Source organism: Podarcis bocagei, assembly GCF_964188305.1.
Source record: "Podarcis bocagei genome assembly, chromosome: 3".
NCBI classification, from domain to species: domain Eukaryota; kingdom Metazoa; phylum Chordata; class Lepidosauria; order Squamata; family Lacertidae; genus Podarcis; species Podarcis bocagei.
In genome coordinates this window covers 94,506,054-94,576,847 of record NC_138127.1, presented here as the reverse complement: position 1 = coordinate 94,576,847, position 70,794 = coordinate 94,506,054, and the positions used below count along the sequence as shown (strand labels likewise).

Genomic DNA, 70,794 nt, shown 5'->3' with positions numbered 1-70,794 from the left:
ACTCATGTCAAACAGCTGGAACCAAAGTACTTAAAACACTCTGACGTGCCCTGGAGAGGCGTCTATAACTTCCCTGCACCTTTAGCCCTCAGGCCAGAGGTTCTCTACCCTTCCTTTATGTTGGCTAAAGACTGATGCAGGATCTCAGAATGGTGGTGGCAAAAAAGATCTTCATGTATCTCAAACTGGAAAATGGGAAGTGATGAGCAAAACATGAATACTAGTGTGTGTGTGTATCTCTACCAAAGTCTTCATTTTTTAAGTGCTAAAATTGAAGCACATTTATTTATTTATTTATTTATTTATTATCTATCTTATCTATCTATCTATCTCTTCAGAGTGCTCAAGGAATAAATGAACTACTGACAGTTGCTAAAGAAGATGTTCCTCTGGAACTGTGGAAGTCCACTCCTTTGGTCCTTAAAGCAACAGCTGGCTTAAGACTGCTGCCAAAAGAAAAGGCACAGAAATTGCTGGATAAGGTACTTTGCTTCTGCTGTTTTTTGCAACTAAGTTAGCTGCACATATTATATACACTATGCTATCGGTCTTGCCAAAATAATCCAACATCCATGCTTCTGTCCACTAGCTAATAAACTTTGAGGCATAAAAGTGAACGGCACAGTCTCAAAGAATGGCTGCATCATAAATGAGTTGTTATCTGACAGGGTACAGTTAACATTCTGGAGACAGAAATATAAAATACATAGATGAACTGTGCTTCCTCATTATGCACTTTGGAAAGGGTATATCTATAAATGCCAAACATGCAGGATGGATTACAACAGCAGACTTGCAAAGTTGGCAACAACCTTCTTTAAACCTTGGAGGGGGGAGTCTGTGACATATAGCTGAATGAAGAAAATCCAGAGTATCAAGATAAAATCCAGGATAACATAGCTCACCAAAAATAAAAGTGAACAGAAGCTAGTCTAGGTTTTCTGGTGACGAACTCATGAAAGAAATGAAGGGAGTCATCATAATAAAAATTCTGAGGTAACACCCTCCTAACTACTCTGCAAATGCTGTGTTACTTTGTCTACAAATGCAAGCTTCCAAACCCTATCATAGCAGTTTTGCATGTGGAGAACTCCACTTCTCCATAAGAATGTGATCTTTATCTGGGCTGCTACCAGAAAATGGTTTATAAATGCTTTACGTGCTTTTTTGCGGGTGTGGAAGGGTGCATTTTTAAAACACTAAAAAACTTAGTCTTATTTCAAATTTAGGTTAAGGACATCTTTCAAGAATCTCCGTTCCTTGTAAGGAGTGACTGTGTCTCTGTAATGGATGGAACAGATGAAGGTAGGGATCTTACCTGTCAGCAATTAAGCAAATTTTCTTTTCAGTGGTTTCATAAAAATACTTTTAATTCAGCAATAAAATCTGAACCTCTGGGAAACTCAGGGAAGTTGTTGCTGCTGCTAAATAGTTACACAGCACTGTATTTCCATATGGCAAGTACAGAGCAAAGCAAACAAATTAGCAAGTCCATGTCTCAGTGAACTTGCAGTCGAAGACCAGCAAAGGCAAGGCAATTTCCATTCCTCCTCCAGCTTTGTTGTCAGTTTTTTTCCATTCAGCCAGACAGCACTCCCTGCCACTGAGTTCTTGCAGGTCTGTTTTGAGAGGTCCCCCTTAGGTTTTTTTCTTAAGATTTGTACTTTTTTAAACCTCAGGGTCCACCCAAATCTGCCGATTCCTCCCACATGTGGGAAAGTGCTACAATTTTGGCTGCATAATAGGATGCATTCTCCCCTGAAGATAAGCTATTTGTTGCAGCATGCATCACTTCCATTTGCTTACACTAATGAATCTTCTCTGCCATTCTCTTGCTCATTTGTTCAGTTTGGAGAGACCCTAACTGAGCAAACATGTCCTGTTTATGCATTCATGTATTATGTATATTGATTACTAGAAGTGGAAAACCACTTTGTGTCTATTCACATAATCTCATTTTTTTTAAACCAGGTATTTCAGCATGGATCACTGTCAACTTCTTAACAGGTATCTATAGAAGTAAATTGTGATCTGTTAATGATGAGCCTTATGTTTTATAATTATTTATGTATCAAATATATATTCTGCCCTTCCTCCCAAAGGAGCCCAGGGCAGCAATTTTGTGGCAATATATGCCATGCTGTGATCCTTAGTAAGTGTATAAATTGGCTTTGTTCTGTAAAACTACAAGATTCTCAGTATAATTTCATGCATTTTTACTTGGAAGTACTGCTGTGTTCAATGGGGCTTACTCCCAGATAAGTTTAAATATGATTGTAACTTCCTGAAGATGGTCTGCTCTCAAATCATATCTGCATTTATAAAGTAATATGTTGGCAATAGAGGTAAATAAAACAGCTGTATGCTATGACCTTGTAATACAAAAAAATACACTTCTTGCATTTGCACCGTAAGTACAAATATTTAGCAGTGTTTCAGAGCAGGGTGGCACATAACACATTGCTCACTCAGCAGCTAGTTATTATGAGTTGTTGAAAAAAGTATTATTTGCAAATGTATTTTTAAAAGATACCTATTTAAAATTCTTAGACAGTAACCCTTATTTACTTCTGAGTAGGTATGGTTAGGATTGCTCTTTTAAAAGAAATTATTTAATAGGATCTCACATTTTGTTCATAGAGCATAATTCCATGCAGATGCTGTGTCTGAGGTATAATGACTAAACATGCTATTAACTTTGTTTTTTCAAATAATACATTTCAGATAGCTTGAATACTCCAAGAAAGAGGTGTGTAGGAATGCTGGATTTAGGAGGTGGCTCAATTCAGATCACATTTCGCCCAAGCACTAAGGTAACAAGAACACGGGTCCCCTTAGTCATGTCAGTTGTAATGAACGACCAATCGATGTGTTGCTTTTTTCCCTTTGCTCTGCTTCCAGTTTGATTTTTGAGTGTCAAACATATTGCTTGGAGTGTATATTCAGAACTTTGTGCTTGAGAAGAAGCAGGGTGACCTTCCATTCCGGCATTTTCCCCCTCAAGGCAACACTTTGCCCTGGGCTTTAAGGCTGTAGAGCTGAACACATGAGCTGTTACCCTAGTCCGATTCAATAACATTGCGATATGGAGTGTTCGGTGCTATTTATCCATACAAGTTTTTCCACAGAGTTCACGCAATGCCGTCATCAAAACGCCACCCCTTATCCCTGCCAACCACCACTTCATCTGGATTTACTGTTTCTGTGTTATTGTTGTTGTTTGGGGGGGAAACTGTGGAACATCATTTTGTTGAGGATGGTGTCATGTGGCTGCTGTGTAAAACATATGGGCGTGAGCACCACCAGCTCCACAAGAAACAATCATACTTTATCATAAGTGATATTCCTAAACTGACCTACCTCATAGAGTGGTTGTGAGGGTAAAATGGGGGAGGGGGTGGAACTTCCTCTGAGTCCCTGTCATGGGAAAATGGCAAGATATAAATAAATTAATTAAAAACAACAATAATATCTGAGCTCCTTGAAGGAAAGGTGAGAGAGAAATGTAATAAACTTTCAGATATTTCAGATTGGCTACCAGTTCTAAATATGTATGAGCCACACTTTGTCATTTATTTGAAATGGAAAGTGCCATTAAAAGGGGTTGGTATTTCATCAGGTTTCCAAACACACCCAATAACCTGCACATTCTTTTTTCTACATTCAACCTGATAGGATGCTCAAAGCCAAGTTTTCCCACTTATTTTTTTATGGTACTTACGATGCCTGGCTACATAAAGACCATAAAGTTCTAAACCCTTCAGAACACTCTTGTTCAACACTCCTGAAATCATTGAGTTTATTATTCTGCTTTGCTTTGTATGGAGCATTCATGGAGTGTTCAATTTATTTCTCTTTATAGACAGCTCTGGAGAGCTCCCCTGCTGGTCGCATCACTTCATTTCAGATGTTTAACACCACATACCAGCTGTATTCACACAGGTTAGTTGTGAGTAGGAATGGGCAAGTTTATCCATTTTAGTTTCTCATTTTTCCAATCTAAAATTCCGTTCAACACATTTCCCCATTTTTAAAGGTCCTTGTGAAAATTCACCTGCATTTCAGTTGTGAATTTCTCCTATTATCTTCTTTGGCGATCACGCGTAGCTGAGTAAGATTGTCTTCCATGAACACGGTCTTAACAGTGAGTCCGTAAGTGACTGTGGAGGCCAATTCTGGATCTACACATCCTTCCACAGTTGGGGACATAGGTTTCTAGCTGGGAGTTGATCATGGCAAGGGTTTGCCAAACATGCCTTCCTCTTAGCACATTTCTTCCTTACATCCTGAGTTTGAGCATCTTCAAAGTCCATGACACCTTTGGTAAAGGCTGTTTTCCAATTGGAGCACTTGCAGGCCAGTGTTTCCCAGTTGTCAGTGTTTATACTACTTTTTAAAAATTTGCCTAATACACACATTTATACAAAGTGATAGTCCCTAATATTTCTGGTTTTGTGCAATACTTTCACTAATACATGCATTTTTATGCACAATTTACTCTGGTATATCCTAAGAGATTGTTTTTTTTCATATAAAACATAGTTTCTATCTCTGGCGCAAAAATCAATTGTTCATACTTTCTGACAGTTTAAAACCTTAATAGCTGCCAACCTAATTGCCAACTTAATAGCTGCTAATAGCATATTCTGTTTCTGTGTGTGTATTATTTAGTGGTACCTCTGGTTACGTACTTAATTCGTTCCAGAGGTCCGTTCTTAAGCTGAAACTGTTTTTAACCTGAGGCACCACTTTAGCTAATGGGGCCTCCCGCTGCTGCCGCGCCACCGCCGCTGCACAATTTCTGTTCTCATCCTGAAGCAATGTTCTTAACCAGAGGTACTATTTCTGAGTTAGCGGAGTCTGTAACCTGAAGCGTACAGTGGTGCCTCGCAAGACGAAATTAATTCGTTCCGCAAGTCTCTTCGTCTTGCGGTTTTTTCGTCTTGCGATGCACGGTTTCCCATAGGAATGCATTGAAAATCAATTAATGCGTTCCTAGGGAAACCGCCTTCAGACCAGGTCCGGGGACAGTCTGTCCCCGGACCTCTTCTGAAGGCTGGGGGGGGGGGGACAAGGGCTTTTCTTCCCACCCCCAGCATTTTAAAAAACCCTGGGACAGCGGAGGACTTCTCCGCTGTCCGGGGCGATCTTAAAATGCTGGCGGGAGGCATTTTAAAATCGCCCCGGACAGCGGAGGACTTCTCCGCTGTCCGGGGCGATTTAAAAGCCCCTGGGAAGGCAGGCAGGAAGGACAAATACTTTCGCCCCCTGCCCGCCTTCAGAAGGTCTTCCCGCCCCCCTCCCCGCTTCGGAAAGCGGGCTAAGCGGGACCTCCCGCCGGGCATGCGAGGCTTGCTGACATCTGCCTGAAGCAGGGGGCGGGCTCCGCAGCTCACCCCCTGCTTCGGGATGCAGACTGCCGCCCCAAGCCTTGCGCGCGAGGCTTGCCGACATCTGCCTGAAGCAGGGGGCGGGCTCCGCAGCTCACCCCCTGCATGGCGGAGATGCCGTCAAGCCTTGCGCGCAAGGCTTGGGGCGGCAGCCTGCATCCCGAAGCAGGGGGTGAGCTGCGGAGCCCGCCCCCTGCTTCAGGCAGATGTCGGCAAGCCTCGCGCGCAAGGCTTGGGGCGGCAGCCTGCATCCCGAAGCAGGGGGTGAGCTGCGGAGCCCGCCCCCTGCTTCAGGCAGATGTCGGCAAGCCTCGCGCGCAAGGCTTGGGGCGGCAGCCTGCATCCCGAAGCAGGGGGTGAGCTGCGGAGCCCGCCCCCTGCTTCAGGCAGATGTCAGCAAGCCTTGCGCGCAAGGCTTGGGGCGGCAGCCTGCATCCCGAAGCAGGGGGTGAGCTGCGGAGCCCGCCCCCTGCTTCAGGCAGATGTCGGCAAGCCTTGCGCGCAAGGCTTGGGGCGGCAGCCTGCATCCCGAAGCAGGGGGTGAGCTGCGGAGCCCGCCCCCTGCTTCAGGCAGATGTCGGCAAGCCTCGCATGCCCGGCGGGAGGTCCCGCTTAGCCCGCTGTTCCGAAGCGGGGAGGGGGGCGGGAAGACCCCCCCTGCCTTCCCCCCGCCTGCCCCGGCGATCTTAAAATGCTGGCGGGCGGGAGCGAAGCGTTCGCTGCCGACCCCCAGCATTTTAAAACCTTCCCGGGACACGGGGAGATTTCAAAATGCTGGGGGTCGGCAGCGAACGCTTCGCTCCCGCCCGCCAGCATTTTAAGATCGCCGGGGCAGGCGGGGGGAAGGCAGGGGGGGAGCAAAGACTTTTGCCCCCCGCCGGCCTTCAGAAGAGGTCCTCTTCTGAAGGCCGGCTGTGGGCAAAAGTCTTTGCTCCCGACCGCCAGCATTTCCCTATGGGCTTTCGTCTTGCGATGCAAGCCCATAGGGAAATTCGTCTTGCGAAGCGCCTCCAAAACAGAAAACCCTTTCGTCTTGCGGGTTTTCCGTCTTGCGAGGCATTCGTCTTGCGGGGTACCACTGTATATAACCTGAAGCGTATGTAACCCGAGGTACCACTGTATTTAGAGATGACCCTTAACGGATACCATGTAACAATAAAAATGAACTCTGCCTCAGTGCCAAGAGTGTTGTGTTTGATTATGTTTTACCTCCTCCCCAGTTACTTGGGACTTGGATTGATGTCGGCAAGGCTGGCGATTTTAGGAGGAGTTGAAGGTCAAGCCTGTAAGTATTGCACATTAAGCTTGAGTGACGGGGATTTTAGATTTTTAGATGCTTCTGTTTAACCTGAGCTTTGTGCTATATACCGTATTTTTCGCTCTACAAGACGCACCAGACCACAAGATGCACCTAGTTTTTGGAGGAGGAAAACAAGAAAAAAAATATTCTGAATCTCAGAAGCCAGAACAGCAAGAGGGATCGCTGCACAGTGAAAGCAGCAATCCCTCTTGCTGTTCTGGCTTCTGGGATAGCGGCGCAGCCTGCATTCGCTCCATAAGACGCACACACATTTCCCCTTACTTTTTGGGAGGGAAAAAGTGAGTCTTATAGAGCAAAAAATACGGTAGATAACTTAACCAAATAGCAACCCATCTTTGTAGATAAGGGATCTTGCCAGCTTTTCTTTATACTGTGTCTGCTTGATAGCTAGAAAATTGATGCTAAAATTATATCTATTTAGATCATTTTGTCTGAAAAAGATAATATTCCTGCTGCCTCTCAAGTAAAGGATGAAGGTTGTGCAGTTGTAGGAACAGGATTTTAATGTTCTGAGATTTGTGTGGCTGAATAGAGGGACAGGGAAATGCTTTGTGGAGGGGGAAGATCAAGATCTCCATATGAACTCTTTCCCCTTGTGTCATGCATTTCTTTCCCTTTTACAGTAAAGGAAGGTGAAGATCTTTCAAGTTCCTGCTTATCGCCTGGTTTCCAGGGTGAATGGGAGCATGCCAAGATAATATACAAAATTAAAGGGCAGAAGGCAGGTATAGTAACTGGTCATCTCTTAATTTGGTAATGCACATTTCCCTTCAGTATCTCCATTACCTTCGATCGGGAATCGCCAGAGTGGCATGGGAAAGGAGAGAATTTTGAAAGTGGAAGGGGAGAATTTACTGAATTCTGTGCCCCTGCCAGTGATTACACTTTAGAGATATTGGGTCCTTATTTAATCAGAATGCTCTATACTGGGATTTCGTACTTCTGTTAAGTAATATTCGATATGTACTGTTGCCTGCTTGGCGTCCTTATAACTTCACTTGTTTACAATTGAACAATGTTCTAAAACTGTTTGCTCGGCAAATCTCACATACTTGAATGTCATCACTAATGTTGAATTATTAAGGATGTTTCCCCCCTGCTTTTAGGAAAACCTCTCTTCGAATCATGTTCCGATGAAATAGCAAAACTGATCAGCACAAAGGTTCATAGGACAGATGAAGTAAAGGATTTGGATTTTTATGCTTTTTCCTACTATTACGATTTGGCAGTGGATGCTGGCTTAATAGGTAAAATTGCTTTTGATTTCGCTAGTAATATAAAGGTGATTGGCAGTAGTGTTCTTGTTTGAGATTTAGGGACATGTGAAACTGCCTTATACAGAGACCATTTGGTCCATCTAGCTCAGCACTGTCTACACTGGCTAGCAGCTGCCCTCCAGGATTTTAGGCAGGAGTCTTTTCCAGCCTTACCTGGAGATGCCAGTGGGAATTGAACCTGGAACTATCTGCTTACAAGGCAGACACTGAGCCACTGAGCTATGGCCCTTCCCAAAGTGAGACAAACTCCCATATGAAATTGCTGAGCTAAAATTCATGTGTAGATATGACACAGTGGTCTGAAGAGAGATTGGGAGTGACTAGCTCGCTACAGAAAGTAGCTGTTCTTTGTTAGGTGTTAATGTACCCTCTATCAATTTAAATGCAGTTGGAACTGAGTCACTCCCAGATTTAACTGGATCTTTTACTCTTTCCCACTGGGTTTTTGCTTTCATTCAACACTGCATAGTAATGGTGATCACATTTAGACTTTGTATTACTGACTCCACTTTGTAATAATACTCCTCTCCTATACTCTTCTATACTGGGCTATTATACTGTTTGAGAGCCAGTCTGGTATAGTAGTTAGTGTGTTTGACAAGGACCCCGGAGACCAGGTTTCAAATCCCCACTTGGCCATGAAGCTCAAGGGTGACATTGGGCCAGTTACTGCCTCTCAGCCTAACCTTCCTCACAGGGTTGTTGTGGAGATTAAATGAGGATGATTAACCTTGAGCTCCTTGGAGAAAAAAGTAGAATATAAATGCAGAAATAAATACTCCATCTACCCCAGGCCGTCAACTGCAGATAACACACTTTTGCATCTCTGAGGTAGGTTTTGGCCCATGATGAAAGTTTAAGCCCCAACCATTTTTTTGGTGTATGGCACTACAGGACACGTTATGGGCTGCAACAGAGTCGAGGCCAGTTCTGAAATTTGTCACCATTAACCCTACTAGCCAATTTTCTAAAAGCAAGTATAGTGGAAGAGGATTGAATTCAATAGACTTCTGATTCTTTCTGTTCCCACAAGTCAACTTTATAAACTGACTTCCTTCTGCTTCTGACTCCCAAAAAGCATTAAACTTCCTGAATTTCCCAGGGACCTCCTTCGATCTCTCTCTGGAGTCCCATTGTCAGAGACAAAAAGCATTTTATTTTATTTTATTTTAATTAATTAATTATACCACCCTTCATCCAAAGATCCCAGGTCTGTTCACAACAGAAAAATACAAAATGAGAATGTAAAAATGATCCCAGGAAGGCTTGGTTTATGCTTCATATTTGTGCTCTTCACAGTCCTTATTGTATCACATTACAATGAAAGAGCATAACTGGGATGGCTGTAAACATAGCCTCTTTGTTGCCAGCATACTGTTACAACTGAACACAAAACTGTTAAGAGGTGTATTTTGCGGCATCACTTCCAGTGGCCAAAGTCTGCTGTTTTTCCCGTCATTCTTAGGAGCATTAGCAGTGATGCATCCAGACAGCTCTGCTCTGTCTCAGTACTTCCCATCCCCACAGTCAAGGTATGTAGGGTGCTTTGACTCATGTTGTTCCACGCCCCAAAACTGGTCCACATGGCTAGCAGAGATTGAGACAGGATTAGTGTGACCAGTACGGTTGACATAGCTGGCTTCTTGTGGTGGGATGTAAAGAGAAGTACCTTCCTTCTTCAGGACTGCGTCTTTCCTGGATGTGCACTCTAGCAATTTAATTAGGAGAACAGAAAACCTCTTAACCTGTGCTTGCATGCATTCTTTCTTTCCTTTTTATGTGGGGTCATTCTGGCTAGATAGTTGTGCCATGGTGGGAGAAGAAAAAAGCTATCCCTGCACCAAACACAACCTGCAGACCATAACTTATTCAGTCTCAATACAAGACAAACTATGTAGATTCTGCTTCTAGCAAGGGCCTGGATCTCACTGATGATAAACTTGAGTCTCGTCTGTTCCACAATGGACTACAACTGAGGACTCAAAGAAAGGAATGTTCATCCATGTAGAAGGCTAGATCTTGGAAGGAAGACCTCACTATATACCAGTGTACATCTTTGCCCTCCCCCCCCCCCCAGCATGCTAGTTTTCTATGTGCATTTTTCTGAGTGGAGGAGCATTTAATTATGTTCAGTCTGAAAGCCAGGTGGGTTTGCCTCCCTCACTGAGCCCTAAGCTAAAAAGTTCAGTTTGAAATGCACAGAGCAGTTACTGCTTGAATTATGAATTTAGAATACCTGTAGGCTGAGTGTTATTCCAGCCAACTCTTCCTTCTCTTCCTCTACAACTGAAGAGCCCCTCTTTTTCTCTTTAGATAATGAAAAAGGAGGGACCCTAGCAGTTGGTGAATTTGAAGCTGTTGCAAAGAATGGTAAGCCACTTCATCTTTCTATTTGCTTGCCTATGTGTGAACAAGGAAAGCATCATTAAGAGGTTGACAGTTAAAACTGTAGCCCACCAGAGGACCAGCACTGAAAATGTCATTGTTGCTATTATTAATTACCCACCCTTCAGCCTAAGATTCCAGGGTGGGTTGCAACATTAAAACACAATATTGAAAACAGTATAAAAAAACTTACCATCAGAAAAATAAGGTGGGTCCTAAAACTATACACCTCAAGTGGCAAAAGTATTGTGGAAATACAATCTGCTTTTTACAGCTCATTTTTCTGTTTCTATCCCCAAAGTGTGTAAAACCATGGAAGATCAAGAAGGAGAGCATCCTTTTCTCTGCATGGATCTCACATATGTCAGTTTGCTTTTGGAAGAACTAGGCTTTCCAAAGAGCCATGTTCTTAAGGTAATAATTCTTAACCACTGTATTTAGAGCTAAATGTGAGAAGAGGCTATCTCACAAAACAAGCATTAATTCTGCAGGTTTTGAAAAGGGAGGCACATACAGCAGTATTCAACTAACATGTCTTGCATAATAGAATCTCCCCTCCTCTTTTCCTCCTGCTCATGCCTCATGCCCTCCCCAAATCTGCTGCAGAGGGTTGGGAAACCCCTAGAACAGATTAAGGTGATAGGAGAATTCCATGTGCAAACAGAAATCCTTGTGTTGATGGAACATTCACGTAGTGCTACTTTGAATACAGCCCTACTTGCAAATTTCCTCATTTAGAGTTGCCTGTGCAGTATCTTGAAATCTTGGTTTTGTTTTTTAAAAATATTTTTCATCTTGTGACAACAAGGGCTTCAGTTAGTAGACCGCAAAGAGCTGGGGGTGGGAGTGGTGGAAGAGAAGAGACTGAGGACTCTGCAGGAAGGAGGGAGTTTTGCCCAGAACATTACAGCTCCAGCACCAATTGCACACCAAGTTCTTAAACTACGAATCACACTGCTATTTGCAGACTAATTTTTAACACATGCAGAACTTATTTAGAACACTCCATTGACTTTCCCCTTTTCCCATTATGTAATCTAGGTCTCTATTGGATCACATGACCTTGTTTATTTAGAGAGCTAGTGCACACATGCATATTCATCATTTAACTGAAATGTCAAGTGTTAGCTTGTACTTCTGAATGGGCCATCATGGCTCCTACAAACTCGGAGAACTTACCTATCACCTGAGGCAAAACACATTTTAATAGAGTTGGCTTGCATATACAACTGCAAATCATGAAGTACAGAGGGGCCAAGTGACAACTGTGTGACACAGGCAAGAGAAACATAATCATTTCCAATATCTTTGTCCACTTTTCATTTTAGCTTGCTCGAAAAATCAACAACACTGAAACCAGCTGGGCTTTGGGAGCTATACTTCACTATATGGATTCACTTCACAAACTGCAATATTAGGGCTTTGGGAGCCTTGGGGATGCAGTGAGTCTGGGAGGATGTGATGTGGCAGCATTGTGGAAGCTAAGCAGGTGTGGACCTGGTCAGTTCCTTGGACCGGAGACTACTGGAAGCTGCACTACTGGAAAACTACTACTGTAAAAGCTATACATGTGTGTGTGTGTGTGTATTTCATAAATACATTTCAAAAGGCCTTGTCCTCTTTCAGCAGGGAACTCAGGTGCTCATTTTTGGTAGCTTAACATACCACTACTCTGTGAAATTGTGTACCTTTCTAAAAGTGTCACTTAAAGTCGGGGATGGTGGTTCTGAAAAGGACTAGGCCATGGCAGCTGAGATCCAAGTCTTGGGCAACATACCTGAGCTGAAATGGAATGAATGCAAAAATCACCCTGTGATTCATGATGAGAATATAGTCATGTTCTTCGGACTGCCAGGGGTACCTCCTTTCTCCTCCTCTGTCCACATTTGCCTAGTTTTCTATATTTTGGGGACAGTTTATTCCCTCCATTGCAGAATTTCTACAGTGTTTGTCATCAGGGATTTGGTCAGCCTTTCTGTCACAGCTTTTCAATGACGGGCAGCTTGAGGAAGGTTTCCTCCCCTTCCAGCTGTCCAGCATCACCTGATCCTTCAATCAAGTGCTGACTCTACCTCCAGGAGGAGTTAACTCTTGCATGCTTCGCTCCTCTGCTGACCGGGAGGAAACTTCACAGCAAGCCAAACCTCCCATTCTCTTATCATGTTCTACAGTCTCTATGAGAAAAGCACATCATCCTCAGGCAGGCTTTTTGCCTTTCCAGCAAGCATTCTGAACCTAGTCTCAGAAACAAGTGTGACTTTTATATTGCAGTGTGCGCGCGCACATTTGGGGGAATTGCTTTATTTTTCTTAAATGTATAGAAACTAACAAATGGTGTCTTTTTAAAAAAATATTTTGCTTTGTCCAACTTTACCAGTAGGCATTGAGATTAATCTTCTGAAACTCAGTATTTCTGTTCTTCATAGTCTGTACCATACTGGGTTATTTTGGCGGTGTTCTGGTGGTTTTAAGGCCTTTCTCACAATCTGAAGCCAGTTGGTGTCTCACTTGCTAGCAGCACACTGAATTCTTATTGCTGAAATTGAGTTGATTTTTAAATGAAAGGTTAATAGCAAACTTCTGCCCTCTCCTTAATGTTGATGGCAGAAAGAAAGGTGGTTAAAATGGCATGTTGGTGTCTCTCTGCTGGAAGGTGGGTTTTGTCATGATGGAGACCCCAGTTGTGACCCAACCATTGGTTGTCCTACCAATGATAGCAAGCGGCCCCCAAACCTGTCTTTCTTAAAAATCTCGTTTATTTGAAAATATTAAAACCAGCCTGTGACCGTTCTTGCTATTTCTTCCTTTTTTCCAATCTTATAGAACCCTCTTTAAATTCAAGAAGATCTCTGTATATTCCCCAGTTCTTTTTCCATATTTAGTTTTTTTACAGCAACTGCCTCCATTGGGGATATCTAGCATGGAGTCTTACTTCTAGGAGATCCTTATGCCTTACTCAGACACGATACATACGCTTTCTGATCATGTTAGAGAATCCCTTGTGAACTTCAGCTTTATCATAATACAGATAACATTGCCACCCATACACTAGATCAAATCCTTTTAAGTCCAAGATACCCGCATCTTTCAAATCCATCTACTCCTTCATCCGGCCCAGACAGGCTGCCTCATAATACATTTTTAGGTCCAGCAGGGCAAACCCCCCTCTATTCTTTGTGCCAATTAAAATTTTGTATTTAACCCTAGGTTTTTTTCTCTTGCCATACAAAATGTGTTATATCTTTTTTCCATTGTTTAAAGCAGTTGGTATTTCTGATCACAGGCAGGGGTTGAAATAGGAAGATCATTTTTGATGACACATTCATTTTAATTGCAAAGATTCTTCCTAACTTTGCGAGGTTAACTCAGTTCCATTTCTCCATGTCTTTCTTAACTTCAATCCAAGTTTTATTATACTTGTCTTGGACGAGGTTAATTATTTTAGAGGCGAGCCATACCTCCAGATACTTAACTTTCGTTTGAACATGGATTACAGAAAACAGGGCTACAACTTAAGGGTGAAACTGCACATTATGAAGCGCGTTTGATTTAAATAAGAAGAAGAAGCATGAGGAGAGGGGGACTTATTTTCATTTGGATTGTGGTGTGTAGGGAAAAGGAGTTTAACCTTTTCTTTCCCCACCACAATTCCAGTTAAAAACTGCCTTTCCTCCCTGCCACAAGCTGCTGTTAGCCTGAGAGGGAAACACTTGCACTGTTGTCAATGGGGAACTTTCCCCTCTGGGCTAAAAGGGGTGGGTGGAGGTGCAGTTTTAGTCTGCAGAGGAAGAAACAGTTAAACTTCTGCTCCCCTGCATACTGCAGTCTTGACAAAAATTGCACTTGCTGCTGTGGAGTTACTTTTTAAAAAAACTGACTTGGTTCCTAATGATGTACAGTCTTGCGGGGCACCACTGTACCTAATGTACATCTGGTATCCTGTTCATGTATACTTAATGGAGTATTTCATTTTAAGGCTGTGAAGGGTCTGGTCTAGGAGCCACTGTAGCTAACGGAATGTTAATATTTTAAGCACCAACTCTTAGGTTAGAAAACAAATTGAATGCAAAAAAACTCTTCCAGTTGTTCGATTGTCCTTGGCTTGTCTGTTGAAGTAGCATGTGTGCAAATGAATTTTGGATATTCAAAAATTATTTTTACTGTCAATTAAAAAAAAAAGCAAATGAACGCCTGTACTGTTCCAATTCATGGAGGTGAATAATGAGTTACACAGCATGTTAAACTGCCATTTTTTATTATCTTCTATCTGGTGGCAGCACTGGGAGAAGAGATGGTGAGAGACCTCTGTTGGCTGAACAGGACCATCTTACCACCTTCTCAGAACACTCTCATGCAATGGTCCTGGAACATGGGTTTACTTATTTTTTTCCTTTTTCCTTACCGCTCTTCCCCTACCCCTTTGTATTGTGTCTATTGAATTGTACACCTTTATTTTCAAGTGTGAACCACCTTGAGTACATTGGCAATAAGGTATCTTTCCTTTCCACAGGGGAGCATTTGTGCAGTTATCCCAAGTACAGGCCTACGACATAGGCAAAGCTGAGAGAGAATAAGGAGAGACTTGTCAATGGTTACCCATTCCTCACCAAGACTAACACTTAGTAATCTGCCCTCTACTGGCTCTTGGGTTTGACTTCCACAGAACGGAACTTACAATTCACCATACATTTAAAGTGTGTAACTTCCCCCAAAGAATCCTGTCAACCATGGTTTGTTGCGGGTGCTGGGAATTGTAGCCCTGTGAATGATAAACTACAATTCCCAGGATTCTTGAGGGGAGTGAGCCATGCACTTTAAGTGCATGGTTTATATGCAGCCAGTTTGTATGCATGCATAGTATGCAAATACAGTACAGCTTTGTGTATGTACCAGATATCAGTATATACTTTGGGAAAAGCATTCCAGTAATTGCCCAACCATTCGGGGATTGTGCTGCTTCAACGCCTGATATACACATACTGAGGAATGAGCTTGCACTATAAATCACTCTGCAAATAGGCAACCAGGAAGATTCTGTCCCACGTCTTTTTGGCTGTTGTGGTTTTACAGTAGTGCCTCGCAAGAAGAAATTAATTCGTTCCGCGAGTTTTTTCATCTAGCGAATTTTTCGTCTTGCGAAGCACGGTGTCGGAAAAGTTTTGGAAAAGCTTCAAAAATCACCAAAAACCTCAAAAAGGCTACCACACTGCATTCTATGAGTTGCTCCTCGAAGTCAAGTCGCAACTGTATTAACGGTGTTAAGAAAAAGGAAACAAACTTGCAAAAAACGCAAGACGTTTTCGTCTTGCGAAGCAAGCCCATAGGGAAATTCGTCTTGCGAAGCAGCTCAAAAACCGCAAAACCCTTTCGTCTAGCAAGTTTTTCGTCTTGCGGGGCACCACTGTATTCACAGAACAGATTTTATTCAAAAATTGTCATTTCTCACCTGCAAGCTGAAATGGGGCAGTTGGTTCTGTTGCCATGCTCTACTTCCGAGGTAGAAAAAGCCTTGGCTTCTTCAGAACTCTGCCTCTATCAAAAGAGGCAGAACCCACAGCCAAAGATCACTTTCTGGAAGCTCTAGCACTAGTCACAAATCAAGAATACTTGAGCACTTTCCTCCACACCAGCAAGTTTTAATTATACCACTGAAGAAGCATGCAGCCATTCACCCCCCAGTGCTAGCTAAACTTAAAATGGTAAATAATTCCCACAGAGTCCACTAGGACTCATTTCAAGTAAACATGGTTAGGATTAGCTTGCAAAGTGAACAGACAGAAACCAGTCATAAAGCTGCCTGGATATAGTTCTTAAGAACCTTAAGAGTACAGGGGAAGTTCCCCAGGGCAATAAATGTTCTGCTTATTGTTTAAAAAGGGAAAATGGGACAACCCAATTGGCATAGGATGACTGGAAGAAAGGACAAGGGTTAAGCTAGATCAAATAGCAGAGAATGAGCGAAGATAGGGATTGCCTTGAAAAGTAGGTTATTGGACTGATTACAGAAGGTGCCTTCAATGTGTTTTAGGTCAGTATTTTCAAAAAGCTATTACCTTGAGGCTGAAGGTTCTAAGCAAGGTGGTGAAGCCAATTTAATGCCTTCATTAAGAGTTACGATGTTAGTGTCAGTAGCAAACTATTTGTTTATGTAGTTCCATCATTGTGCATAGTGCTTCGCAAAGTACAACAGGAAGGATCCTGGTCCTAGAGGACTTACGTTGTTGTCGTTTAGTCGTGCCCGACTCTTCGTGACCCCATGGACCAGAGTACACCAGGCACTTCTGTCTTCCACTGCCTCCCCACAGTTTGGTCAAACCAAAAAGAATAGCCTGCAGGATCAGGCCATTGGCCCATCTAATCCAGCATCCTGTTCTCACAGTGGCCAGCCAGATGCCCAAAGGGAAACCAGGGAGCAGAGTAGACGCACAAGAGCCCTCTCCCCTCCTCTGGTTTCCAGCAACTGGAATTTATGAAATGCAGACGATAAGGTCTCCTTATCCCTGCCAATTATCAAAAGGAGGCAAAGCCTAAATGGAAGCCATCTCACACCAGACAGTGAGACTCATGGCGCTGAGCCTCTGGATCATTGCCCAAGGGCCTTGAATGTGCCAAGTGGCAAAGTGCCATCCCAGCCATTTTCATTAATGGAAAAAAGACATATGTAAGACACAGACAATCCCTGTACCTTTGAGATGGCCAGAAGCTGGGAGTCGATGGCAGAGAATGGAAAATCCCACCACTCTGTCTCTTGCAGCTTCTGTGACTGACTTGGCCGTTGTCTGAGAAGAGTGTGTGGAGAGGTAAGCTATGATTGATCCGACTTGGCACAGCCCTTTTAACAACCCATTCTGACGGGGGCTGATGGGAGTTAAACATATGGAGGGCACCACGTTGGTAAAGGCTGGTCTAATTGATTTATTCTAGCAAAAACCTTCGCAGACCAGAACCCACTTTGACAAGTACACAAAAAAGCAGTGAGGCAGCATTCTCAAGTGGCATTTGCCGGGCAGAGAATGTATTGCATCAAATGCACATGAAACTCAACTGACAGCCGTCTTCAAATACATCAAGGGCTGCCACATGGAAGACTGAGCATTATTGCTTTCTGCCGCTCCAGAGAGTAGGACCCAAACCCATGGGTTCAAATGAAGGAGATTCGAACCAAACATTTGGAAGGACTTTCTGGTGCTAAAAGCCATTTGACAGTAAAACTGATTCTCTCGGAAGGTGGTGGCTTTTCCTTCCTTGGAGGTCTGTAAACAGAAGTTGGATAGCCATCTGTCAGGGATTATTTGGTGTGATCTCTAGGGTCATTGGGTCTAGTCCAAGGGTCATTGGACTAGATGACCCTTGTGGTTCCTTCCAGCTCTATAATTCTGTGCTTCTACTTACATGGGACAGTGGAACAATTGCAGTGAGGGGATTGTTTTGCAAATGGAGATAAACAATTAGGAATAAACCAGCTATTATGATTATTTTATTACTTATTAAATTTATATACCGCCCTACACCTGGCGGTCTCAGGGCGGTTCACAGGATAAAATCACGATATAAGAACACAGAATGCGCAATCAAAATAAAAACAGAAGCAACTGAAAAAACCCCTTAACCTTGGGTTCTACTTCCTTTCCTATGTTTTTTTTTGCGGTGGGACAGCTTGTTTTTAACAGCTCTGAGCCATCAGAAATTTCTTCCAAGAACATTAAGCAAGCAATCTCCACTTTTCTTACAGGTGCAGGCAGCAAAAAGGTGCAAGTCCCAGGTATACCTATTAAGTGTTAATTTAGCTCCCTTTCCTCTGCCGTCTTCCCACGCTCAATTATGTAGACTATAAGTCCTCTGTTGTCTTTGTCCATGGAGTTTTCTTGGCAGGGATACTGGAGTGGCTTGCCTGTTCCTGCTCCAGGTGGATCACGTTTGCTCAAAACTCTCCACGATGACCTGTCCATCCTGGGTGGCCCTGCACGGCATAGCTCATAGCTTCTCTGAGTTATTCAAGCCCCTTCCCCACGGCAAGGCAGTGATCCATGAAAGCTGATCGCCGAAGAATTGATGCTTTTGAATTATGGTGTTGGAGGAGACTCTTGAGAGTCCCATGGACTGCAAGAAGATCAAACCTCTCCATTCTGAAGGAAATCTGCCCTGAGTGCTCACTGGAAGAACAGACCCTGAAGCTGAGGCTCCAATACTTTGGCCACCTCATGAGAAGAGAAGACTCCCTGGAAAAGACGCTGGTGTTGGGAAAGATGGAGGGCACAAGGAGAAGGGGACGACAGGACGAGATGGTTGGACAATGTTCTCGAAGCTACGAACATGAGTTTGACCAAACTGCGGGAGGCAGTGGAAGACAGGAGTGCCTGGCGTGCTCTGGTCCATGGGGTCATGAAGAGTCGGACACGACTAAACGACTAAACAACAAGACTGCATAAAAATTGCCCTACTTCTTTCGGCGTCTTTTGGGGGTCAGTTTCCAGGAACGCTGTTTGCCAAATTTCATTATACCATTGGTCCATCGTTAATCACTGTAACGATTTCCATCATGTCCTGGCAATAGTGGTTCTTGCAGCGGTTAACAGACGCGCTACGAGTTCTTAGACTCGTCTTATCCTATCGCGCAAAGGAAGCTGGATGCCTCCGTCTTGTTTTTGAAAGCCGCTCAGCCTCCCTCCGCACCGCGCAGGCGCTGCCGCAGCGAGTCCCGGTCCCAGTGGGCGGAGGATAGGCGCTTGCTCGCTGCTTCCCTTGCATCCCACCCCTTCTGATGCTCTCAGCCAGGGCGCCTCCCCACGCAGCAGCCGCGGCAGGAGGAAAGCCGAGGAGAGAGGAGGGAGGGGAAAAAGAAGGAAAACACTTCTGCCTCCAGGCCCGCCTTTGCCCGGGAAACTGAAGCCGGCGCTGCGCCATCATCGGCCAACGAGCAAAGCTTCCCCAAGCGAGCGACTCTCCCTTTGCAGCAGCGGGCGCCTATACGAGCCAGGATGGCCGTTCCCTTGACCGACAGCGAGAAAAGAAAGCAGATCAGCGTGCGGGGCATCGCCGGCCTGGGCGACGTGGCCGAGATCAGGAAGAGCTTCAACCGGCACCTGCATTTCACCCTGGTCAAGGACAGGAACGTGGCCACCCCGCGGGACTACTACTTCGCCTTGGCGCACACGGTCCGCGACCACTTGGTGGGGCGCTGGATCCGGACCCAGCAGTATTACTACGAGAAGGATCCCAAGGTAAGGAGCTGCGGGGTTGCCTCCCCTCCGGCGCCGCCGCAGCTTCCACTGCAGGCAGAAATGGACTGGATTCCTCGCCCTCTCCAAAAACCAGGCGCAGCCTCTCTTTCGCTCCCACCCGCGCGCTAACCGCGCAAATCTTTCCCCGTTTCGCAGAGCCGAAGGCAGGCCTTGCCGGCTCTGGAAATGCCCCCCTCTGCTGGCCGACGCTTGCCTGCGCGTGTGTTTTGCCTTTTTGCCCGCGCTGCTGCGCTTTCCTTGCAGGGAGATGGTGCGCCAAGAAGCCGCTGGAGCGTGGCGCGGAGAAGGAATCCCATTTCCCATAGGCAGCAAAGCGGGAATCTAGCAAATGAGTGCAGGGCCCGTCGCAAAGTCCAGGTCCGCATTGCAATCAATGGGAAATCTCTCTCTTCCACCCCGTGTGTGTGTGTGTGTGTGTGTGTGTGTGTGTGTGTGTGTGTGTGTGTTTAGCAGCCGTGGATTTGCGGCAATGGATCTCCAACCATAGTGATGTCGACTTTAGCCAGTGTGATGGATGTCTCTTTGGAAAAGGAGGGGTATTCCTGGGCAGCCGAAATTAAGGGCGCAGCGAAAGAAGATGCTGCCTGTTCATTAAGGGAAGGGCCCTCCGAGATTCGTTTTGTTTGCTGGCCCTGGAGGCTTCAAAGCTTTCCTTCCTCCTGGCCTTCAATCCTACACTGAGCAGCATTACACGGGGAAATCCTTTCTGCTGAGTCAGACCTTTGGTCCGTCTGTCTCAGCATCTCCTCTGAGTGGCAGCGGCTTTCCAGGATTCAGCTAGCTAGAGGCTTTTCCTGCCCTACATAGAGATGCTGGGGATTGAGCTGTAGGCAAAGGAGATGCTCTGTTGCTTGTGTTACCTAGTCTTGCTCTGATAAAAACAGGAAATTCAGATCCCGTTCTGATAAGAGATGATGAGCTCGTTTGGGGGCTGTACTACTTCATAATGTAGACAGATATTATTGAATGCTTCCTGCCACCCCACCCTGGTGGCGAGGACAACAGCAACACTGTGCATGGGAAACTAGCGGCTGAACGTGCAGTTTATACAGGTCTTCTCAGAAGTAAACTCCCCAGAGTGCAATGGGATTTATTTCTAGGCAAGTGTGTATAGGACTGCAGCCTAATCTCCTTGCTGCCGTGCTGCCTTTCTGTGTGGAGGTGGGGACCCTCATGTTTGGGCGAGTATTGCATTCTGGAGTGGTGCCAACCAGACATAGGTTCACCATGTCCTTGAGAAATAGGCCTACATGATCAAGAGTTAGGAACATAAGGAGCTGCCTTATATCATGTCAGAACATTGCTCCATCTAGCTCAGTAATATTGTCAACACGGACTGGAAGAAGCCAGCCCTAGCAGGAGATGTCAGCCATTGAACCTGCATGTAAAGCAGATTGACTGCCACTGAGCTGCGGCCCCTCCCCAGAACGCTATCATTTTCATGTGTAAATGCGTCGACATTCCCTTCCTTTTTGCAAGTTTTTCTACGTCCTGGGCAGCAGCCAACAGCAATCTGAAAGCTCTTGGTTGTGTAGGTGATATCACCCAGCTCACAAGAGCTGCTAAACTGCCTCTGTCAGGGCTCACAAGTAATGCTAAACAATAGTTTAGCTATCAAACCATAGCCAATAACTGATACTTAAGGCTCTCAGCTGTCTTGGGATATGCCAACCCATGGTTTATTAACTATGATTTATTTAAGCTAAAGCAGATCCATAGCTACCGGTGGCGGGGGGGGGGGTCTAGCTGGGGGTTTTTGCCCTGGGTGAAGCCTCCAGAGGGGTGCTATTGAGGCTCCCAGCCTATGTGTGCCAAACTGGGTCTTTGACCCAGGTGAAATAAAGCCTGGTTTCACCACTGCCTAAAGGCTAAACCATAGTTTAACTAAGGTTTAATTCAACCAGGGATGGGGGAAGCTCACACCTGCAGGCCATCCAGCAACTGGTATTCAGAAGCATTGCCACCTCTGACTTTGGAGGCAGAGCGTAGCATTTTCATAACTTCTGTGTTTTTTGCTCTACTGTGCCGACATACGTTTTGTTGTTCCTGGCTTTATGAATATATTCATGTATGTGCTTTTGAGCTGTGAGTGGTTTCATTCTGCTCATTTTTATAGCTCTTGTTGATTCTTCTCTAAAGGCTTTTGTCTTTTATTGCTAACTACCCAAAGGACTTTGTTTTAACTGGGTGGCATCCAAATGATGTTAAGAAACAAAGAAGGAGTTCCCTCATAGTCCAGCATCTTTGGATCGTTCAGAATCGTCAGTGATCGAGGGAATTCATTTGAAGCTGACAAAAGCTATGAAGGGCAAAGCTGTGGCAGGTAGGAAACATCCAAGCAGGTTATAACTAAGGGACCCGTTATTTTGTGTTGGTCCACAGAGTCTAGCAATCAAAGGCATGCCACTTCTAGCGTGAAACAGAACTTCATTGTCGGCCATAGGTTGAATTGTCCTTTGTGAATTTTGTCACATCAACATCGTTCACTTAAAGCTCTCTTGTGCCACTTTAACAGTCATGGCTTCCCACAAATAATCCTGGGAAATTATTTGTTAAAAGTGCTGGGAATTGTAGCTCTGGGGAAGATCTCCTACCAGCTCTCAGGACCCTTAACCAGTGATTCTTTGGGAGGTGCCATGGTTCTTGAAAGAGATAGGAGATGTAGGGATATGCCATTAACTGTATGGATGTGACCAGAATCTCTCTCTCCTTTCCCTCCTGAAATGATCTCTGATGAAAATGTCTTCATTGGTCCTGAGCTTACCAGGGCAGCCATTTTGTTTCTTGAGGTGACCCTGAGTTCCAGTGTTCCGAGAAAGAATAATTTTGCTCGTGTCACCCTTTCCACACAGCTAGATTTTATTGCACTTTTCTCTGCCTTCTCCAGCTCTGCATTAATGGGAACATAATTCGTTGTTTGACAAGCCGCCACCGCAGTCTCTGCCATCCTTCAGCAACAGGCAATTCCAGAACGACAGGAATCAAATTAGGTTCCAGTCACGACATCTCTAGCAAAATGAGCCTCGTGCAGATCAGCAAATGGCACATATAGCCACCCTAAGTCAAGGTTCATAACACCCAAAGCCAACCAAAGTATTTTGGAACCTGAGGCAGAAAACCCCACAGATATATGCCTCCTCTGTCACATGGCAAGAAGTACTTACCTTTCAGGTTTTGAACCAGAGGGTATTTATTCCAGAAGCACTACAAGACCACTTTAAACAGACATGGCCTCCCCACAAATAATCCTGGGAACTGTAGTTTGTGAAGGGTGCCTAGAGTTGCTAGGAGACCCCTGTTCCCCTCACAGAGCTACAATTCTCAGAGTGATTTCTGGCCAAGGCTTTCAGACAGAGGATGCCATTTTGTCTATGGCTTCATTCTCCAAAGATCTCTCTTAAGTGGTTATTAAAATATCGCCAAAAATACCAGGGGGGGGAATCCACATTTTTACAGCAGCACAGAAAGATTAGATAAGATCCTCTTAAACATCAGTGTAAATCCAAAGTAACTAATTCATGAGGACTATATTACCTATTGGCAGACTGAAATACAGCAGAGGCAACTTGCCCCACCTCCCAGATATCCAAGCATTTATTTATAGGTAGCCTCAGCACTCTCATCTCTGCTGCTATCTCGGTGACTTAAGCTCACTATGTGATAAAGAGTGAGGCCTCCAATTGCCCATCTTTAATGAAGGCTAACTTGGCTTCTTTGGGGGTTTGTGGCCTCTCACCTTTATGTCTTCCTGTCGTGTACCTTGCTCAGAGCTCTGAGTTTCGGAGTGGCATCTGCTGTCCACAGACCATAGCAGAACAGAGTCCTAAGTAGTCATGGAAACCGTTGCAGCTTTCCTAGCACGCTCCATTTAAGCACGGTCCGTGTACAGCCTGATCCTAGGGATGTTTGCACAAGAAAATACCTGGGGTTACCAGCTGATCAGAAGGAAAAAGACAGAACAGAACATCCTGGCCTGCATCTGACCCTTCAAGGGAAGCTTTTTTGAGCTGTACATCAGGGGTGGGAAACATCAGACCCAGGGACCCTCCAAGTTTCTCTCTCTGGCCTTTGGGTCTCTGGCCACACCACAAACCCCTCCCCAAAGCTGCATCCTCTCACCCCAGGACTCAGTCCAGCCCTCCATCACACCCTCCTTTTTGCCTGGCTGGGATTTATCATTGAACTCTGATAATGCCTCTTGCGTGCCTGGATAGTGGATAATGGATTGGGTGAGAGAGGGGGGAATAGAACAGGGGCCACCAACCTGGCACAAGTGAGTCTTTCAGGGGCACCCTCAGCCGGGGTCCCCAGGCTAAATGCTTTTCTCTCTCTTTTTTTAAACCAAGTCTCTAGTGTTCCTATAAAAAAAGTTATGAAGCAAAAGGTGCAGGTACCCTTCTAAGTGATTTCTATGAAATGACCCCAGGAAAGTGGGTATAGGATTGCAGCCGCTGGCTGGGCTTTGCTTTAGGGGTAAAACAGACTTCTTGTGCCTTTAACGGCTGTGTGGCAGGCAGAAATCCAACAGGTTAGGCCTTTTCTAGTATGCAAATGCCATGGCAGAAAAAGCTGCACCTGTTCACTTTATTTGCAGGCGCTTTACACGCTTGGACACTGATATATTTTTGAACCCTCCACTTGTGAAAGAGGATACAACTTTGCATGTCAGGAAGCATATGCAGATTTTGCAAGAGGGGCAGAGAGCTCAATCCACATGCAGAAAACCCTGTTGGCATCCCTGAGTATGTGTGTGCATGAGAGAGACAGAGAGAGATCTGAGGGAGAGGGGTTGGAGTGGGGTGTATTACCTTGTATATTTTTCCTGGTCCTCAGGAATGCTCTGTTGTTAGATAGCACCAGCATCTTTGTATGAAAGATTGATTTCCACAATTGGGACTAGCAGGACATGACAGCCATTTTGTATTATGTCATTCCCCCGTGCCAGCCATTTTGTGGGAGGTACCCACAGCACTCTCTCAAAATGGTCCAAAAAGGTATGTTGGTAACTCTTTGTGTAGAAAACAACCGGCTGTACAAAGAGGGGGGGGATATTTGTTGCCCTGCCCATTCCCCCCCCCCCCGGCTCTGCCCACCACTGAAATGTGGCCCCTGGGAGGTTGCCCAGAAGGGAATCTGGCCCTCCGGGTGAAAAAAGGTTCCCCAACTGCTGTATTTGATCATCTACAAATGGGTGCAGACCGAACTGCTTTCCACAGGCTGGTTCAAAGGTTGACAAAACTCCTGAGTAACAGTGCAGTCCTAGCCATTTCTCTAGGAGAGAGGAGAATTCAATGGGACTTACTCCCAGGTAAGTGGGGCTAGACCAGATTTTTTTCAATGAATCCGGGGACACTTTTCAACTTCAGTAGGAATGATAGGATTTTGTCAGGGGACTGATTTGTAAATCCGGAGACTGTTCCTGGGAAACGGGGACGTCTGGTAACCTTAGGCTAGGGTTACAGCTTTAGAAACATAATTTGGTACCATTATCAGTCTCTGTGGCTCAGTGGCAGAGCATCTCTTTGTATGCAGAAGGTCTCATTTGCCTCCATCTCCAGGAAGGGCTGAGAGAGAGTTCCTGCCACTCAGCATACAAAGCTGAGTTAGATGGACTCCGTATAAGGGAGCTTTCTGTGCTGTGCTTGAAATCTGCCTGACATATATGGATCACAAAGTCTACAGTGAAAAAATTGTCTTAGATCTGCTACCCTGCAGAGAGTTCTTTTGCGTTGACCTGTCGCTAGAGCAATTCAGGCCATCATTGTTGTTTTCACACAACAGAGAATAAAACAGCAAACGGATGGATGAATCCTTTCCTCTGAGGTATACAAAGGACCTATGACAGCCTGGTCCCTGGGCGTCCTGGATCAATTTCCTATTTGTGCCATTGGATACCATCTGGCAGACATAAACAGCACTGCAAAAACTGAAGTCGTCATGGTAGCTCTACCCTTGCAGAAAGAAGCCAGATTTGTCAGTTGAAATAATCTGGAATTCACGGCTGGGAGGTTTTCGAACCACGTTCCAGAAAAACACTGGATTTCACCAGCAGAGACGAAGCTCTATGGTACAGCATCTACATTTGCATGCAGAAGTTCCCACATTCAATCCCCAAGTAGGGATTAGGGATAAATTCCTGTCTGGAATCCTGGCATTGCTGCTGCCAGTCTGCGTAAGCAATACTGAGCTTGACTGACCCAAGCTTCCTATGAAAGCTTCCTATGTTCCTAGATTTTCAGGGGGTCCTTGTTGAGCTGATCAGGAATGGCAAATGAGTTTCGTACTTGCTGCCTGTTAATCTTCCTCTACGATGCGCACCCAGGAGGGAATGTCTGGCTGTACTCCAAAGTGCACGCTTGGTTCATACACAAAACGTTTTGCTGCCTGAGGCAAAGGACAAGACGGCGACTCCTCTCCATTCCACATACCAAACCTGGACAGGACTGGTAGCTGAATGACTGGGACCTGGAAGACCAAGGTTCGAGTCCCCACTCAGTCATGAAGCTCGCTGAGTGTCCTTGAGTCAGTCACTGTTTCTCAGCCTAGCCCTACCTCCCAGGGTTGTTGTGAGGAGAAAATGGAGAGCGGTAGAACCATGCATGAGCTCCATAGGGGAAATGTGGAATATAAATATAATAATAATAACATTGGGGGAGGGTAGCTTGCTGCACCTTATCTGAGGCAGCAGGGCAACTAAGGGCCCCCATGAGATGCTATGCAACACCAGAGCAGATTGCTTGGGATGTTCAAGAGAAACAGTTGGAGTCAGCTGCTGCTTGAGGTGGTACCAGGGCCTCTTAAGCATTTTCGGCGCCAGGGTGCAAAGGTCTGCCTGCCTGCCCCCCGGTTGCCCAAAGTTGTTGACCTTTTTTTAAGGCGGGCTGGCAACGCATGCATGGCAGAGCTAGCCTCAGCAGCAACAGAGGAGCCCCAAGGCGCTGGCGGCAGTAGAGCAAGGCTGGGCCAGGCGCCTGGGGAGGGGTGGGCAAGCAGAGCCCAGCGCAACAACAGTCGAGTCCGAGGCGGCTGCTAAGCAAAGCCAGGCGCCTCGTGTGAGCAGCATGTGGTGGGCGGGCCTCTCGACGGCCCGCCAATCCCAAGCACGTAGGAGGGCGGAGCCGCCCGGCTGCCTCAGTGCTTTGCTCGCCCGCAGTAGAAGAGCTGCGGCGCTCCGGCGGGCTCTGCTCCGCTCGGCAGCAGCTGTCAGCTCTTCCCAATCCCCAGACTCCAAATCTCGGCCCCGGACTCTCAGCCTGGTGCCCCTGAGAGCCCGGCGTCCGGGTGCCCCGCACCCCTAGCGCCTATGGGTAAGGCAGCCCTGGGTGGTACCTTGCCTCCCTAATGGTAGGGCCGGCCCTGTTTCTATATAATGCCGTGGCCAGAGACAATGTCAGCAGACGGCGTTCTTGGGCAACTCCTGAGGAACCTGCCACTGGTGCTCCTCTGATGACTGCCTGGCAGCTACCATTGTAGTTACCCACAATGCCCTGCTGTAATACCATAGTGCCAAACTTTTCCTCAGGTAGGCCCCAACTGTCCCATGCACCCAGAAAAATAAATAGGAGGAGGAGAGGGTTTGCCTGCCCTCTTGAGGGAATCCCCACTAGCGGGCCTTGTGCTGAGGCGCCCATTGGAGAATGTGCACCGGCCCTGGCCGTATTAGTAGTGCCCAACAGGACAAATTAGGCCCCATCTGCATGACACATTTAAAGCAGCATCATGCCACTTGAAAGAGTTGTGGCTTCCTCCAAAGAATCCTGGGAAGGGTGGTTTGTTAAGGGTGCTGAGAGTTGCTAGGAACTACAGTTCCCAGAACTCATTGGGAAGAGAGATTGACTGTCAAACTACTTTGGGAATTGTAGTTCTCTGGGGTCTAGGTTTCCTGTGTTAAGTGAGTGTTTACCGTAGAATGCACCTTCAAATCCTGTACCATTGTTCCCTCTTTACTCACACCCTCCCTGACAATAAAAAATTACACCAGTTTAGGTCCCATTATGCAGCTGTCTTTTTATAAAAACAGAAGGCGAGCTCTGCTGGAACAGGTACAAATTCTGTCTTATCCTGCATCCTGCTCCTCACAGTGACCAAACAGATGCATTTCCTGTAGCAGGAAACACTTGTTTAAAAAGTTAAAAATCCTTGTGTTCTGCAGTTGTTTTTAGATTGCTAATATAGATGGTGTTTACAACTGCCTGGTACTTTTTGAAAGTATTATACTGAGGCTTAATATCACTTGGTATCAACGGGCCACTCTCGGGCTAATTGGCTCTATAAGGTTGTTTTGAGGCAAAGAGCCACTGCAGTTTTGAGGAAGTTTTTTCCTCTGTGTGGTTGATTAAATGTCTCCTTGCTGTGTACAAGGTCTGAAGAAAGACAAAAACCTCTTTGTTTACTTCTCAAATTACACGCTGTGTTTGTTCAGTTTTGCTCAGTGAAGTGTTGCCAAGATCTTTTTGCCTTCTGGACTCCGTCTGTGTCATGCAAATGATTTTGCTAATGCGGAAGATTGCAAGACTAGCCCAAGGTCACCTAATGAGCTTCATGGCTGAGCGGAGATTTGAACCAAGGTCTCTGCAGCCCTGGTCCGATACTCACACCACTATACGCAAGTCACCTCTTGACATTATAATCATCTTGGGGATGAATAATTTGAATTTATTTAAATAATAAAGTGGTGAAACAAGCATGTGCAATCTCCCCTTTAGCAAGGAACAGATAGTTTTTAAATGTGTATACTTATGTGTCATTGGGAATCTATTCTTTGGGGGAAGCCATCCATCATGGATGCTTTAGTTGAGATTCCCTTCCAACTCTCCAATTCTATGATTCTAGAATCTGTGGCCCTCCAGCTGCTGTTGGACACTATTCCATCAGCCATAGATAGCAGAAACATTGCTTGGGGATGATGGGTGTTGTAGTGCAATAACCTCTGGAGGGCCACAGATTACTCATTCCTGACTCAAGGTGTTCATTTAACTATCAAATGGAAAAGAGTTATGTTGCGGGGTGGGGGGTGGGGTGTCAAGAAATGTGGAAGGCTGTGGTGCCTATTTTCAGGAACAATTCCTCCTGCAATTTTCCAAGTAGATGAGAGTCTGCTAAAAGTAAACCCCTTTTTCTCCTTTATGCAAATGTTAGAGAGGCACTTAACATTATCTACATGGATTCAGCAGAACAGTGCTATTAATATTTTTGGAGCTGGCAACTGGTTATCTCAAGGGAACAAATATGCTTCACCATTCCTCTCACGGGAGTCTTGCCAGGAAAAGAAGTTAAGAAAGGGTGTCCAACCGCATTCTTTTCCCAAAAAGTTCTGTAGAAGTGTCAGAGTGCAGGGAAACATACAGCAAATGTGTGAGGAAGAAGAAAGCCCCATAGTTTTCAGAATAATAAAAACCAATCCATTAGAAGAAAAATGATCTGGAAAGTTTCCAAGAGAGATCTTGTCTAGCTCTCTGTGGTAGGGTGAGGGTCTGGACCATGGAAGGACTACTTAAAATTAGGGATGGGCAACCTGTGGCCCGCCATTTGTTGTTGGACTCCAATTCCCATGAGCTCCAGACAGCATGGCCAGTGGTCAGGGGTTATGGGAGCTGTAGTCCAGCAACAACAACCTCTGGCAGGCCACAGTTTCTCCACCCTTGGCTTAAGTGGTCTATCCTGCCAAACTGGTCTGGCTTTGTTACATAAAGTAGCAACCAAATACCCTTCTTTTTGTTAAATCTCCTGCAGCTGGACTTTTCTGGAAGGAAAGAGCTATTCGGGAACTTAGCTCTCTTCCTCCCTGTGGGTGATGATGCCATGAGCTTCCTTTTATGAGGAAGCAAGTTTAGATTTAGGAGAGAGCCTAATAGAAGGGTTGAAAGCTGTAGGACAGGGAAGGCAACCTAAGGCCCGGGGGCTGGATGCGGCCCAATCGCCTTCTAAATCCAATCCGCGGACGGTCCAGGAATCAGCGTGTTTTTACATGAGTAGAATGTGTCCTTTTATTTAAAATGCATCTCTGGGTTATTTGTGGGGCCTGCCTGGTGTTTTTACATGAGTAGAATGTGTGCTTTTATTTAAAATGCATCTCTGGGTTATTTGTGGGGCATAGGAATTCATTCATTACCCCCCGAGCCAGTTTCCTCCTCTTAAAAACGATCTATTAATGGGCTGGGATCAGAATCAGAATGCCTACAGCTAATTAAAACACTCAAAAATGGCAAAGCTCCCGGTGAGGATATGATTCCTCCTGAGGTGCTTAAACTAAATGCCCAGTGGTGGGCTGCTATTTTGGCCCAACTTTTTACGGTAATAAATGATACATGCAAAATCCCAGAAAACTGGAAACTGAGCCTGGTAGCCCCCATCTATAAGAAGGGAGACCCCCAAGACCCCTCAAACTATCGCCCCATAAGTCTCCTGGACATTGTGTATAAACTTTATACTCGTTACCTGCTAAATAAACTGGTTGATTGGGCTGACCACTCTAACTTGTTTAATCCGGAACAGGCAGGGTTTAGAAAGGGCCATAGTACAACAGGCCATTGTTTGGTACTACAGACAATGATAGATAAGTATACAAAGATACATAAGAGCAAACTTTTTGTGGCTTTTGTAGATCTCACCCAAAAAATATAATCTGGCCCCCCACAAGGTCTGAGGGATGGTGGACTGGCCCACGGCTGAAAAAGGTTGCTGACCCCTGGGATAGGACCTCTGAAGGACCTGGGTGCCTCCTCCAACCAGTAGAAACCTAATGGGGGAGCAGGATCAATTGGAGTGTTAATACTGTGAAGATTCAATTATGCTTAGTCTGTGTCATGGTTACTGGCCTGAATCTTCTCCTGGCTCAGAGCTAACCTCAGAAAGGGAGGAGACATTGTCTTGGAGAATGGTTGTCCCGTGCTCCAGGACTGTCAAGGCCAGAGGGTGTGGCTTTGCCCAACTTCTCAGACCCAGAGGGCATGCCCCAAATCAGCCCTCACTGCATCCATGCTATAGGAACCAGATGCTGCACAACCAGGCAAGAGTCCCTTTAACAGAGAGCTCCACAGAGGGAATGGAATTAACAGTAGTTCCGGATCAGCCAACAACCTTCAGAAGCCCTCAACATGCCGCTAAGACAACAGCTCTCCTTAGGTGAGTTCCAACTAGAACTTGCTACAGAGAGCTGTCCAGGGTCCTGACGGATTGTGCTCTACCTTGTCTGTTGTGATCGGGGAGAATCTCCCTTCACTCTTCTCTATAGGTCTTGGCTTTGATCTCTTGGATGTGACTCTGCTCTTCCAGATGTTACCCTATTCTTAGAGTGATTCACTGCGTCGCCCAGCCTTCCCTGGGACCCTTGAGCCAAACTAGGGCACAACAGCCTGTATATATCAGCAGAGGATTCTTTCCCCACCATTTTTTGGTCCACCAACGTTCCTGGTCTGTATGTTGCATTTATGGCAAGATGGAACAACAGGAAGAAGGCATGTTGGAAAGAAGGAGACTCATGGCAACCAGTGCTAGGAAACGGTCGCTAGGAGAGAGGGAAGGTGGTTGGAAAAGGATGGGAAGGGAGGAGAACTGTCCAAGTCGATTATTTTTGGGAGAAATGAAAGGGCAGGGAGAGCCCTATCAGCCTGGATGAGGAACCCGTGGTTTCATGAGTCACACAGTCTGCTGGAAATTCTTGCTGCCTAGCAACCACAGGGCCTATGTCTTGATCTCTCAAAAGAGGGCCTTCCTCAGGATCAGCCATCTCAGACACTACAATCAGAAGGAGAGGCCCTCTGAATACATGACCCATAGCAGTGCCTTCTTGGTGGTGGTTGCCTATTTGTGGAATGCCCTCCTTGGTGAGGTGCACCTGTCTCCCCTGTTGCTAACATCCACAAGGAATTTAAAAGCATACCTGTTCACCCAGGCATTTGATGGCTCAAAGATACAGGTCCAGTAGCTGAGGATAATCACACAGCCTGTGATAATCTGCTGGTGTTTAGTGGCCTCGAGACGGTTAACAGAATAAAGTGGGTTAACAATATTTTGTTTTGTTTTTAAATGGAACGGACTGCCACTTAGATCAACTACAAAGCTGGATTCAAGATCACTGGAGCAAGAACAAGCCTTTTGTTCCTGCTGTTCCCCCAAACCTGTCTGTTCAAGTGAATGATGACTCATCTTCACCCTTCTATTCTTTCACTCAGCTCTTTCACCTTGGACAATGAGAGGTTTGCCTCTCTTGGCTTCCATCAGCTTTGCAATCAAACCCTCTTCCAGCTTCCCGGACCTTTATTTAAGTACAAGGTGGCGTCAGTATTGTTGCAATGCCAGGCCTTTCTCAAAAATCGCAAAAATGCTTTGGGGAAAAGTAAATGTACACATTCAGACACACACTAGTGTGAGCAAAGGCTTGTTCTGTTGCAACATGCTTGTTGCGTTAGTTCATAGAATTGTCATCTAGTCCAATCCCTGGGACTGCAACTGTCAGCTGCCAGTTTGTGCCAATCGTGAGGGACAGGACCGTGGCCGGGGGGCAGAAGCATGAAGTTCAGGCCCCAGTTCATCTTTAAAAGCCATGGGAAAACCCTCACTCCTGTGTTGCGCATTAGGAATTCAAGAGGTTGTTGGCCACCCTGCCAGATCCACATTCCTCTGTCTATGCTTCAGCAACGGTGAAGATTTTGGGGGACATGGGGCCAAATTCCAACCTTGGAGCAAGAGGGCGAGTTGCCCCCTTGCAAGATAGATAAAACTTTATTCGCATTAGCCAATGGCCATAGCAACAGTAAAACATTAGTACGTTTCCCAGTACGTTTCCGAGCACAATTCAAAGTGCTGGTGTTGACCTTTAAAGCCCTAAACGGCCTTGGCCCAGTATACCTGAAGGAGCGTCTCCACCCCCATCTTTCTGCCCGGACGCTGAGGTCCAGCGCCGAGGGCCTTCTGGCGGTTCCCTCATTGCGAGAAGCAAAGCTACAGGGAACCAGGCAGAGGGCCTTCTCGGTAGTGGCGCCCGCCCTGTGGAACGCCCTCCCATTAGATGTCAAAGCGATAAATAACTACCTGACATTTAAAAGACATCTTAAGGCAGCCCTGTTCAGGGAAGTTTTTAATCTGTGATATTTTACTGTATTTTTGGAAGCCGCCCAGAGTGGCTGGGGAAACCCAGCCGGATGGGCGGGGTACAAATAAATAATAATAATAATTATTATTATTATTATTATTATTATTATTATTATTATTATTATTATAGTATATGCAGAAAAGGAAATTTGATATAAGAGCACAATTTAAAGTCCTGAATCAGCCGTCAGTTAGTGGCCCTTATTCTGATTGCCCCTGCTATGAACCCAGCAACCTTTGCTGTTATCTGCTCATTTTGATCTGATAGAAGACATTTTTCTGCCCCCTTGCAATGTTTTTCGGATGTTCTCTCTGGACCCTACGCTCCACTTGGGGGCTTTCTGGAGGCACCTGATTGTTCTCTGCAGGGGAACAGGACGTTCCTACTAGCTGATGCTTTGGGCTGAGCTAAACAGGGCTTCTCTTACGTTCTGATAGGGCAGAACCCACAATCCATTTCCTTTGGAACAGTCCTATTAAAATCATAAGCATTGCTGCAGAACTAGTGGAGCGTGGGTTCTGTGGTCATTTATCTTTTTTAAAAGCAACTTACGCTGCAGTTTCTTAAAGAGACCTACATGGTGCAAAACTTTAATGCATCCACTTTGGCGCTGGGCAGTGTACTCATTTCTTGACCTGAGACAAACCAGACCTCTCGGTAATAGTCCTAAATCCTCTTTTGTGTCTCCCATTACTTCAGACTTGGTCTGCTGCTGCTCAGTGTACAAAGGGGCCAACAAACATGGCCATCACAATAGAATTGCAGAGGATCATCTAATCCAACTCTCCCTGCAATGCAAGGAATCTTTTTGCCCAATGTGGGGCTTGAACCCTTGACCCTGAGATTAAGTCTCAAGGCTCTACCAACATCATGATTGACTGATTGATTTTACGATGGCGGTGCCTAGGCTACAAGGGAGAAATGTGCCATTTGCTACTATCTTTGCTGCCCAGTAGTTTATCAGCAACGGTATCCAAATAAGCCTTACAGTAGGATTTTCATCAGAGTATATATGTGTGATTTGGACTATCTAGCTTACGTACTTGCCCACAGTTTCCTCCATGAACAAGCTGCCTTATACAGAGACAAGCACTGACTGCCAGTGGCGCTCTAAGACAGCCTTTCCAATGTTGTACCCTCCGGTTGCTTTGAACTACAACTCCCATCAGCCCCGGCCAGCACTGCTGGGGCGGTTGATACTTACTTCGTACAAATTAGAAGGGTGATTAGCATGCCTCACAGCAAAGATGTGTGCAAACATCAGTCTTGCAAGCTGGGCATGTAAAAGAAACATTTAAGAACTAAGAAGAGCCCTGCTGGATCAAAGCAAGATTTTGTCCAGCATCTTATTTCTAGCAGTACTTGATCCAGTGATGCCTATGAGATGTTCACAAGCAGGGTACAATGCTCCCATTTAGTGGCCATGACTAATAGCTACTGATAGGCCTTCGTTCTTCATGGGATGGTAAAACTATTGCCTAACAGTAGGGACCCTGAACTGCAATTCTATGCATGTTTACTCAGAGGTCCGGCTATGTTCGGTGAATCTTACTTACAGGGAAGTGTGTATATAGGATTTCAGCCTTTGCTCTTGGAAATGGGAGCATTCATGGAGCAAGAGACCCAACCCAAGTGCAGGATAAACAATGTGAGCCAACACTGCCATTGCTTTTGGTGCGAGGTACTTGCTAGTGTAACTTGCACCAAACGCTGACATGTCATAGAAGGTAATCAAAAAGTGTGACAGTGAGCGAGCAACAGAAAGGGATTTTCACTCTCAGGCTCCTTCCTAGTTCCTTCTGTGTGTCTCTCCCTTCCTCCCCCATTCGTCTTGGCTGAAAGCAAGACTGAGAGGTAATACATATTTCAGAATTGCTTAAGTGTTGTTCTCCTTCCATTGATTTCCCTCCCCCAAAGGGGGATTTCTGCTTAGTCACTTATATCCCCATCCTCCAAGGACTCTCCTAAAATAAGATCCATTAAAATGAGAGGACAAGGCTGTCAGAACTCTTAAGTACTAGAAACCAATTCTCGAAGTTTTTCCCACAACTGACTATTCTGATCCTTTGAACCAAATCTCCCTCCCGTGAAACGGTACCTTCTGGTGGTAGCAACATAAGAATAGCTGCCTTTTACTGAGTCAGCCCCATTGGTCCATCTAGCTCAATGCTGTCCACATTGACTGGCAGGGTCTCTCCAGGATTTCAGGCAGGGTTCTCTCCCAGCCATACCTGGAAGTGCTGGGGGTCAAAGCAGATGTTTTGCCCTTGAGCTGTGGCCCCTTCCCCTTTGTAAAGAGGAGGCTGCCAGATACATTGCCAAGGGAAAGAGAATTGTCACAGGTTGCAACGGGATGAGTACTGTTTTCATATTTTCCTGCTTTTGTCCCCCCACCCCCCGTGAGTCTATGTGTGTGTGTTTTAAACTTGTGTACTCAAACGGCGTTTCCGTGTGATGCTCTGGTTCGCCAGAAGCAGCTTAGTCATGCTGGCCACATGACCCGGAAAAACTCTGCGGACAAACACCGGCTCCCCTGGCCAGTAAAGTGAGATGAGCGCTGCAACCCCAGTCGGCCATGGTCAGGGGTCCCTTTACTTTACTTTACCTTACTCAGACTTTGGTGTTAAGATATGCCTGACTTCTTTGCCAGTGATTCTCACCTGGAAAGATCCATGTTAGAGCTGCCAGCTCACCTCCTTTTTCTGACCTCTGGATTACCCTGTCAGTTATACTTTGCCATCTGGGGCACATTGCCAGTCAGTGTGGAAAAAACAAGCACCCAACCCTGATCCAGGGCAGTGTCTTTACAAAAAAATAAAGTTGTGCAGGTTTTGTTACTACATTTTTTTACCTGTCTTTTCTCAAAGAAGGTTAGGGCAGTGTGCATAATTCACACTAACACCATTTGATTTCACACAACAATTTTATGAAGTCGATTGTGCAAAGAGAGTGACGGGCTCAAGGTCACCCACAAGGCCTCAAGGCCGTTGTCTGAATTAAAACTTGTCTCTCGTCATTCCTAGTCCAACACTCTTCGACTACTAAGCCACCCTGCAGAGTTCCTTTTGTGTTTTCTCATTTGCTCTGTTCCTTCTAAACACAGGGAGTGCTGGTCAAGGCAGCCATGCTGGGCATTCAAAGCTAGGAGGATAGGAAGATGTTTAGACCAAGTCACACTCTTGGTCCATCTACAGTAGCTGAGGAGTGTTGACATCCTGGTGACAGGACGTCTCCTAGATTTCACGCAGGGGACATTCCCGGCCTACCTGGAACCTTCTGCATGCAAATCAGGTGCTCTGCAAGTGAGCTCTGGCCTTTCCCCCCGGAAATCTCTGTCTCTGACAACTGGAAACGTTATTTTATCTTCTCAGATTTTGCTTTACATTCTTCCTGTTGTCAAGCCTAACTTTGCATTTGTAAGGCCTGGAAACTTGCTTTTTAAAAAAGGAAAGAGAAGATGGCCCAGGATGCTGAAATCTGTGCCCCAATTCCATGTGTTTTTGGTGCTTTTGTGGAAATGTGCAGACACAGCGGCCTTGCAGTGCCCGCCAGAATTCATTGTCACTGTCACCACTACTCTAGTCTAGAAGCAGGTGAGGTGTGGTTAAAGTGTTGGACTAGGATTGAGAAGACCCCTTTTAAGAGTGATGAAGTTCCTTGGGTGACCTTAGGCTGTTCACTCTAAGCTACCTCACCTAACCAACCTCACAGGGCTGTTGAGATGACAAATCAGCCTAGGACCCTCGTACCTACGGGGCCACCTCTCCTGGTATGCCCATGGAGGACCTTAAGGTCCATAAAGAGCAACACCCTAGTGGTTCCAGGCCCTAAGGAGGTCAGATTAGCCTCAACCAGAGCCAGGGCCTTTTCAACACTGGCTCCGGCCTGGTGGAACACCCTCTCTCACAAGACCAGGGCACTGCAGGATCTGATTTCTTTCCGCAGGGCCTGTAAGACAGAGTTGTTCCGCCTGGCCTTTGGCCTGGAATTAACTTGATCCCCTCCCCTTCTCTCTTTTTCCCTTTTTCCTTCTGTGACGGAACTCCTACTTGGGGACTTCCCTGGCTCTTTTCTGGCCCACGTAGGACCAGTTTGGATAGTTAGCCTTGGTGAAGACGGCGTTTTTATCTCCAAAAAAGTTTTTAAGTTTCTTCTGAAATGAGGCTGCATTTTAATGTTTTAATGTTGTATTTTAATCTTGTTTTTAAGTTGTATTTCAATCAATTTGTTTTATATTTGGTGTTAGCCACCCTGAGCCTGGTCTTGGCTGGGGAGGGCAGGGTATTAAAAATAAATCAATTTATTATTATTATTATTATTATCGAGGAGAACTATGTTTGCTGGTGTGAGCTTGGTAAAAGTGGGATGTAAACTTGCAGCGTTGGCAGTGTACAGATCAGGGGGTGACTCTCTTCGCTGCATATAAAATCCAGCTTTTCTTTCCCACTGTTTTCCTAGCGCATTTACTACCTGTCTTTGGAATTCTACATGGGACGGACCCTTCAGAACACAATGGTGAACTTGGGTCTGCAGAATGGCTGCGATGAAGCCATTTACCAGGTATGTTCATTCCTCCTTTGGGGGCTGATGCTTTTTGTGGATTCATCATCTGTCCTTTTTCTGATGCAAAAATTGTGGCACTCTGCCTAGGGGAATCTCACGTTGCAGCAGGGTCAGTTTAGTGTGAAAGCTTTCAGATTCTGAGAAAAACTAGGCAATGGAACAAGTTGCTAATGGGAGCCGTGGAATCGCCACTGGCAATCACATCCGTTAGATCAGTGTTTCCCAAACTTGGATCTTTTTTTTTTAGGACTACAATTCCCATCATCCTTTACCACTGGTCTTGCTAGCTAGGGATGATGATAGTTGTAGTCTAAAAACAGCTGGCTGGTAAACTAGCCTAAGATTGTGGTTTCAGAGTCTGTTTTTATAGTCATTTGCAAACCATGGTTTGCCAGATGGTATTGGTTCAGACATTACAATGAACTGTGGTTCTGCTGTGCAAACCATGGTTGGCTTTACATCCAAACCATCTCACTGGGGAGATGCACCATTTCTCTCCTCCTGCTCCTCCCTTTCTTTGTTTTTAATAAGTCTTTTTCTTCCAAAATACGCTGAATCTATTCTTTTTTGGCACCTGGGCCCAAACTACAATAATAGCCCATTAATTTTTACGGCCTACTTAAGTTTCGCTCTTGGCCCCATGGCATTGCTCTGAATGTTTATTGCTAAAAGGAGCATGACTCAAGGATTCCATTCCTTTTGGCAGAGCTACCAATGTGTTTTGTCCCCTGGGCAGTTACCTTATTATCAGAGTCTGGAATAGGATGAAAGCTTTGGAGGGAGTGTGGAAGAGCGGGAGAGAGAGAGACTTGCTTTGCTTGGACAACTACCAAGTCAGTTGGCTTTGAAGCTCAGATTTATCGCTGATCAGAACTCCTGACGTTTCTGTTTTCAGTTAAAACCAACGGCAGTGGGTTCCGATTCTGATCAGAGAAGCTATGGGAGCTGGGTTAGCGCACGCGTTCGCGCACACACACACACACACACACACACACACTTCCCAAATCAGAATTGCTCCTGAAGCCACAGTTCTCCTTGTTGGGGAATAAGGTGGATGAGATGCACGTATAAAAACAAGTTTCAAGTCCAGATGCACATGTTGGCAAGAGTGATGGAGATAAACCATTGATTCTCCAGCCATGGGTGGCTACCACTGACAAAGATGTAGAGGTAACAACGGAACTGAATGGAGACCCCATTATCCATCCCCCCAGCCGTTGACTGGATACTTTCTTCCCACCAACCTTACTCAGAAGTAAGTCCTATGAATTCAATGGAGTGTTTTCATTGCTGTTTCTGCTTTTCACAATAGCTTGGGTTGGACTTGGAAGAACTGGAGGAGATTGAGGAAGACGCTGGCCTGGGCAATGGAGGACTGGGGCGTCTGGCAGGTGAGACCTTTCTGGGTGGGCCTGGGAACACCTCACTGTCCTACAGTGTGGTGTAGTGGTTAGAGTGTTGGACTGAGTTCAAATCCCTGCGTAGCTAATAATAATAATAATAATAATAATAATAATAATAATAATAATGTCTTAAACATGGGTCCCAGTGGATGGCGTTGGTAGAGTGACTTTCCTGGACATTTGCTTCTGTCTACTAATGAAATATTTTGGGCCCTTCCTCTTTTAGCTTGCTTTCTGGACTCTATGGCGACGCTGGGGCTCGCAGCCTACGGTTACGGAATCCGCTACGAATTTGGCATTTTCAACCAGAAAATCGTCAATGGCTGGCAGGTGCGTTGGTGAGAGAATTCTTGTTCCTTTTGGGCCGCTGCTGTTGTCTCCATCATTCCTAGAGATCACCACGCTTGGGAGGGCGGAAGATGCTTTATCGCTTAGGGTGAGGCCTACCCAAACGTTTTGAGAGGGAGAGAAAATAGGTGTCTGTGTTCCGGCCCTTCCTGAGGAGGGATCTTGTGGCAGAAGCATCAAGGACGTTTTGGAAGGGACGCTGCAGGTGTGGGAGAGTACAAAATCAGCCAATAACGGTGAAGGAGTGGAAGAGGCTGTACCCATACAGAGATCAAAGGCAGTCGACTGGGTAGATCACAGATAAATATAGACTGCGGCTTTATACCTTTGGTTCCTTTAACTGAGATTCTTTGTCACTGAAGATACAGGACTCGAACCTGGGACCTTCTGCACGCAAAGCCTGTGCTCTTCCACTGAGCTATGATTCTACCGGATGTAAAGTGCGTTGCTGATCAAATGACCTGCAATGAAAGCAAGTTTCACATCCCATTTCTCCTTCTTTCAGGTGGAAGAAGCTGACGATTGGCTGCGTTATGGCAACCCTTGGGAAAAAGCCCGCCCAGAGTACATGCTTCCTGTACACTTCTATGGCCGGGTGGACCACACTCCGGAGGGTGTGAAATGGGTCGATACTCAGGTACAGCAGTAGAAACCTACCTGTGGGGATGCCACAAATAATATTATAATAATTTATGACTTGTGCTTTGCCCATGTGACTAGGTTGTCCCAGCCACTCTAGGCAGCTTGCAACAGAATAATACAGGATACAGGGTAACATCAGACATTAAAAGCGTCACGATACAGTGCTGCAGAAGGTCATATGACTGTTTGACATCTGATGGGAGAGTGTTCCACCTGGGGGAGCCACTACCGAGAAAGCCCTGTTTCCCAGTTTCACTTCTTCCAATGAGGGAACCGCCAGAAGGCCCTTGGAAGTGGACCTCAGTGTCTGAACAATAGGGGAGATGGAGGGAGATGGGTGTGAGTCCGTGATGAAGTGGAGGTGTCAGGTTTGGAGACGTTGACTATAGTAGCAAATATTTATACAGCTTTCCTCACTGCAGTGTGTTGCAGGCATAATAATAAGGCTTTCCTCCCTATGAGAGGAAGCTTGATGGGTTGATGAAATAAGTAAATAAATTCGTAAATAAAAGTCATGCAGATTAGAAACAAAAGGGTTCAAATGGCAAGTTCAGAGGTACGATGAGCTCTTCTACAGGAAACGGGGAAACGAATAGGACGCACGAATAGTACACGCCTGCCTCGCTCAACCAGGGGCTGATGGGAATTGTAGTCCAAGACTTCTGGAGGGCAGCCCTGAAGCACATTTGCACTCGTCTGCCATTGAAGTCTCACATTTTTCTTTTGAAAGAGCCCTAATTAGGCCTGGTGCCTGACTCACTGAACAACAGCATGTGGTGGAGGAGAAAGGAAATACATTGCGTGGGGAGAAAGAAACAGGGGGCTTGATCCACCAAGAATTTCTTCTGTCGGTGCTCCACTGGCAATAAACGGGAATTGGTTCAAGAACAGCAGAACCTTCAAAGCCCAGAGGCTTAGATAGCTTTCTTTCTTTCTTTCTTTCTTTCTTTCTTTCTTTCTTTGTCCCTCCCTCAGTATTTTTTCCCCACACTTCTGATGCCCATACTCAGGTTGGTTTACAACAGTTTAAAAATCACAGTGCCATAAAAATGCATGCAAACTAAATTTATCTGTAATGTTCTGAAGCTAAGAAACCGAATGTGAGTTGCAATATAGACAGTTTTGGGAATGGAAATAAATAAATAGGATACAACACCAAACTACAATGCATTAAAAAAGAGACAAAGCACCCCATTGCTCCCTGTCCTTACCCCCAACTGAGTGGCAGGCTAGGTATCCTGTGGGACCTTAGAGGCATGAGCTTTTTAAAGCTTAGATCCGATGTATTAATTTCTGTTGCTGCCTTTGCAGGCCATATTTGGGCCTGCTCTGCCAGCTTGCCCTTTCCATGTTTTGATCACTTCCACATACGCAGAGTCTCTGGTGTTCCACATTTGTTGCTTGGAAGCACGTAATTGGTTTAAACAGCGGCATTCCTCTGGGAAGTTGGCTAGGCCAGCTATTATTCTTTGGTAGAGAGAGGCTCAATAATAATGCCAGCTTCTGGCTGTTTTGGAGGATATACAGTGGACGCTCGGGTTGCGAACGTGATCCATGCGGGAGGCACGTTCGCAACCCGCAGCGCCACGTATGCACACACGCGGGTCGCGATTTGGCACTTCTGCGCATGCATAAAGCGCAATTTAGCGCTTCTGCGCATGCGCAAGTGCTGAAACCCGGAAGTAACCCGTTCTGGTACTTCCGGGTTCGGCACAGTGCGCAACCCAAAAACACACAACCTGAAGTGTCGGTAATCGAGATATGACTGTATAGCCCTGGATTGTGAATTTTCTGTAGCTATTGCAGTTGTACAGGCATAGGCAAACTCGGCCCTCCAGGTGTTTTGGGACTACAACTCCCATCATCCCTAGCTAACAGGACTAGTGGTCAGGGATGGTGGGGTTGTAGTCCCAAAACATCTGGAGGGCCGAGTTTGCCTATGCCTGCAGTAGTACATAGGTGCTTGACCCACCTGCCAATTACCGATGCCATTGTGATGTCTGATGATTGACAGTTGCATTGCCGTACATACCTGCCAATGCCTGATGCACAGCACTTTCCCAACAGCCCACAGGGTGCCGAGTGCAAGGGGCTTTGCTGCTCCTGCAACCCCAAGTGGATTGCCTTGAAACCTCTTCTGAAACAGAGGTTTCCACTCTCATTGGAAATGTCTTGCTGCCATTGTCGGAAGGGGCTTTCTCCCCCCACACCAGCTGATTGACAAGGGGAACACACTTTGCTCCAGCAAAGGAACAATTGGCAGCTCATTTCAAGCTCCCAGTTGTTGCTTGGTAACCATGCCAGTACCCGCCCCATCCCAGGTGTCACATATCACATCAGGTGGGTGCAGTTTAGGGACAACAGCCTCCCGAGCCAAATGGGGGGGCCTGGTGGGTTCAGCCTTTGCCCACAGACTATTGGGTGTAATCTTCGACACCTCCCTTTCCATGGAGGCGCAGATTGCAGCTATAACAAAGGCGGCATTTTTTCATCTCCGCCAAGCTAAGCAGTTGGCTCCTTACCTCTCTCGCCCTGACCTAGCCACTGTGATCCACACGACGGTGACCTCCAGACTGGATTATTGTAACTCACTCTATGTGGGGCTGCCCTTGAGACTGACCCAGAAACTCCAGCGGGTGCAGAATGCCGCGGCGAGACTCCTTACTGGTCCCTCGCATTCACCCGGTGCTATACCAGCTGCACTGGCTCCTGGTGGAGTACAGGATCAGATTTAAGGTGCTGGTTTTAACCTTTAAAGCCCTATACGGCCTAGGACCCTCATACCTACGCGACCGCCTCTCCTGGTATGTCCCACGGAGGACCTTACGTCTTCAAATAAAAACACCTTGGAGGTCCCGGGCCACAGGGAGGTTAGGCTGGCCTCTACCAGAGCCAGGGCTTTTTCGGCCACGGCTCCAATCTGGTGGAACACTCTGTCACAAGAGACCAGGGCCCTGCGGGACTTGACATCTTTCCGCAGGGCCTGCAAGACAGAGCTGTTCCACCAGGCCTTTGGCCAGGGCTCAGCCTGATCCCCCCCGCCCTTTGGCAATCCTCACAGAACTCTAGCCCAATGGTTGCCATTAATCTGATTTGAACTGATTTTATAATGAAATGATTTTAGAATGTTGTATCATTTTACTATTGTTAGCCGCTCTGAGCCCGGCTTCGGCTGGGGAGGACAGGATATAAATATTTTTTTTAATTTTTTAATTTTATTTTATTTTATTTTTACCCCCAGTTCCGCTCTCGGTTGTGCCAAACATGCTTTTTGCAAAAGACCTGATGTCTTCTGCTTTATCTCACCTTCACCGAATACCTTCTCCTTAAACTAGGTTGTACTTGCCATGCCTTACGATACGCCTGTTCCAGGATACAGGAACAATACGGTGAACACCATGAGGCTGTGGTCAGCCAAGGCTCCCAACGATTTCAATCTTGAAGAGTGTAAGTGCCACCTCATTCTCTTTTTCTTTTTGGAAAGTGTTGGTCACATGTTGCAATGAGGAGTTCCCCCCTTTTCGTCACGTTGTGGGGTTTTGTGTGGTCTGGTTTAAGAAGCTGGGTGGCCTTGCTTCTTCCTCTTGCTTACCTACAGCCAGGCATTTTCAGGAAAGCAAGCAGTGCAAGCCAAACAAACAAAGCTATCAGCCTGGATAGCTCAGTGGGTTAGAGCGTGGTGCTGATAAGGCCAAGGTTGCAAGTTCGATCCTCCTAAGGGACAGCTGCATATTCCCGCATTGCAGGGGTTGGACTAGTTCCTCAGGGTCCCTTCCAATTCTACAATTCTATGCCTCAAGTATTATTTAATTTATAGCACAAACCTATAACATGTCTACCAATCAGGAACTCCCACTGAGTTTAAATGGGGCTTGCGCCTAGATAAGTGGGTACTGTATAGGATTGCAGCCTTAGTGGCCCTTCTTTGGGCCAAACAGCCCTGCCTGGAGACACTGGGGATTGAGTCTGGTATCTTCTGCATGCAAAGTGGATGCTAAACCACCAAGCCATGGCCCTTCCTCCGTTAAATTAGGGTTGGCATATACCCGGATTTCCCCAGACATATCCGGAATACAGTGTCCAGGTGGAAATCGGGGGAAATGTCCGGGAAAATCTGGACATATGGCTGCAGTGCTGCTTTTTTCTGTTTTCCCATAAAAATAGCTCAAAAATGGTATTTTGTTTAGGCAATTTTGCCCCAAAAACTTAACAACTTTGCCAAAATAAACTCAACAACTTTGTCTGGATTTTCAGTTTGAAATATGGCAACCCTAGTTAAATAGCAACTGGGGGGGTGCATCTGGATTGGGTTCAAGACAGCAGGATCTAACCCTTCCTTACTGCACCATAGCACAGACAAAATCCCCACCCCATTGCTATTTGCTGGGCAAATAGGGCTGCTGCTGATGCCATGGGACTTTTATCAGGAAAATATGCAATTATTCTAGAGTTTTGCATTTTATGTGGTGGGCTGCTCCGCTGAGATGCGTTCCTTCTCTCCACCTAGTTAATGTCGGTGATTATATCCAGGCTGTGCTGGATAGAAACCTGGCAGAAAACATCTCCAGAGTGTTGTACCCAAATGATAACGTAAGTGGCTCTTCTGTGTTGCATTAAAATCTCTCCTGGTTAACCGCGAGCTGATTAGAATTTGTTTTTATATCCCCTGAGTTGACCATGGTTCGCCTTAGCATGGCAGAGAAACAGAGCACAAAACAACCATGGCAACCGCCACATCACCAACTACAGTGGTACCTCGCAAGACGAATGCCTCGCAAGACGAAAGGGTTTTTTGTTTTTTGAGCTGCTTCACAAGACGATTTTCCCTATGGGCTTGCTTCGCAAGACGGAAACGTCTTGCAAGTTTGTTTCCTTTTTCTTAACACCGTTAATACAGTTGCGACTTGACTGTAGAACGCAACTCATAGAACGCAGTGTGGTAGCCTTTTTTGAGGTTCTTAAAGACTTTGGTGATTTTTTAAGCTTTTCCAAAACTTTTCCAACACCGTGCTTCGCAAGACGACAAAAATCGCAAGACGGCAAAACTCGCGGAACGAATTAATTTCGTCTTGCGAGGCACCACTGTATTCTTACCATTTTTGCGCTGGATATCATTATTATTATTACTATAGCAGGCTTGTCAGCAGTGGCTGCAGGAGTGACGATTCTTCTCTCTCTGCCTTCCAAAGTTCTTTGAAGGGAAAGAGCTGCGTTTGAAGCAAGAGTACTTTGTGGTCGCCGCCACTCTCCAGGATATCATACGGCGATTCAAGTCCTCCAAATTCGGGTGCCGCGACCCCGTGAGAACCTGCTTCGAGACCTTCCCTGACAAGGTGAATATTTAAAAACGAGGGCCGAGACATAACTGCAGCTTTCGTTCCAAAGGACACCTTAGGTTTTTGCCTTTGGGATGGGTGGAGGAGCACTCGACATTTCACAGAAATGTTTGAGAAGCTAGGAAGTCCCCAAGCAAGCTCTGGTTGAACTCCCCCCTCCCAGTGGAAACAGCTTCAACTTTAGATGTCCATTTTACAGGTTGCCATCCAGCTGAATGACACCCACCCTGCCCTCTCTATTCCTGAGCTCATGAGGATCTTTGTTGATGTGGAAAAAATGGACTGGGATAAGGTAAGAGGGAAATGGACACAGCCATATTGCATGTGACAGCAAGGTTCTCTCCATGCAAACTGTCCCAAGAGAACTGTGGGATTGTCTGCTGATGAAAGTGACCATGTGGTGATTGATAATACCGTCATTTATCTGTTTTAGGCCCCTAAGTAGTAGCAGTTGCCAGGACATTGCCCCGATATATCGCAATGTTTTGCTGGTGATATATCACGATATTGAGAACCAGCTATCGGCCAACCCTCACACACGTTGTGATCTGCCAGGTCAAATGTTATGAAACAGTTATCACGATGTGAACTTCCCAAACAGGTTTTGGATGATATATCGATATATCACCCAGCCCTACTGTTGACCAACCACGTCCTCCCTCCGCAGCAACAGAAAAAGGCACCAAATTTTTTAAAGCATACTCTCTTTGGATTCAAAAGAAAAAAATAGGCTGTGTATGTACCGCCGTTTACTCTGGCTCTCATGCGCTCCCACCACTGGTGTTTGAAGCAGAGTACATATGTGTGTTCCTTGTAGTTTCTTGAGAAATACTGCTGTTTGATTACTTTTCCTTCCAACCAGCATCCATCCAATTCAAAAACGGGAGCTGTGGCTAAGCTGAGGTGTGTCTATTTGAGACAGCCATTGCACATGCTCAGATGGCGGCTTTGTTGAATTCAGCATGGGTGGCCCTGCCCAACTGGCCTGCGGTGCTACTTAGGATCTTGTTGAACAGCCAATCCCTGTCCCCTCTCCCCCTAGTGCCAGGAGTCAGTCACTATCCAGGTACATTTAGTGCTTCCACAATGCGATTGCAACTGACAAGCCGCAGATCGGATTTAGCCAGGCCTGCTTAGTGAGCCTAAGAGAGTGTAGCAGCTTGGTTGCTACCAGGATCAGATTCTTTTTCTTTCTTTCTTTCTTTTAGAATTTAAATAAATTTTATTAGTATTTTCCACACAACAACACGTAAAATATCGAAAAATAACAATACACAACACACAAAAACCATTTGAAAAACTAAAAAAGCAACAACTAAAAAAACAAAACAAGTCCATATCTTACAAGTTAACAATATAAACACTAAAAAACACACACAAAACATTGACTTCCACCAATCCCACAGCACCTCCTTTATCTCTCATTGTGTCTTCCTGTTTTCCTTATCATCTCTATCCTAACATCTAGATATAAATCCCTCTTTCTTATCCTTTCACTTCACAAGGTTATTCCAGACTCAGCCAGATTTCTGTCCTCAAACTTTGACTTTTGAGGTATTCATTTAGGCACTCCCATTCTTTTTTTACTTCACTTTTTGGCTTTTATCTTATTATGTCTGTCAATTTGGCTAATTCTAAGTATTCTGAAAGCTTACATAACCACTCTTCCCTAGTGGGTAACTGATTCCCTTTCCAATACTTAGGCACCAGGATTCTTTTTTTTTTTTTTCCAGATAAGTATTTATTGATTTTCCAAAGATAAAGGACAGAAAGAAAAAGTAAAGTAACCAAACAAAAGTTTAAAGAAAAGAAGATACAGCACGAAACAAATATTCCATATATACAATAAAAATTTTTTCCATCGAATTAACGTAGTCATCTCTTTCTGGACTTCCTTCAGCCCGCCCGTGAATCTTCCGCAGTAAAAATCTAAGAAACACATTGCCTATTATGTATTGTCATTGGTTACTCTTTCGCCTCTATTTTCCTTAAACAATACCTCTTCCTCTTTTACAGTGCTTCTCTAAATCCCCTTAACGTTATTTGACCTTCACTAAGGTGTTCCAAGTAATCCGCATATTTCCCCCAGTCCTTGGCAAACTTTTGGTCTCTTAGGTGTCTAATCTTTCCCGTTAACCTATCCAAGTCCGAGTAGTCTAGTAACTTCGATCTCCACTCCTCTATTGTTGGCATTTCCTTTTTTCTCCACTTTTGAGCAAGAACTATCCTTGCGGCTGTTGTTGCATAGTACAAAAGTTTATGGTCTTTCTTTTTAATTTCATTCCCTAAAATTCCTAGCAGGAAGATTTCTGATTTTTTAGTGAATGTATACTTTAAGACCTTTTTTAATTCAGTGTAAACTTCTTCCCAATATTCTTTCACTCTCCTGCACTCCCACCACATATGGTAGAAAGTACCTTCCTTCTCCTCGCACTTCCAACATTTGCTATCCACTTTGTACATTCTTGACAATTTCACAGGTGTTATATACCACCTGTAAAACATCTTCATGACATTCTCTTTCACAGTCATACATGCAGTAAAATCCAGACCCTCTTTCCATAAGTTCTCCCAATCTTCAAATTGTATATTGTGGCCCACATCATTAGCCCATCGAACCATTACTGTCTTTACTTCTTCATCTGCCAGGTTCCAATCCAACAACATTTTGTACATTCTAGATATTATTTTCTCCTCGCAATTTATGATTTCCCTCTGAAATTTCGATTCTTTATCTGCATACCCTCTATCTCTAGCCTCTTTTCTAAACATCTCGTTGACTTGGAAGTGGTGTAACCAATCATACACATGCCCCTTAATCTGCTCATATGGTTTTAATTTCCATTTCCCATTCTCTTTCGTTAGCAGTTGCTCATATGTTGCCCAGTCCCCATCCATGTTAATTTTCTTGAGGCTCATCACTTCGAGAGGTGAGAGCCAGTGTGGAATCTTTGGTTCCAGTACATTCTTATACCTTTCCCATACTTCGATAAGTGGGCCTCTAAAAATATGGTCTTCAAACCCCTTATGCATTTTCCTCTTACCACACCACAAATAAGCGTGCCACCCAAACCTGTTATTAAAGCCTTCTAAATCAAGTAACTCCTTATTGTTTAGCTTAACCCACTCTTTCACCCAACAGAGGCATACCGCCTCGTAGTAGAGTCCGAGGTCCGGTAAGGCAAATCCTCCCCTTTCTCTATTATCTGTCAACAATTTATATTTTATGCGAGGTTTCTTGCCTTGCCATATAAATCTCGATAATGCTCTCTGCCACTCTTTAAACACTCTACTCCCCTTAATTATGGGAATGGTCTGGAATAAAAATAGTACCCTCGGTAGTACGTTCATCTTGATGGTATTGATCCTTCCCCAGAAGGACAGTTTCAGTCTTCCCCATACTTCCAGGTCTTTTCTTATTTCTCTCCACACCGGCTCATAATTGTTTTTATATAGATCTATATTTTTAGGCGTGAGCCAAATCCCCAGATATTTTATTTTCTTGACCACCTGTATCTGTGTCTGTTCTTGGATTGTTTCTATTGTTCTTTGATCTGTGTTCTTGACCATCATCTTTGTTTTCCTTTTATTTAATTTAAAGCCTGCTAATTCTCCAAATTGATCTATTTCCTTTAAAATTTCTTCTGTTGTGGTTATTGGGTCTTCCGTCATTATAACAAGATCGTCTGCAAATGCTTTGGTCTTATAAGCATGCTGTCCGATTGTCACTCCCTTAATTTTCTCATTTTGTCTGATTGAGTTTAAGAGTACTTCCAAAACCATTATGAATAGCAACGGGGAGAGTGGACATCCCTGTCTTGTACCCTTTTGTATCTTTATTTCCTCTGTCATAATGTTGTTTATAATCAGTTTGGCCTTTTGTTCTCTATATATTGCGTTCACCCCATTATAGAAGTTCCCTCCTACTTCCAGATGTTCTAAGTTCTTCATCATAAAGTCCCATGCCACATTATCAAACGCTTTTTCAGCGTCCACAAACATCATTATCACCTGCTTATCGATTCTCATCGATAGGTATTCAAGCATATTAATTATATTTCTTAGGTTGTCCCTCATATTCCTGCCTGGGAGAAACCCGGCCTGGTCTTTATGGATGATTTCCCCCAATATGGACTTCAATCTTCTCGCAAGGATGCCTGCAAATATTTTGTAGTCCGTATTCAACAACGAAATTGGCCTGTAATTTTTGACCTGGGTTAGGTCTGCATCCTGTTTCGGAATGAGGGTAATGAACGCCTCCTTCCAAGTCTCCGGGATTTCTCCTTTTCTTAGAACACTGTTCATAGTCTCCTTCAAAGGGTTCAAAAGCACAGCTTTCATCTCTTTGTAATAGCTTGCTGTGAATCCGTCAGGTCCCGGAGCCTTCCCTCTTTTTAAATCTTTAATTACCTCCTCTATCTCTTCTATTTCAATTGGTTTGTTTAAACGTTGCTTTTTATCGATTGGGATTTTCTGCACCCTTTTCTCTTTCAGAAATCTTTCTATTTTCCTTAGGTTATTTCTTTCTTTCTTTTTATAAAGGCCTCTGTAGTAATTTAGGAACTCTTTCCTGATTTCTTTTGGATCAGTAACCTCTTCTCCCTCTATTACAATTCTATTTATTGTACTTTGTTCTTTTCTCTTCTTAATTTGCCACGCCAGCCACTTTCCGGATTTGTTTGAGAATTCAAAGCTCTTTTGTCTCAGCTTTTTGATGTTCCATTCTATCTCTCTGTTTATTATCGCAGCAAATTGGGCTTGAAGAATTTTTATGTTTTCTTTTATTTTCTGAGAGTTGGGTTTCCGAATTAGTTTTTGTTCATTTTCCATAATCTGCCTTAGAATTTCCTCTTTTCCTTTCTCTCTGTTCCTATTTTTAATCGCGTTCTGTTGAATAAAATATCCTCTTATCACGGCTTTGCTGGCGTCCCAGACTGTATTAATATTTGTACCTTTGTCTCGGTTGTCCGTAAAATATTCTGATAGCTTTTTATGTGCATTTTCCACAATTCTTTGATCACTTAGGAGATAGTCTTTTAGCTTCCATCTAAAAGTTCTTTTATCGTAACTCTCCATTTCCCATTCTATCGGGTTATGGTCAGATATTATTCTCGGTTTTATATCAATTTTTTTAACCCTGGGACCAAGTTCATTTGATATCCAAACCTGATCGATCCGTGACATCGAATGGTGTGGCTCAGAGTGGAATGTATATTGCTTTTCCAATGGGTGTCTGAGACGCCAAATATCCATCAGATTACAATTTTTCATTTAGGCACTCCCATTCTTTTTTTACTTCACTTTTTGGCTTTTATCTTATTATGTCTGTCAATTTGGCTAATTCTAAGTATTCTGAAAGCTTACATAACCACTCTCCCCTAGTGGGTAACTGATTCCCTTTCCAATACTTAGGCACCAGGATTCTTGCTGCAGACGTTGCGTATAAGAAAAATTTAGTTTTGTCTTTTGGAATATCATCATTTAAAATCCCTAAAAGGAACGCCTCTGGCCTTTTACTATATGATTTTCTTAGTATTTTCATTATTTCTTCGTGGATCAGATCAGATTCAGTCTGCAGTGCCCTTGTGTTATCTCATCCGTTGTTTTTAATTTTTTGCTCCAGGCCTGGGAAATCACGAAGCGAACTTGCGCGTACACCAACCACACCGTGCTGCCTGAAGCCCTGGAGCGCTGGCCTGTCTCTATGTTCGAGAAACTCCTGCCAAGACACTTGGAGATCATTTATGCGATCAATCAGAAACATCTCGACGTAAGGAGACGGGATAAATGGGGTGGTGGGGAACGGGGGGTTGGGTTGACTGAGAGGCCTGGAGGCTCAGTCTGTACCTAAGCCACAAGTTGCCCATTGCCAAAGTCAGAAGCTTTATAGAACTTTGTGGAATCCTATTGGCACTTGGCGTCACCTGAGCCCTGCTGAATTAGGAGCTGCAATACTGGCCACCTTCAGTGGTGGCACTATGGCACAGAAGGGAGGTGATGGCTAATTCTTCTACAGTGTTGCCAGCTGCCCAGGAGGTGGTATTGCAGCAGCAGTTCAGAGGGGATCAGGTGACAGAAAGGCAAACTGCTATGGTAATGCAGAGCAAGGAAGTTAGAGATTAAAGCGCTCTTTTGCCCTGGTACAACAAAATCAGGTATTCTGCTGTTTGGAAAGTAACGTGGAAATGCCTGCAAAAGTGTAGAGTGTGCAAATAGCTAAACAGATGTAGTATAAACACACCACAATAAAAACAGAAGAAGTGCCCGTTGTAGAAGCAGCCTGCAGACAAATCAGGACAGATGCTCACTAAAGATTAGACATAATCTAACCTCCATGTAAGGGACGCGGGTGGTGCTGTGGGTTAAACCACAGAGCCTAGGAAATATCAATCAGAAGGTCGGCGGTTCGAATCCCCGCAACGGGGTGAGCTCCCGTTGTTCGGTCCCTGCTCCTGCCAACCTAGCAGTTCGAAAGCATATCAAAGTGCAAGTAGATAAATAGATATCACTCCGGCAGAAAGGTAAACGGCATTTCCGTGCGCTGCTCTGGATCGCCAGAAGCGGCTTAGTCATGCTGGCCACATGACCCAGAAGCTGTATGCCGGCTCCCTCGGCCAATAAAGCGAGATGAGTGCCGCAACCCCAGAGTCAGTCACGACTGGACCTAATGGTCAGGGGTCCCTTTACCTTTTTAAACTCCATGTAAGTGTTGTGTAAGCAAATCAGGATGAGTGCTCAATAAGTACCGTATTTTTCGCTCCATAGGACGCTCCTGACCAAAAGACGCACCAAGTTTTTAGAGCAGGAAAACAAGAAAAAAAATCTGACTCAAATTTTGTACTAAACTATTTAAAACAGCAAAGTGTGTGGCTCCTGTCCACTTTGCTGCTTTAAAGCGAGCCATGGTATATAATGATGAGAATGGAAAAAGGACACATTCCATTATAATGTAGCTGTTTTCATTATCACTGGGAAGTTAGTATTGGCAGCAGTCACAAAAACTAAAATTTGAGCATTTTACTGTTATTAATCAAGAATATTAATAGTCAGGGAGAGAAACCAGGGCTGTGCAAATGAGAAGTGCTTGGAGTATGGAGGAACAGCAAAAAGATGATGATGATGATGATGATGATGATGATGATGATAATAATAATAATAATAATAATAATAATAATAATAATAATAATAATAATAATAATAATTTATTATTTATACCCCGCCCATCTGGCTGGGCCTCCCCAGCCACTCTGGGCGGCTTCCAAAAGAATATTAAAATACTGTGAAGCTAAAGATCAAATGATTGTGCTCCAGTTCCTAAATCTCTGAAGTTTTCTCAAAACAGGCATGGTTGTTTTGAAAGGAAGATTCAAAATGGAGTGACTGAGCAAAGAACAGAGGAGGAAAAGAGGGCAGATAAATAGCTTCCATTCAATACCAAGAGAACACAATGTTTTTGGTTTAGTATAGGTGGACTGTACTTGTAAGAATTTGTATAATGAATTATAGAGTTGGAGTGGAATATCAGAGCCTCTTTTCAGCAGTAAAGATTAGCTACTAGGAACATGGTCCACACACACAGGATGTCTGGTTATAGCTGTGCAGTTTAAACTGTTCCTGAGCCAGATACCTGCTCAGTTTTAGCTGAAATTACTATTACTGGTTTGTGGAGATGCTTTGCATGTATTTATGACTATTTCCCCAAAACTGCTACTTGAAGAAATCCCCAAACTTACTATTTTTAAACTTCAAATGGAGCTCAGAATCCAGTTAGGCAATCCTTTGCAGCTGAATTAGGAGGCACTGAGAGACAGCAATTTGCTGCTCCCCACCCCCACCCCAGGAGCACACAGCCTTCTCTCTGCTTGCAAACCTTGCAAACCTTGTCCGGACTTCAGGGGAAAGCAAAGTCTGTAGGCAGAGCAGTGTAGCTCCCCACCCCCAAAAAGCACCCCAGCAGCACACAATCTTCCCTCTGCTTGCAAACCTTGTCGGGACTTCAGGGGAAAGCAAAGGCTGTAGGCAGAGCAGTGTGGCTCCTCCCCCCACCCCCAAAAAGCACCCCAGCAGCACACAGCCTTCCTTCTGCTTGCAAACCTTGCAAACCTTGTCGGGACTTCAGGGGAAAGCAAAGGCTGTAGGCAGAGCAGTGTAGCTCCCCACCCCCACCCCCACAAAGCACCCCAGCAGCACACAATCTTCCCTCTGCTTGCAAACTTTGCAAACCTTGTCGGGACTTCAGGGGAAAGCAAAGGCTGTAGGCAGAGCAGTGTGGCTGCTCCCCCCACCCCCAAAGAGCAGCCCAGGAGCACACAGCCTTCCCTCTGCGTGCAAACCTTGCAAACCTTGTCGGGACTTCAGGGGAAAGCAGAGGCTGCCGGTAGAGCCGCGTGGCTCCTCCCCCCACCCCCAAAGAGCAGCCTGGGAGCGCACAGCCTTCCCGCTGCTTGCAAACCTTGTCGGGACTTCGGGGAAAGCAGAGGCTGCGGGCAGAGCACCGTGGCTCCTCCCCCCACCCCCAAAGAGCAGCCCAGGAGCACAGGACAACAGCGATTTGGCTCCAGGGAACACACATTCGCTCCATAAGACGCACAGACTTTTTCCCTTACTTTTTAGGAGGGAAAAAGTGCGTCCTATGGAGCGAAAAATACGGTAGGTCATCTGGAAGGGCCCAAAGACCTCCAACATACAAGCTGTGGCGGTTTCTAGGGGAGAGGAACATAGGCGCCGACTCCATGGGGCTTGAGGGGGCTCGAGCCCCCTCAAAAAAATTTTTGGGGGGGCTCAGCCCCCCCAATAATCTCAGGCGGGCGCCCTTCCAGCAGAGCGCCGCCGCCGTCCCCCGCCTCCTCCTTCGCCAGCCAGCCAGCCGCGCGCCCTAATCGGAGAGCCCCGGCTGGAAATCCCGCGAGAACAGGGGAATCCCGACTGGCCACACCTCCCAGCCAGCCAATCGGCTGGCTGGGGGGGCGTGGCTTGCCCTATTTAGGGCCGGAGCCACTTTATTTGCATATTCATGAGCTTATTTATTATTCATGAGCTTTCCCGGGCCCCCCCAATATTTTTTCTAAGTCCGCGTCCCTGGAGAGGAAGTAAAATGGACTCATGACTTCAATCGTCCAGGAAATTTCTTCACATTTTTTCTGGTGTAAAGGGTTCTATTGTGGGATCTCCTTTAGATCTTGTTGTTAATATCCCCCTCTCCTTGTGTCCTTGCAGAATGTGGCGGCCCTCTTCCCAGGAGACATTGACCGCCTCCGAAGGATGTCCGTGATAGAGGAAGGAGACTTCAAGAGGGTCAATATGGCCAACCTGTGTATCATTGGCTCCCATGCAGTCAACGGAGTGGCCCGGATTCACTCGGAGATTGTAAAGAGCTCTATGTGAGTCCTGCTTCCTTCACTTTTTTGCAACAGGCTGTCAGCTCAGGAGAAGACAGGCCAGGCTGTCAGCGTCTCCCCGGGGATCTATGAGCAAAGATAGTTTATTTTCTGCATATGCATCGCTGCAAATCCTTTGCCAAACTTTGATTTTCCGTTTTTTTCTTTTCTGTTTTATGCACCTCTTTCTTTCCATTTGGCCCAGACCCCAGAGATAGCTTATTTTTCTTATTTATATAAATTTATATACCACCCTACACCCCCAGGTCTCAGGGCAGCTCACAGAATAAAATAAAAATATAAAACTAGAAAATACATAATCGTTTTTTTAGCGGTCACATGTTTCTGCTCACTGTTACTAACTGGCCCTAAATGACACATGACCCTTCTTCTAATGTCTTGTGATCCATCTTGTGCTTTTTTAGATTCAAAGATTTCTACGAAATGGAGCCGGAGAAGTTTCAGAACAAGACGAACGGCATCACTCCAAGGCGGTGGCTCCTGCTTTGTAACCCGGGACTCTCTGATGTCATTGTGGAGGTGAACTGACTTCAGCCAAGAGGGATTCCATGGAGCAATTACCCCTATTGCTGGGTCCTCCTCCTCCTCAATGGATCTGTCTTCATTCCATTTTTTCCTTAGATCAGGGCCATTGAACCTCAGACCTAGGGCCTGAATGTGGCTTCCCAGGCTTTGGTTTCTGATGCTTTGGACTCTCTGCAGACCACACCCCACATTTTTGCTTCTGGCCCCACCCACCTTGACATGTGGCCTCTGCAAGGTTACCCAGAAGGAAACGTGGCCCTTTCATCAAAAAGCATCCCTCACCCGTGGGGTTTCTTGGATTTGGGGTGCGCAAGAATTCAGTCGCCACGTCCCTAACTTCATGGTTTTTTGTCCCTGGCAGTTTATAGTTTTTGTAGTGCAGGGAGCGCAGAAGCAAACATAAGCAGGTCTGTCGATTGATGGTTTTCTTTCTTCTTTTCATTACAGAGAATTGGGGAAGATTTTCTAACGGATCTAAGCCAGCTCAAGAAGCTGCTAAGCTTTGTCAATGATGAGGCCTTCATCAGGGATGTCGCCAAAGTTAAACAGGTGGGGATGGCAGCATGTTAGCGAGAAACACTGTGATATGCTGGGCTGCGGTCAGGACAAACCGTATATGTTAATTGCTGGTTCTAAACATGTTCCAATGTATTTTAATTACTGTTTTTTTAACTAATTTGTTCTTGCAACTTTGTGTTTTCTAATTTTGCTTTAAAATATTGTAAGCTGCCTTACAGCTTGGGTGGAAGGTGGGATATAGATAAGTTATATAATCTAGAATCTCAGCCTAGACCAAACGGTGCAGCTAGAGTCAGACTTAAATGTCCTGGCCACTAACTTCAACCCCAAATTTCCTTTTGCCAGGAGAACAAGCAGAAGTTCTCAGCCTACTTGGAAAAACAGTACAAGGTGAAAATCAACCCTGCCTCTATTTTTGATGTGCACGTCAAAAGAATTCATGAATACAAGAGGCAGCTCCTCAATTGCCTGCATATCATCACACTCTACAACCGTGAGTAGCTTAGCCCAACAAAGCAGCAACTTCGGGGCTACGGAATGCTTTTGGACAAAAATATGCTTTTGGTCTCCTTCTTTGGAGGTCTTTAAGCAGAGGCTTGACAACCATATGTCAGGAGTGCTCTGATGGTGTTTCCTGCTTGGCAGGGGGTTGGACTCGATGGCCCTTGTGGTCTATTCCAACTCTATGATTCTATGATTCTAATCATAATAACATAGCACCAAATGTACGCAGGAGATGGGAAAACTAGCTTGTTGGGGAGATAGTCTTCTTTCTCTATCTAATGTGCGAAGTTTTCTTACATGCAAGGATGCTTTTGCAAGCATTCAGAAATGCAGTCACCCCACCTGCAGATTGAAGAGTAATAATAATAATAATTTATTATTTATACCCTGCCCATATGACTGGGTCTCCCTAGCCACTCTGGGTGGCTTCCAACCAAATATCAAAAACAATACAACGTCAGACGTTAAAAACTTCCCTAAACAGGGCCGCCTTCAGGTGTCTTTTAAAAGTAAAATAGTTGTTTATTGCCTTGACATCTTCTGGGAGGGCGTTCCACAGGGCAGGTGCCACTACTGAGAAGGCCCTCTGCCTGGTTCCCTGCAACCTCACTTCTCGCAGTGAAGGAACGGCCAGAAGCCCCTCGAAACTGGAACTCCAGTTTCCGGGCAGAGCAATGTGGGTGGAGACGCTCCTTCGGGTATACTGGGCCAAGACCCTTTAGGGCTTTAAAGGTCAGCACCAACACTTTGAATTGTGCTCGGAAACGTACTGGGAGCCAATGTATGTTCTCAGCGGCCACTCCCAGTCACTAGTCTAGCTGCTGCATTCTGGATAATGCCTTTGAATACTACTTGCTGGGAGTCGTGAATAGGGAGATGGCTGCTGCATTCATTCTCTGCTCGATGTCAGAACAGAATGCGTTGCCTGATCCTGCAGGTCTCTTACGTTCTTAATTTTGCCGTGTGTGTAGATTAGGCTTAAGAGCCGTGCCATTTTACTCTACAAGTATCGTCTGTGTGCCTCTCCACCAGCGATACTGCATTGTCTTTGGCTCAAGATCCCAGGGCAATGGGCTTTGCCACGCTGTGAAATTTCAGCCTTCGTAGATGCATGTTTAGGAACTTGATCAGAACCTCATGTAATTAATAGAAAGGGCTGGCAAACATCAGCTGACAGGCCAGAGCGAGAATGTGGATATCTTGCAGGAAGTCATCTGTGTGGTTTGCAGATCATGTGGCAGAATGTGATAAGAGCTAGACCACAGCTGATGAGAGCGAGGCGTTTATTTTGCAATGTTCTTATTGAGGCATCGTCCATCTTGCATTTAAAAGCACATCTCAAAATAATATTCTGCATAGCAACAGCCTTCGATGGCTGAGTTCCACCATTGCTTTTTTCTTTTTCTTTTTCTGCATTGCTTTTTATGAATGTATTTGCTAATCTGAGTGAGAGAAAAGAAAGACGAAAGAGAAAGGAGGGAAAAGGCCGCAAATCTCTTAATTAATATAATAGTTTTAACAAAAAGAATTAAGATGAAATAATTATATAAGTTGAAATAGGTTGGGCGGAGAGGAAACGCAACCTGTAATTTTCTCATTCCAATAATTGATAAAGAGAGACCATCTCTCAATGGGGTTATTGTTTTGTTGTTTTGGTTTACATGTGTTTTATCTTGTATTTTATTCTGTGAACTGCTCTGAGATCTTTTGATGAAGGGCGGTATATAGATTTAATAAATAAATAAATGACACTAATTAATCACCATATTGCTTTTCCCAGGCATCAGAAGAGACCCAAAAAAGTCCTGCGTGCCAAGAACAGTTATGATTGGAGGAAAGGTAAGGGACTTGATAGGTGGCGCTGTGGGTTAAACCACAGAGCCTAGGACTTGCCGATCAGAAGGTCGGCGGTTCGAATCCCCGCAACGGGGTGAGCTCCCATTGCTCGGTCCCTGCTCCTGCCAACCTAGCAGTTTGAAAGCACGTCAAAGTGCAAGTAGATAAATAGGCACCGCTCTCTGGCGGGAAGGTAAATGCTGTTTCCGTGCGCTGCTCTGGTTCGCCAGAAGCGGCTTAGTCACGCTGGCCACATGACCTGGAAGCTGTATGCCAGCTCCCTCGGCCAATAAAGCAAGATGAGCGCCTCAACCCCAGAGTCGGTCATGACTGGACCTAATGGTCAGGGGTCCCTTTACCTTTACCTTTAAGGGACTTGATGCTCAAGCAAGCTTTCTCCTCAGTAGCTGGGACAGTGTTTCCTAAACTGCAGACAAGCACATGCACACATTCCCTCCCTCGGTTAGCACCGGGAGTGTGTTCCATCTTGCTCCTGCAGGGTTTATTTTTCGAGCGTGTAAACATGAGAACTGCCCTGTTTTCCTGACTTTTAGACAGAGGCTCTGTTACCAGTGAATCTGTACAGCACCCCTCCTGAAGCTGTTTGCCTGATTACACACCCTGTCTCTTTCCCACCAATTCCCTTTTGATCCGCGTGTATCTTCCCTCTCTGCGTCCAGGCTGCCCCCGGCTACCACATGGCAAAAATGATCATCAGACTGATCACAGCCATTGGAGACGTCGTCAATAATGACCCTTACATAGGCGACAGGCTGAAAGTCATCTTCTTGGAGAACTACAGAGTGTCGCTTGCTGAGAAAGGTAAGAGGACGGAGATGTTCTTAGGCGTTGGCACAAGGCCTCTGGAGACTTTTTCCCCCCCAAAAAAATTATTGATTTTCCACATTTATCACAAAATGACATAACAAAACACACAACAAAGAAAAACACACTACAATACAATAAAATTAAACCCAGAGAAAAATTATTTCTTCAAATACCTAATTCTCTTAACATTGATAACTGACTTCCTCGAATCCCCTCTAACAGAATTTCATTATATCATCTTTATAACAGTTCTCCAAATTCATATTTCTAATAAAAGGCCTCTGGAGACTTTTGCCTTGGACTTTGGAACCAGGCAACACAGGTGTTGTAGTACTGAGCTACCATCTAGGCAAAGGGTGTCTGGGTGTTTTAAGTAGGGGAGAAGCATTTTTTACCAGAATATCTTTTTTTCACTCCGCCCCAGTGATCCCTGCTTCAGATCTGTCTGAGCAGATCTCCACCGCGGGGACTGAGGCTTCAGGAACAGGGAACATGAAATTCATGCTGAACGGAGCCCTCACCATCGGGACCATGGATGGCGCCAATGTAGAAATGGCCGAGGAGGCCGGAGAGGAGAATCTCTTCATCTTTGGCATGCGGGTGGAAGACGTGGAGGCGATGGATAAGAAAGGGTTTGTATGAACAGCCGCGTTAGCCTTGCGTCCTGGAAACAGGCTGTGTAGCAGGGATGGCTTTCCCTTGACGTCCCTTGGCCTTAGCCTTGCTTCAGCTGCATGAAAACTGCTCAGATTAAATGGAGCAAAGGAGACCTGTTTTGTGAGGTTGATGGGGGGACAGGACCTCAAACCCAGGGAAGGGATGGGGCCCTCCACACTTCTCACGCTCAGGACTCTCCACTGGCCACACCTCCTCCCTAGCCATGCCCTCTTTCTCCAAGCCACACCCCCTTGGTGGTCATCCTTTACACACACACACACCCTGGGTGTGGTTTTACCTGGCTGGAATTCTGGTGGTTGTGCTCCTTGATTGACTAAATGGAGAATAAAGAGGGGTCTGCGAGTGTGTAGGAACCAAAGACAACATTTACATTTGCCTCCAGCCCTGTCTGCTTGTGGCAAGTGGTCCCTACCAGGTTATACAGCCCTTGTTGGGGAAGGGCTGGGGGGAATCTTGGTTACCCCTTTTCTAAATCATTGCCACAAGATGTTTGCTCTGGTGATAGCAAGAGGACACACCATTCCAAAAAGAAATAGATTTTAAAAGTGTTGGTGTGGGAGAAGTTCTTCAAATACTACAGCAACTTACAAAAACACATAAGTGTCATGAGCACAGTACATAAGTCTATCGATCTGCTTGTGGGTTGCTTTGGACTAATTAACTCTACATAACTTGTACTAGATCTAATAATGGCAGACCGCTTGCTAATAATTAGCCGAGCCTATGCCCATTAATTTGACTTGGTGTCATCATGGACAATCGCTTCGAAATCAAGTCCAGTTCGTCAGTTATTTGGACTTGGGACAGCCCTGTCATTAGGCCGAGGGAGGCAGCCACCTCAGTCGGCAAATGCTTAGTGGTGGCAGAATGTTGGAGGGGAGCTGCGTGTGCCATGTGGCTTGCCTTCTGCCCCTCAAACTACCCTTACACTGCCCTCAGGTGTGGTGGAAGAGCCCGTCCCATCAACAGTGTTGACGCAAGGTCCAGCTGCCAGAATGTCATTTGCCTCAGGTGGTAAAATGTCTTGGGCCGGCCCTCTTTGGATCACTTTAGTACAGGGCTGTTAACTCCTTTGAGTGGCGCATATAAAGCAACGTGTTCTGCAAGCGGTGACGAGGAGGCCAAACATGTCATTTGTTTCCTCGTTTAGGTACAACGCTAAGGAATACTATGAGAGGATTCCAGAGCTCAAACAAGCTGTTGACCAAATTGGCAGCGGCTTCTTCTCACCAGATGATCCCGGGTGCTTCCGAGATGTCGTCGACATGCTTATGTATCATGACAGGTAAGAGGCAGCAATCATGCGCCTTCCCTGCATGCTCTAAACCAGGGTTAAGCAGTGGTATGTGTTTCATGGATAATAATAATAATAAATTTTTATTTATACCCCGCCCTTCCTGGTTCAGGAAACTGGGCTCAGGGCAGCTAACAACAAATTTAAAACACTTAATTGATGCTACAAAAAACAGCATAAAATGCGCTATAAAGCGTAAATAACAATAAAATCAAGAATCAAAAATTAACTTAGGGGGGAAATCCATCCAATAAACATTAGATGATCACCAGGGCTAGCTGGCTAAATTAGTCCCACTTGGGCCAGCGAGGAGACCAGGGGAGAACCAGCTGTGGGATCTCAGAGCGGGCAATCTTCACAAATCAGGGAGGGGGAGGGAAGAAAGGGGAACAAAAGATCAGGCTAAGTTCAAATTGAAAGCCAGGCGGAATAGCTCTGTCTTACAGGCCCTGCGGAAGGAAGTTAAATCCTGGAGGGCCCTGGTCTCATGGGACAGAGCATTCCACCAGAGCCCTCACTGAGAAGGCCCTGGCCCTGATGGAGGATAATCTAACTTCCTTAGGGCCCGGGACCTCTAAACTATGATTATTCATGGACCTTAAGGTCCTCTGCAGGGCATACCAGATGACATGCCATCCCTGGCTTCACTTTTCTGACAGTCCATGGTGTGGCTTTTCTATGCCTTTGCAGCCACCCAACTGGCTCTGTGTCTCCATATCACGTTACTATCGTCGAGAGGGAAATGGGCAGCTATTTATAATGGCTGACACTCATTTTATGTCAAAGGCGTATACACTTTTGTATATGCCCTGGCCTTTGCAATGGTGAGTATAAGAAAAAGCTGGAGAGAACACGCCTCTGAGGTCGCAGTTACTCTCAGACGCTTCTTTGTTTCAGGTTTAAGGTGTTTGCCGATTATGAAGCCTACATCAAAGCTCAAGGTCAAGTGGACAAGCTGTACATGGTAAGACCAACGTTCAAGAAGTTTTGAAGATTCAAAAAATGGGCTTATTTGTGAAATGGATAGAAGATTTATGGCTCTGGTATCCTAGGGTGAACTGAATGGTGGGAAAGGCCCCCCTCTGGTCAATGGGTTTGTAGACTGAAAAGTGCATTTCAGCAGTTTGGGTAGCCAAAATGTGAATTTCAGCCAGCAAAACGCTGTCTTCATTCATTCATTCATTCTGTATCCTACCTTTCTTTACAAAGATGCCTGAGGCAGCTAACCATGTAAAATGAAAAAAATATATTAGAAAACCATCTAAACACAGACAGAAGGGCAGATGATATACAGGTCAAGTAAGCAAGAGATCAATGATTTCTTCGAACAATAGTGAAACATCAATGGGGAAAGTGCCAGATTGTGGGCAGGGAGTTCCATGGCCAGGGTGGTAACACCGAGAAGGCCCTGATAGATTAAAGTAGGTTGGAGAGAGGCTATACAACAGGCCAGAGGAGGAAACAGGCCTTGGCTGCCATATATTCTGCTGCTGTAAGAGTGTTAGGTGCATACGACTATTCTATGGGGTTGTAGATTCCCAATTAAAGGTTAGCTATTACATACAGTGGTGTTGTTGTTTAGTCGTTTAGTCGTGTCCGACTCTTCGTGACCCCATGGACCAGAGCACGCCAGGCACTTCTGTCCTCCACTGCCTCCCGCAGTTTGATCAAACTCATGCTGGTAGCTTCAAGAACACCATCCAACCATCTCATTCTCTGTCGTCCCCTTCTCCTTGTGCCCTCCATCTTTCCCAACATCGGGGTCTTTTCCAGTATATACTGTATGCATACAGTATATACTGTATATACTGTATACTGTATACTGTATGCGTCTTTTAATTTCGTGACTGCTGTCACCATAAGGGATTTGGTTTAGATTGTATCTTACCTGTCCAGTGGTTTTTCCTACTTTCTTCAGTTTAAGCTTGAATTTTGCTATAAGAAGCTGATGATCTGAGCCACAGTCAGCTCCAGGTCTTGTTTTTGCTGACTGTATAGAGCTTCTCCATCTTTGGCTGCAGAGAATATAATTAATCAGTATAATTATGTATGTATACGCATACAGTATACAGTATATACAGTATATACAGTGGTACCTCAGGTTAAGTACTTAATTCGTTCTGGAGGTCTGTTCTTAACCTGAAACTGTTCTTAACCTGAAGCACCACTTTAGCTAATGGGGCCTCCTGCTGCTGCCGCGCTGCCGGAGCACAATTTCTGTTCTCATCCTGAAACAAAGTTCTTAACCTGAAGCACTATTTCTGGGTTATAGGAGTCTGTAACCTGAAGCGTATGTAACCCGAGGTACCACTGTATATGTATATTATATACATTTTAGGCACATCCATTTGACACACAACTGCCAACGTGCGCATTGTTTTGGCCCTGGGAGGGGATGGAACGTACTTAAGTGCGACTGTTGACACGTGAAATGACACAGAACACAACACCCACAAAAACAGAGTTGTCAGCTGGCAACTCTTAATTTGCGCACATTTGATGCACGCACGACCGCACACGCAGTGCTTGGCACTGAAAGAGGGTGGGGCGGACTTCTGCGCACGAAGACCCAGAACATAATCCCTGTGTAAATGGGGGCAGGGGGCTGCCTGTAATTATAGCCTGCATTGTGTCTTTTGTGGTTCCTCTGCTGAATCTACCAAACTTCCCACTCCTTTCCTTTCTAGAATCCCAGAGAGTGGACTAAAAAGGTAATCAAGAACATTGCGTGCTCTGGCAAGTTTTCCAGTGACAGGACAATTACCGAGTACGCCAGAGAGATCTGGGGGGTGGAGCCCTCTGCCGTGAAGATCCCTCCACCCAACATCCCGAGGGAGTAAGTCCGCTGCAAGAGGTGCATGCAAAGGCTCTGCTGCTCTGGCAATTCCTGCTTCCCAATGAATATTCCACAGATGAATTCAAAACGTGCATTTTACCACCCGCTGGGCTTCTCATATATTTATAAAAGGCATGGTGGTTACTTGAAAACGGAGGCAAACTGGTGCTCTGCAGGATTGCAGCCGATAAGCGTTGACCTTGTTGGCAGTGATAAGATTCTGAGCCTAAAGCAGGGAGCTTGAGTGAGGAAGGTGAGATGAGGCCATTCTCTCTTTTAAAACCCCTATTTAACCAATGCAACCTGCATGCATGTTCTGTATTATTGAGACGGTACCCGACTTCCCAGGCCCTTTTGCTCCCATGCCAGGCCACCCTGTTTAGTCAGGATATGCTTATGTCTGTCTGGGGGGTGGAAACTGCAAAGACAAGAGTTGGGTGCTGTCAAATGACTTACTTTGAACAAACATGTGCTGCCCTCTGTCGGAAGGTTAGGCCGGAACTCTTCAATGACCCCCAAAATAGAGAGATCTATTTCAGAGATCATGTTCTGAAGAAATTCCCATCCTTCCTGTTATTAGACGCCCAAACGGTTGTTATTAAGCTGCTCCAGTTTTAAACTGTCAATTTGCATGTGCTGAACTCAAGTGGGTTTTTTTAATCAAGAAGATCTCTCTCTCTATATATATCTATATATCTATATGGAAACTTCAGGCAACACGACACCCAAAGAACACCTGGGGGTTTAAGAAGGATGCTATTTAAGCAGTGCTGAAAGGACTATTGCTGTCATCTAGAGTGCAGACCATAACAACAAGTGAACATGAAGCTACCTGTAGTCCCCTAGATACTTGGCATTCTTCAAAAAAATCCTCACCAAAAAAGCCAAGATGCTGTTTTGAGCCACCAGCATCTGTGGTTTGTAGGCTCCTTTTGGCTTAGTGGGTCATCAGTAGTGCAGCTTTGATACAGAAGTTGCATTTCCTACAGGAGGGGTGGGGAACCTGTGGCCCTCCAGATGTTGGACTGTCCCATCATCCCTGACCATTGGCCAGGCTGACTGGGGGCTGATAGAAGATGGAGTCCAGCAACATCTGGAGGCCACCATATAGTCCATCCCTGTATTACACTCCAGTGTAGAAGACCACACCTGGCAATACATGCAGCTAGCTTGTTGGAGTCACAGCTCCACTCCCAGCCCTGTGGCCTTCATTCATCAGTTACTGTTTCTGGATCTCACATTCCTACCTTATTAAAAGAAAACAGCACCTATCGTTTGATTCCTTTTGAGTTTTAATTTCAGACCGTACCATTAGTTTTCCTGGCACCTGAGCCAGCCCTTTGCAGCCTGGGCTGCTAAATACCGTATTTTTTGCACCATAACACTCACTTTTTTCCTCCTAAAAAGTAAGGGAAAATGTCTGTGCGTGTTATGGAGGGAATGCCTACGGGTGGCATGCCTACGGATTTTCCTCCTCTAAAAACTACATGCGTGTTATGGTCGGGTGCGTGTTATAGAGCGAAAAATACGGTAAGTGGCTGCTCATTTCTAAGGGCTGGGGAAATGGTCTGAAAAAGTGGTTTGATTCCAGCTGGGCATGGACTGCCAACTCAACATGCACTTTAATGCAGAATACCAGGACCGGAAATGAATGTATGTTATTATATAAAATTCCAGAACCAGAGGGTTCATTAAAAGTGCTAGTTCCTTTTCCCCCCAGAAATCACCAGTAAATAATTGTATCTAGTTAGTATTAATTTGAAGAAATGCTGAAACACATGCCATATGAAACGACCACCCACATATATTTCCCACTTCTTATAGGGGTCTTAGTGGCCCTACCAAAAAAACATGATTGGCGTTATTAAAGTTGACCGTCTCTTTTGATGTGGTAATGCTTAAGCCAATGCAACGAGAATGCTCTGGGTATTGAATACCCCATAAAAATTAATAAATCAAAATGACACTAAATATGTTTTCAAAGCAAATTAAGTCATGTTACAAAAATTGATTGCTGAAAAAATCCATAAAACATAACTTTGTGAAACGAATATCTGAAAAGTAATGCCCTTCATTGTCATTTTCATTTCATGACAATCCACTGTATTTTCATCTTTAAAAGGTTTGTGTAGTTTTGCTGCAGCTTGTGCAAAGGAGCTATATTTCTGTATTTCTGCTGTAAAGTACAACACTTTCTGTTGTGTGGGCCACCAATTTGATTCAGTAAGCACCTGTGATAGACATTTAAATCTTGCATGTTTATGCAACATCCAAGTGTATTGTTGGATAAATCCTTCACTACAGCATCTTTGCAGTTAGAGCCTCCCAAAACACAGTTATGGTTGTTTTAGAAAAATGCATAAATGTATCTTTCTGAATCTAGCAGTGGGCATCAATTAATAACCTAAAAGGGAAAGTGTAGGGGTTGGAATATAATGTTTTGACAAATGAATTATTCCACCTTTCAGCACTGCTTGGCAGGTGCTGGTAGTGCAGCCCAGGAAGCTTGCATTTGCTTACCAAGATGGTGCCTTTCAGATGTTGTGGACTACAACTCCCATCATCCCTAGCCATTAGCCATGCTGGCTGGGGATGATGGGAGTTGAGGGAAGGGTGCTTTTTGTTTTGTTTCTACTTATATCCTTTGAATCTTTGTCTTACCTATGACCTTGGTAACTATGGGCTAGGGGTGTGGTACCAGAAATAATCACTATATAGAAAGATGTTAATGTTTATTGAGTACACAAACCTATGTGGTTACTTTAATATGCAATTGCCTCTTTTAATTGGCATACACTGTCTGACTTGTTGCTGTCACTTAAATACCAACTGCTTATTTTGCGCTACTATTAGTAAAAGAGAATGTTGAGAAAGCAGTTACCGTATTTTTCACTCCATAAGACGCACCTGACCATAAGACGCACCTAGTTTTTAGAGGAGGAAAACAAGAAAAAAAAAATATTCTGATCAAAACAGTAGATGTATGATTTTTGTGGTTCATGCTGTGGCCACAGACATGTGATTTGACGGTGAGTTTGGGGTAGCCCAATGCAAAAATCCTGAGGATCCATGTGGATCTGTGCTTTGTAACCACGTTTTTGTGCCACTGCGGCCCCACAAAACAGTGGATGCGTGATTTTTTGGTGCAGACTATAGCCATGGACATGCTATGTGATCTGATGGTGAATTTAGGGTGACCCAATGCAAAAATCCTGAGGATCCATGGGCTTTTACCTCCCCCCTCCCAGGCAGCCTCCTTTATTGCTAGTGTCCCTTATCTCCCTCCTGGTCGCTTGCCGATCAGCTGCTCAGTGGCTTTGTTTCTAAAAAAAAACACAATCTGCTTTTTGCCCCTGGGCAATTCAGCTCCAGGGACCACGCATTCGCTCCATAAGGCGCACAGACATTTCCCTTTACTTTTTAGGAGGAAAAACGTGTGTCTTATGGAGCAAAAAATACAATAGTGATCCTGTTAAAACCCTTTTGCCAGATTGTCCTTATATTTTACTCCACTCTTATTGAGACTTACCAATGCTGTTAACTGAGGACTTTTGTTGAAGCCCCCAGAGATGTTTCTGCGATATTGTCCTGGAATCTTCCTTTGGTTCTTTTACCAGACATTCCAAACTTCCTCTCACTTCTTCTCCCTCACTTGCCCAAGCCAAGAGATTCAGCTACCTAAGCAAAACTTTGGCCACCAAGCCACTCTGCCTTCCTTTCAGGTCTCCTTGCTTCTTCCTTGAACATCTGCTGTTGTCTTCTTCTTCTGGCTGTCCACCACAGACACCAAGCCCCAACCAACACGGACTGACCCAGACTGACTAGCCTCCAGCCTTATATGCCCCACCCTGTCTAGCCCCCAACCAATCACATGGTCTAACTAAATGTTCTAAACCTGCAACCACCAATCAGAATAGACATAACTCTCTAGCTTTCTTTTGCATACTCAGAGTTCCATCTCCAACTGCTCCTCAGATGTCAGTTAAAGTCCTCCAGTGATAGTTAAACCAACTCTCGCCTGACTAAACAGAAGATGTCCCCCCATATTACATTACAAAACAAATTACATTAACAAAACAAATAGACATTATAACAGAAGTTCAAATAAGCAGGATATATTCAAGGGGTCCTGTGAAGGCACCATGTGGGCTAGTCCTGTTAAAGAAACACTTCTTTAATCAGAGAGGGTCAGTCACTAAGTGCAAGAATTATTGAAATTATTCCCATTCTATTAAAGCAGAAAAGTTAATAGTTAAGGTGCTCTCATGCTTGAGTGGACTACAAACTTTAAATGCAGAGTATACTACATAGAATGAACCCAAGGGTATGAATATAAAGTCAAAGAACCAACTAGGTGACACTGTGGAATAAAAACAGCATTTGAGTGCGTAGAGAACAGCAAATTAACAAAAGATTGAAGACAGGGAAGAAAAGGTGGGGTGGAGAATGGCAAAGGTGAGAATCCTGATTAACCATGCTCTTTTTATAGCCTTCTGACAGAACCATCACAGGCCCCTTTTATAGTTTTCTGCCACCTCTACCCCCCCTCCAGATGTTGTTGAACTGCAATTCCATCAGCCCCAGGGCAAGTAAACAAGAACTGTAGTCTATGATATCTGGAGGACACCATAATGGTTGCCACATATCTGGAATGGTGCTACCACATCCTCATTGAACCCTCCAGGTGTACAACAGACTAATTTTGTGAGGTGACAAAGACCTTGCCTAAGGCCACCAGACACAGCTGCCTCTAATTCAAACCCAGCTCTTTCAACTCCAAATGCAGTGGACAAAAAATAGGTTTAAAATAACTGAAGTTCCCTGCTTCGGCTAGGGCTTGCAGAAAGGCCATCCATCGAAAGAGTCCCTACCTTCCTTGCCTTGCAAGTTTGCTCCGTAGGTTCCCATAAGAAGAATGAATGTTGACCCTTCTTAATCATTCCAAGAAATAAAGATGGCTTAACTAAAACAGCAGGAAGCCAGCAAGTTTATAAGCAAACAATAGGAAATGCTTGGCTGTAAAGACATTTCCAAGAGGAGTGGAGAGGTTTGCAGCAACCCAGTGTACACCATCTCTTCATCGATTGATGGAGGTTTATACATGTAAACATACTTTTAAGGGCATTTGAGACAAGGGCTAGAATCTGCTATCTCCATTTATGCTAAGTAGGCTTGTGGAAATCAACTCTGTATTCCAACCTCCTTGTTAGGAAGCAACCATTCTGCTTGCCTTCCTTTGCATATGCAAATCTGTCCCTCCATTGAAGTGAGTGGGAGAGCCCCTACCAACACACAAGCACACTTGGTGGCCTGGAGTTGATACATCATGTGCTTTTCATTTATTTTACCAAAAGCAGAACAAACAATTGAAGGATTTCCTGGAAGGACGGTTTTGGAATTTGAACATTAGTGCTGTTAATCTCACCCTTGATGGAACGGTTTATAGTTTGATTACAGGTCAGTATTTGTGTGCCTTGTCCTGATGTGTCCATCTAAAACTCCAGATAGAGGGTTGTGTCTAACATTGGCATAGACAGTTGAAATTAATGGACATTACTAATTCCAGTCTATTATTTTCAATGTGTTTAACTCAGCTGGATACAACCCAAGGGAATGACATTGTGCTCTCTTGAGTGTTTCTCATTATATCTATTTAAATATACTTTTAAGCAATCAGGAACATCTCTCTCTAATGATAATAGCACTGTCCCGCATTGAGTCTCAAGCATAAAACGTCACATGCAGACATTCCCACTTTGCAATGCAACTTTGTTTATATGGCCTAAAAACCCAACCTAGTAATTAACTTGTACTGCAAAGATGGCATTTCTTCAGACAAGAGTGGGCTGGAGTAGCAGAACTGGATCATTAATGAAGATCTCTGACTTAACCAAAACAGTCCATTGCTTGCAAAATAAATGTTGTTTGTCACTCTCATAGCACTTTCAAAACTTTTGAGGTTTTGAGTTTGTGTATGTGTGTGTTTGATATACTACTGTCAATCTCTTGTGCTCTCAAAATTATTAAAAGTCACACAGCCATCCATTGTAGTCACTCTTTATTTCCCTATGCATTGTACAGAATTATTGCATTACATGGACACGTGAATGGACGTGAATGCATTACATGGACATGTGAATGGACATTGAGTGGGATTAAGCAGGGCTTTTTTTTTTTTTTAACGACTGCCGGCATAATCTCATGTAGTTCTGCTGGTTTGGTTTCCATAGAACGGGAACCTGTACATCAAAATATTCTTAACAGGGTGGCTTATCCTAATGAGAAGAATGGGGGAAAGGCTTTGGGGGGAAAGGCCATCCAGTGAAGTCTATTGGAAGATTAGGACGTATATAGGGTTGCCATTATGTCCTCTTTTTCCAGGACACGTCCTCCTTTTCATGGGTATGTAAAATGAGTCTCATCACATAGCGATCTATAGTTAAAAGTAGAAGTCAGCAAATGTGTCCTCTTTTTTTGTTCTTAAAAATATGGCAACCCTATATAGAAGGAAGTCCTTCTTCACACACTGCAGTTAAATTGTGGGCTAGGCCACCAACTTGGCTGCCTTGAAAAGAAAACTTAAGACAATTTAATGAGTGTCTTTCAATGGCAACCATTCATGATGGCTATATACTACATCCAGTATCAGGCTTCTGAATTCCAGCTGATAGGGAACAACAGCAGGAAAGGGTTTTTTCATTCATGACCTGCTTGAAGGAAATGAGCAATAGAGATGGCTTGACCCTGTCGCATTATCTCCCCCCACCTCACAAACTCTGTATGTTTAAGTATAATCTGCTAAGTAACATTTAATATATCTGACCAAGTAGGCTCGGGTCCAGAAAATCTTGGGCCACAATCAATGTTAGCCCTTAAGAGTATCATCAGGCTCAGAAACAGAGCCCAAGTTGTGGGTGTCACCACTAACTTTTCCAGGAGTGTACACTTTGGTAGGAATTCAGGAGTATTAAATCCTCAGTTACATAGCTCTACCACCAGGGGACGGATCATTACTGAACACAGAAGTATTCCATTTTGCTTGCAGCTCTTTGTAAACAGATATCAGTCAACGGGAGGTCACAAGACTTGCAACAGAACAAACAAATACGGACAGACTAGCTACATACGAACGATTTGCATGTCGACGCAAATTAAGAATGGATAAATATGAAAAAAATCTGGAAGGAATACTTAAGCGATAAAGCGGACAGTGGTAGGAAGTAAGGGGAGGAGAGGTGGGGAAATATTGTTTAAAAGGTGTAGTTATAGGTATATCAGTACTCAAATCTGTTTTGTTAAATTGTGTTATTAGTGTTATTGTAGTTTTTGTTGTATGTGTTTTTTGTGGTTGTTTGTATTGAAAAAATTGATTAAAA

At 45.0% G+C, this 70,794-nt stretch overlaps 2 protein-coding genes and 1 long non-coding RNA gene across 6 annotated transcripts in view; all 3 read left to right on the top strand.

The window, feature by feature from the left end:
• ENTPD6 (ectonucleoside triphosphate diphosphohydrolase 6) overlaps positions 1-13,163 on the top strand; it is a 17,894-nt gene extending 4,731 nt beyond the window's left edge. Inside the window, exons 4-14 of one of the 2 annotated variants that reach the window (XR_014006507.1) lie at positions 339-482; positions 1,230-1,305; positions 1,972-2,007; positions 2,725-2,813; positions 3,863-3,942; positions 6,611-6,675; positions 7,335-7,436; positions 7,818-7,958; positions 9,454-9,520; positions 10,302-10,358; positions 10,675-10,756. Coding sequence is in view for 1 of the 2 variants with exons in the window: in XM_081188727.1 (XP_081044853.1) it covers positions 339-482; positions 1,230-1,305; positions 1,972-2,007; positions 2,725-2,813; positions 3,863-3,942; positions 6,611-6,675; positions 7,335-7,436; positions 7,818-7,958; positions 10,302-10,358; positions 10,675-10,787; positions 11,702-11,791 (993 nt within the window). In the remaining variant the exon portion in view is untranslated. Of the gene's footprint in view, positions 1-338; positions 483-1,229; positions 1,306-1,971; positions 2,008-2,724; positions 2,814-3,862; positions 3,943-6,610; positions 6,676-7,334; positions 7,437-7,817; positions 7,959-9,453; positions 9,521-10,301; positions 10,359-10,674; positions 10,788-11,701 lie in introns of those variants that run through there. The other variant, XM_081188727.1, reaches the window with a different exon arrangement.
• Positions 13,164-19,080: 5,917 nt separating this feature from the next.
• On the top strand, positions 19,081-69,461 carry PYGB (glycogen phosphorylase B). 3 transcript variants are annotated; one of them, XM_081188510.1, is made up of 22 exons: positions 19,081-19,594; positions 37,167-37,268; positions 38,584-38,662; positions 38,901-39,004; positions 39,528-39,659; positions 43,000-43,111; positions 44,172-44,254; positions 44,854-44,997; positions 45,200-45,292; positions 50,624-50,770; positions 54,217-54,380; positions 54,803-54,917; positions 55,371-55,472; positions 55,788-55,935; positions 57,727-57,785; positions 58,463-58,604; positions 59,035-59,242; positions 60,439-60,573; positions 61,480-61,546; positions 63,270-64,782; positions 64,954-65,836; positions 65,887-69,461. In XM_081188510.1, exons 1-20 carry the CDS (start codon positions 19,352-19,354, stop codon positions 63,420-63,422), a joined length of 2,532 nt encoding a protein of 843 aa, XP_081044636.1. In that variant the 5' UTR covers positions 19,081-19,351; the 3' UTR covers positions 63,423-64,782; positions 64,954-65,836; positions 65,887-69,461. The 3 variants fall into 3 exon arrangements, with proteins under 3 accessions (XP_081044636.1, XP_081044635.1, XP_081044637.1); XM_081188509.1 differs by having other exon boundaries at positions 64,954-69,461; XM_081188511.1 differs by lacking the exons at positions 19,081-19,594; positions 37,167-37,268 and adding an exon at positions 38,303-38,441 and having other exon boundaries at positions 64,954-69,461.
• On the top strand, positions 30,231-33,209 carry LOC308584302. The gene is made up of 2 exons (XR_014006758.1): positions 30,231-32,392; positions 32,847-33,209. It is a non-coding gene; the product is annotated as an uncharacterized lncRNA (long non-coding RNA).
• Positions 69,462-70,794: the final 1,333 nt, after the last annotated feature.

Excerpts from the sequence above, each read along its gene's own strand:
- PYGB (XM_081188510.1), top strand. The coding sequence starts at position 19,352 with ATGGCCGTTCCCTTGACCGACAGCGAGAAAAGAAAGCAGATCAGCGTG. Across the intron at positions 43,112-44,171 it reads CGATTTCAATCTTGAAGAGT|TTAATGTCGGTGATTATATC; the intron begins GTAAGTGCCACC and ends CTCTCCACCTAG. Across the intron at positions 44,255-44,853 it reads TGTTGTACCCAAATGATAAC|TTCTTTGAAGGGAAAGAGCT; the intron begins GTAAGTGGCTCT and ends TGCCTTCCAAAG.